At 38.7% G+C, this 72,089-nt stretch overlaps 1 protein-coding gene across 1 annotated transcript; it reads right to left on the bottom strand.

Moving 5' to 3' along the window:
• Window positions 1-22,043: 22,043 nt before the first annotated feature.
• Window positions 22,044-54,433, bottom strand: LOC101090875 (mitochondrial poly(A) polymerase). The gene is made up of 9 exons (XM_003988201.6): window positions 54,245-54,433; window positions 47,934-48,106; window positions 47,182-47,415; window positions 44,865-45,089; window positions 38,343-38,554; window positions 36,284-36,510; window positions 25,255-25,347; window positions 25,097-25,170; window positions 22,044-23,001 (listed from the first exon to the last, which is right to left on the bottom strand). The coding sequence occupies exons 1-9, from the start codon at window positions 54,396-54,398 to the stop codon at window positions 22,639-22,641; spliced, it is 1,755 nt and encodes a 584-aa protein (XP_003988250.3). The 5' UTR covers window positions 54,399-54,433; the 3' UTR covers window positions 22,044-22,638.
• Between the last annotated feature and the right edge of the window lie 17,656 nt (window positions 54,434-72,089).

Here is a 72,089-nt window from a genome sequence, read left to right as displayed (position 1 = left end):
GGCCACATCTTACAGGGCAGGAAGGGTGGAGATGTGGTGAGTAGCTAAATGGTCCTATGAGAGTGTCCGCAGGAGGGAGGGATGCTGCAGGCTCAGAAAGGGGAGAGGAGCAACCCCACACCAGGCACCTCAGGCACAGGGGACCGGCTCGGGGAAGATGAATCCCCATAACATTTGCCTTTGAAAACCAGAGGGTCCTAATCAGCAGTGGGGCTCAACACCTGGAACTTTAAAAATCAGCAGGCTTAGCTCCAAGAAAACTGGAAAGTCAGAGTCCCCGCCCTTGAAGAGACAGCATAACAAACAACTTCACTAAGATACAACAGTAGAACCAGCAGTTTGAAAAGCACCTGGGGTATATGGGAAGGAGATTTATTTACTAATCTCAGAGTGTGTGCTGGAGGGGCAAGGATCTTTGGGAGACCTCTCTGAGAACAAAAGAGTTGGTGGGTGCCATTTTCCTCCCCTACCCAACCCTGGCCTAGATACATGGAACACTTTCCACCTAGCTTGCCAACAGTGTAGCCCACGCCCACTTGTTTCTGCATATCTTCCCCCTCCAACTCTGACTGTCTCAGCAGGAGTTTTCCAGGTGGCTACAGGTCCAGTCTCACAAGGCACCAGTGCTCACTTTGCTAGCACAGCACATCCCACCCCTGCATTCTCTTGAAGACCTACCCTCTCCAATATGCCTTTGGCCGGAGCCCATCCAAAGCAATGCCACAAGACCAGCAGTGTGCAAGCAGCCCTAAATAGGGGCCAGCATGACTCCAAAGTGACTCCTACCCCGGGGAGAGGAGAAGATAGCCATACACATCAGTCCAACTTTGGCCCCAGCAGTTGGTTTGGGGGCAGACATCAGGTCTGACTGCAGGACCTGCCCACCAACAAAAGCTTCTCAAGGGACAGCACAGGGAAAGCACTGTGCAGTTCAGTGCTACTGAATCATTGGCAAACACCTGGTCTAACTCAACAAAAGCCTGAAGTGGCCCCAGACTGGTCCACTAATGACAGAGGGACCAAACACTGCCCACAATAAGCAAAGAGAGACATTGCAGCTAACTGAACTGAAGGCAAATGCAGCTCAGTCACAACACTGGGCACACAGGACACACACAGGAGACGCCCCTGAAGCACCAAGTTCTGGTGAAGGGGACATTACACTATAGGCACTACAGGAACTCTTCTCCATAACGCCACTGCTTCTTTTTTATGAGTTTATCTATTTTGTTGATCTTTTTAAAGAACCAGCTACTGGTTCCATTGATCTATTGTTTCTTTAGTTTTTATTTCATCTATTTCTACGCTAATCTTTATCATTTTCTTCCTTCTACTGGTTCTGGGTTTTGTTTGTTTTTCTTTTTCCAGCTCCCTTGGGTGTAAGTTTAGGTTGTTTTTCTGAGATTTTTCTTGCTTCTTGAGGTGGGCCTGTATTACTATAAAATTCCCACTTAGAACAGCTTTTGCTGCATCCCAAAGATTTTGGACTGTTGTGTTTCCTTTTTACATTTTCTTCATGTATTTTTGTACTTTCCGTTTGATTTTTGGCTGACTCATTCGTTGTTTAATAGCATGTTATTTCACCTTCATATATTTGTATTCTTTCCAGATTTTTCTCTTGTGGTTGATTTCTAGTTTCACAGTGTTGTGGTCAGAAAAGATGCGCGGTATGACTAAGAACTTTTTGAATTTGTTGAGACTTGTTTGGTGGCCTAATATGTGATCTATTCTGGAAAATGTTCCATGTGTCCTTGAAAAGCATTTGTATTCTGCTGTTTTAGGATGGAATGTTCTGAACATGTCTATTCAATCCATCTGGTGTAATGTGTTGTTCAAAGCCACAGTTTCTTTGTTGATCTTGTTTGGATGATCTATCTATTGATGTAAGTAAGTGTTACAGTCCCCTGCTACTATTATATTACTACTGATCACTTCCTTTATGTTTGTTATTAGCTGCTTTATGTATTTGGGTGCTTCCATGTCAGGTGCATAAATATTTACAGTTTTTGTATCTTCTTGTTGGGTTGCTCCCTTTATGAATATATACTGTCCTTCTTTGTCTCTTGTTACAGTCTTTGTTTAAATGAATGTCTATTTTGTCTGATATAAGTATTGCTACCCTGGCTTTCTTTTCACTTCTATTTGCATGGTAAGTGCTTTTCTATCCCTTCACTTTCAATCTGCATGTGTCTTTAGATCTGAAATGAGTCTCTTGTAGGCAGCATATAGATGGGTCTTGCTTTCATATCCATTCAATCACTTTATATCTTTTTTTTTTTTTTTTTTTTTTAGAAAGTGAGAGAGAGCGTGCAAGTTGGGGAGGGCACAGGGAGAGGGAGAGAGAATCTTAAGCAGGCTCCATGCTCAGTGTGGAGCCTGATTCAGAGCTTGATCTCACAACCCTGAGATCACAACCTGAGCTGAAATCAAGCGTCAGATACTTAGCTGATTGAGCCACCCAGGCACTCCCAGTCACCTTATATCTCTTGATGGGAACACTGAGTCCATTTACATTCAAAATACATATAGGTATGTACTTATTGCAGTTTTTTACTTGTTTTATAGTTGTTTTTGTATTTCTTCTCTATTACTTTATTCTCTTGCTCTCTCTTGTCAGTGTTTGCTGGCTCTCTTCAGTGATATACTTGGATTACTTTTTATTGATTTTTTGCATATCTATCGCTGGTTTTTGATTTGTGGTTATCATTAGGTTTATGTATGACATCTTATACATTTAACAATCTATGTTAAGTTGATGGTTGCTTAAGTTTGGGCCCATTCTTTACTCCTCTCCCCCCACATTTTAGGTATATGGTTTCATAATTTACATCCTTTTATTTTGTGAATGCTTTGACTGATTTTTATAGATACTTACTTTTACTGCTTTTGTGCTTTCTACTTTGCTTGCTCCTACTTATGGTCTTTCCTTTCCACTCAAAGAGTTCCCTTCAACATTTTTCAGTGACATGAAAACATGAAAGTACTCAACACACTGGTAAAGGTGAAAAACATACAGTAAGACTGAGAAAAATGTAACTCTATATTAGATAGTGTATTACCACTGAACTGTAGTTACAAATACTAAAGGAAAATAGTAGTAAAAATAAAATAGTAGTAAAATTAAATATAGCTACAAATTGTTAACAAAACACAACATAAAAAGAGGTAAATCATGACATTATTAATACAAAAGGGAGGAGTAAAAAGTTGAAGCCTTTATAGGCAATTGAAGATAAGTTCCTATTGGCCTAAAATGGACTGTCTTATCTATACGATGTTTTATGTAAATTCCATGGTAACCACAAAACAAAAACTTAGAGTAGATCCACAATAGACATAGAAAGGGGAAAGAGCATACATACCACCATGGAAAACCAATTAACAAATGTGGGCAGAAACAGAGAAAAAGAAACAATGGAAATATGAAATACCCAGAAAGCAGTTAATAAAATGACATTACCAAGTCCTTACACATCAATAATTACTCTAAAAGTAAATAGGTTGAATTCGCTTATCAAAAGGCACAAAGTGGCTGGATGGATTTAAAAATATGAAGACCTAACTATAAGAGACCCACTTCAGAATTAATGAGGCATTTAGACTCAAGTGAAAAAATGGAAAAAGATACTCCATGAACAATAGAACAAAAACAATAAAATACCTAGTAATAAATTTAACCAAAGAAGTGAAAGATCTATACAATGAAAACAGTAACACTTTACTGAAAGAAACTGAAGAAAGCAAAACAAATGCAAGGACATCCTGTGTTCATGCTGGAAAAGTTAATACTTTTAAAATGTCCATGCCAGCCAAAAACATCTGTAGATTCAATACAATCCCTATAAAAATCTCAATGGTAATTTCCACAGAAAAAAAAATCCTAAAATTCATACGGAACCACAAAAGACCCCAAAGAATCATAAGAAAAAAAACACTGCAAACATCACGCTTCCTGATTTCAAACTGTACTACAAAGCTATAATAATTGAAACAGCATGGTACTGGCATAAAAACAGACACTTGGACCAATGGAACCAAACAGAGGGACCATAATGAAACCTCTACATATACAGCCAACTAATATTGATAAGGGAGCCAAGAACATCTAATTTCCAATAACTGATCCCAAAGAAATAGATTGCCTGAGAAAGAATTCAAAATAATTGATTTAAAGAAGCTCAGTAAGCTACAAGGGTCCATGGACACAAGGGTGCAGGGAAAGACAACTGAATGAAATCAGGAAAACAATACATGAACAAAATAAGTTCATCGAAGAGAGAGAAGTCCTAAAAAAGAACTAAGCAAAAATTCTAGAGATGAATGAAACAAAAATGTAGTACAGCTCTTCAACAGCAGAGTGAGGCAAACAGAAGAGAGAATCAGTGAACTCAAGGACATATTTGAAATTATCCAGTCAGAGGAGAAGAAAAAAAAACTTAAAAGGGGGAAGAAAGACTATAGGATTTATCAGTAAGAAAATCAACATACAAATTATAGGAGTCCCACAATGAGAAGGGAGAAAAAGGGCAGCAGCTTATTATAGAAATAATGACACAAAAAAAAAAAAAAAAAAAAAAAAGCCCCAATCTGGGGAAGAAAACAGACATCTAGATTCAATAAGTCCAAAAGCTGCCAAACAGGTGGGACACAAAGAGCTCTACATTGAAACACATCATAATTAAATTGTCAAAAGTCAAAGACAAAGAGAAAATGTTAAAAGCAGAAAGAAAAGAAATGGCTCATCACATACAAGGGACCCCTGTCTCCAATGAGACTATCAGCAGGTCTATCAATAGAAATCTTGTAGGCCGGGAGAGAGGACGAAGATATTCAGAGTACTTGGCAAAGCTATCTTTTATTAAAAAAATTTAAGTTTATTTATTTTGAAAGAGAGAATGAGAGAGCATGAGTTGGGGAGGGACAGACAAAGGGGAAGAGAGAGTCCCAAGCAGGCTCATACTCTGAGTGCAGAGCCCAACACAGGCCTCGATCCCACGGCTGTAGGATCATGACCTGAGCTGAAAGCAAAAGTTGGACGCTTAAGTGACTGAGTCACCCAAGTCTCCCAGCAAAGCTATCTTTTAAAAATAAAAAAGAGAGGGGCACCTAGGTGGCAGAGTCGGTTAAGCATTCGACTTCGGCTCAGGTCATGATTTTGCAGTTTGTGAGTTCGAACCTCATGTCAGGCTCTGTGCTGACAGCTCAGAGCCTGAAGCCTGCTTTGGGTTTTGTGTCTCCCCCTCTCTCTGCCCCTCCCATGCTCATGCTCTGTCTCTCTCTCAATAATAAATAAATGTTAAAAAATATTTTTTTTAAATAAAAATAAAGAAGAGAGGGGCTCAGTCAGTTAAGTGGCCGACTTTGGCTCAGGTCATGATCTCATGGTCTGTGGGTTCAAGCCCCATTTCTGCTTCAGATTCTGTGTCTCACTCTCTCTCTCTGCCCCTCCCCTGCTCATGTTCTGTCTCTCTCTCTCAAAAATAAATATTAAAAAAAAAGAAACATTGTTTAAAAAAGATAAAGAAATAAAGAAGAGATGTTCTTCCCAAGCCAACAAAACTGAGGAAGTCTGTCACCATTAGACCTGCCTTACAAGAAATGCTTAAGAGAGTTCTTCAAATTGAAGTGAAAACACACTAAACAGCAACGTGAAAACATATGAAAGCATAAATCTCACTGGTAAAGGTAATTATGTGAACAAATACAGAGTATTGTAACTCTGAAATGATAGTATATAAATTACATTTGACCCAAATATAAAAGTTTAAAGATAATAATATGTTAACAAATATGCAATATAAAAAGAAGCAACCTCTGAGTAGAACACAGAATGTGGTGAGAGGAGAGTATAGAGTTTTTGTATAAAACTTAAAACAGATGATTATAATGACAAGATATTTTATGCAAGCCTTGAGGTAGCCACTAAGAAAAAAATTACCTATAATATATACACAAAAGATAAAGAGAAAAGAATCAAAGCAAGTCACCACACCCATCATCATCATCATCATCATCATCATCATCATCATCATCAAACAACACAGGAAGCTACCAAGAGAGGAAGAGAGGAACAAAATATCTCTAAAACAGACAGAAAACAATCAAATGGCAACAGTAAGTTTCCACTTATCAAGAATCACTTTAAATGTAAATGGATAAAACTCCTCAACCAAAAGGCATTTAGAGTAGCTGAATGGATAAAAAAAACAAACAAAAAAGATCCAGTGCTATGCAATCTATCAGAGACTAACTTCAGATTTAAGGACACATAGAAGCTAAAAATGAAGAGGTTTAAGATATCCTATGCAAATGGCAATCAAAAGAAAGCAGAAGTTGCTATATTTACATCAGACTTGGTCAAAAACTGTCTCTAGGGACAAAAAGGGTCCATTCAACAAGAAGGTATAACAATTATAAATATATACACACCCAACATCAGAGCTCCTAAATATAATATATACACACCCAACATCAGAGCTCCTAAATATAATATATACACACCCAACATCAGAGCTCCTAAATGCATACAGCAAATATTGACAGATCTTAAGAGAAAAATGAACAGCCATACAGTTAACAATAGGAAACTCCAATCCCCTACTTTGAACAATGAAGCAAACTTCCATACAGAAAATCAATTATAAGACAGTTGACTTGAATAACATTATAGACCAAATAGACCCAAGGGACAGAACTTCCTACTTAAAAGCAGCAGAACACACATTCTTCTCAAGTGCACACAGAACACTCTCGAGGATAGATCACAGGTTAGGTCACAAAACAAGTTTTAACAAATTTAAGAACATCAAAATCATTCCAAGTATATTTTCTCACCACAATTTAATAAAACTAGAAATAAGAAAATAGGAAAAGTTGAAAATACATGGAAACTAAATAATATACTCTTGAACAACCATTAGGTCAGAGAGGAAATAAAAAAGGAATTTAAACTGTATCTCAAGACCAAAGAAAATTAAAGCATAACATATGAAAGTATAGGGTGTACACCAAAAAGTACTAAGAAGAAATTGTATAGCAATAAATGCCCACATTAAAAAAGAAAGATCTCAAATAAACAATCTAATTCTACACCTCAAGGAACTAGAAAAAGAACAACATACTAAACCCAAAATTACAAGAAGGAATAATAAACATGAAAGCAGAAGTAAATCAAAAGAGAATGGAAAGACAATAGAAAAAAATTAACAAAAATAAGAGTTTATTTTTTGAAAAGAATGAAATCAATGATCCTTTAGCTAGGTAAGTAAAAAAAGAGAGAAGACTCAAATAAAATCACAAATGAAAGAGGAGACATTACAATGGATGCCTCAGGAAAAAATATGATCATAGAAAACTATTATAAACAATTATATGCCAACCAATTAGATAATCTACAAGAAATGGGTAAATTCCTAGAAACATAAGGCCTATCAAAACTGAGCCAAGAAGAAACAAGAAAGCCTGAAAAGACCGATAAAAATTAAGAAGACTTGAGGAGCACCCAGGTGGCTCAGTTGGTTAAGTGTCCAACTCTTGATTTCAGCTCAAGTCATGATCTCAACGTTGGTGAGATCAAACCCTGAGTCCGGCTCTATGCTGACAGCATGGAGCCTGCTTGGGATTCTCTCTCTCCCTCTCTCTCTGCCCCTTCCCTGCTTGCATGTGCTCTCTCTCTCTCTCAAAGTAAATAAATAATCATTAAAAAAAAACAAAAAAACAAGGAGATTGAATCAGTAATCAAAAAGCCTCCCAAGAAATCAAAGCCTAGGACCAGATGGTTTCATATGTGAATTCTACCAAATATTCAAAGAAGATTAATACCAATCCTTGTTAAATTCTTCCAAAATATAGAAGGAGGGAATACCTAACTTATTTTATAAAGCCAGCATCATCCTGACACTAAAGTCAAACCAAACCAAAAAATCACAAGAAAACTATGGGCCAATATCCCTGATGAACACAGATGCAAAACTCCTTAATAAAATAATAGCAAACCAAATTCAATAGTATATTAAATGGATCATATACAATGACCAAGTGGGACTTAGGCCTCACATTCAAGATTGATTCAACATATGAAAATCAATCAATGAGATATACCATATTAATAGAATAAAAGAAAAAGGCCACATGATCATCCCAACAGACAAAGAAAAATCATTTGACAAAAGTCAATATCCATTCATGATAAAAACTCTCACCAAAATAGGTATAGAGAAATTTACCTCAACACAATAAAGCCATATATGAAAATCTTGCAGCGAACATCATAATCAATGTGGAAAAGCTGGAAGTTCTTCCTCTAAGACCTCGTACAAGGCAAGGATGCCCCCTCTCACTACTTCATAGCACTGCAAGTCCTAGCAGTGCTAATTAGACCAATTAGACAAGAAAAAGAAGGAAAGGTATCTGAATATGAAAAGAAGTAAAATTATGTTTGCAGATGACATGATCATAGATGTAGGAAACCCCAAAGACTCAATAATAACAACAACAAAAACTGTGAGAATGAATAAAGCAATTCAGTAAAGTTGTGGGCTACAAAATCAACATACCAAATTCAGTCATATTTCTCTATATAAACAATGAACTGTCTGACAAGAAAATCAAGAAAACAATATCATTACAATAACAACAAAAAGAATAAAATACTTACAAGTAAACTTAACAAAGAGATGAAGACTTATACACTGAAAATTATAAAGCATTAATGAAGGAAATTAAAGAAGACACAGATAAATGGAAAGACATCCTATATTCATGGATTGAAAAAACTAATATTATTAAAATGTCCATAGTACCCAATGTACTGTAAACAATCAATGCAATTCCTATCGAAATGCCAGTTCCATTCTTTCCAGAAATAGAAAAAAAAATCCAATTCATATTAAACCACAAAAGACCCTGTATAGTCAATGCAATCTTTGAGGAAAACAAAACAACAACAACAACAACAACAACACAAAGAGGGGGGCACAGTTCCAGATTTCAAAATACATTATGAAGCTATGGTAATCAAAACAGTATTGCACTGTCATGACAACAAAAAAACAGACCAATGTAACAGAATACAGAGCCTAGAAATAAATACACACATATGGTCAACTGATCTTCAATAAATAAATGTGCTAAGAAGGGACAGTTGGGGGGCTCAGTTCGTTAAGTGTCTGACTCTTGATTTCAGCTCAGGTCATGACCTCAAAGTTTGTGGGATTGAGCCCCATGTCAGGCTCTGCACAGAATGCACAGAGCCTGCTTGGGATTCTCTCCGCTCCCCCCCATCCCTTCCCTATTCACGCTCTCTCTCTCTCAAAATAAATAAGTAAACAATAAAAATACGTGTGCCAAGAACATACAATGTGGAAAGGATAGCTTCTTTAATAAACAGTGCTGGGAAAACTGGATATCCACATCCAGAAGGATGAAAGTGGATCCTTATATCACACCATACACAAAACTCAACTTAAAGTGGATTAAAGATTTAAATGTAAGGCCTGAAACCATGAAACTAGAAAAAACAGGGAAAAATCTTCTTGACATTGATCTGGGCAATGGTTTTTTGGAAATGTTCCACAGGCAAGAAGAGCAAAAAGAGACAAGTGGGATTACATCAAACTAAATATGTCTGCACAGAAAAGGAAACAATCAGTGAAGTGGAACAGCAGCCTATGGAATGGAAGACAAAATTTGCAAACCATATCCAATACAGAGTTAATATCCAAAGTTTATGGGAACTCATAAAATTCAATAGCAAAATTAAAAATGGGCAAAGGACCTGAATAGGCACTTCTCAAAAGAAGACATACAGAGTCAACAGGTATATGAAAAGATGCTCATCACTAACCATCAGAGAAATGCAGCTCAAAACCACAATGAAATATCATCTCACACCTGTTAGAATGGCTTTTAGCAAAAACAAAACATAATCAGTGTTGGAGATGATGTGGAGAAAGGGGATCCCTTGTACACTGATGGGAATATAAACTGATACAGCCATTATGTAAAACAGTATGGACGCTCCTCAAAAATTAAGTAAAACTACCATATGATCCAGCAATCCCACTTCTGGGTATATATCTAAAGGAAATGAAATCAGTATCTCAGAGAGATAACTGTGCTCTCACATTCACTGCAGCACTATTCACAATAGCCTAGATACAGAAACAACCTAAATGTCCATCGACAGATGAATGGATAAAGTACAACACACACACACACACACACACACACACACACACACACACACACACACACAAAGTGATATTATTCAACCTTAATAAAAGGAAATCCTGCCATTTGTGATAGCATGGATTAATGTGGAGGACACTTCACTAAGTGAAATAAGCCAGAGAGAAAGACAAATACTGCACGATCTCATGTATATATGAAATCTAAAATATTCCACCTCATAGAAGCAGAGAATAGAATGGTAGTTCTCAAGAGCTGGATGGAGTGGAAAATGGGGAGATGTTCAAAGGGTACAAAATTTCAGTTATACAGGATCAATAAATTATGAAGATACAGTGTATATTGATGTGACTATAATTAATACTGAGCTATATACTTGAAATTTGCTGGAAGAGTAGATCTTAAATGTCCTCACCACAGAAAAAGAAGGAAGGAAGGAAGGAAGGAAGGAAGGAAGGAAGGAAGGAAGGAAGGAAGGAAGGAAGGAAGAGAGGGAGAGAGGGAGGGAGGGAGGGAGGAAGGAAGGAAGGGTAATTTAGTGAGGTGATATGTTGATTACCTTGATTTTGGTAATTATTTCACAATGTATATGCATATCAAAACATCAAATTGTACACCTTAATTATATATATGACTTCTATTTGTCAATTATATCTCAATAAAGCTGAGTTGTAAAGAAAAAAAAACTGTTTAAAAAGAAAAGAAGAAAATGAAAAGGTTATACTAAAGGGACTTCACCAGGAATTATGGGTGCAACTTCAAGCATAAAACCGGATTGTACATTCATATTCCTCACCAAAATTTTTTTAAATATAAATATGGCATGTAAACTCATGGCAAGATGTTAAACATTAGTTAATAAGAAAATACAAACTAACATAAAAATAGGATCTGATCATTTGTAATAAAATATCTGACTCCAGTTTTGATGTTTGATTGCTAACAGCTTTCAAGTCCATCTTTTTCTCTTCCCTTTCTGCCCCCCAACTGGGAAAGTGGACTTAAAAATACACACACACACACACACACACACACACACACACACACACACAGGGGTGCTCCTAGCTTTAATGCCAGCAGGAAGTTTAAACCACACAACCACAGCCCATGCAAAGGAACCTTCAACCCAATCCCACCCCTTAATCTCCACTAAAACCCCAAGCCACTCTCCTTTCCTTGCTCTCTCAAGCCAATTTCAGAGCAGTTTGGGAAGCCTGCCTTGGTCTCCTCAGAAGGTCTTATTATATGATAAACCTTTTCATGCCACCTTGGTGTGTCTGTGTGTGGCATCAGTCTTGAAATCCAAGCCAAATTTTAACGGGGGTGGGGAGGTTCCATCCTACCTATACCAGGTGACCAACACACCATTAGAATGGCTAAAATTAGAAAGCCTGACTATATTCAATGTTGGTGAGGATGAGGAGGAAGTGGAAACAATACACACATGAGAAAGTAATATACAACTGCTTTGGAAAATAATTTGTCAGTTTCTTAAAAAGCCAAACAGACATTGACCATATGACCCAGCAATTCTACTCTTAGGTATTTGTCCAAGAGAAAACAAAGCATATGCTCTAAAAAGATTAATACATGGAATGTTCATAGCAACTTTATTTATAACAGCCAAAAACTAGAAATGGCCCAAATAGTTCATAAAATACTATTCAGTAATTTAAAAAAAAAACTGAACTGGTAATAAATGTAATAATATGGCTGAATCTCAATTATGCAGATTAAAAGAAGAATACAAACTGTATTGTCCCATTTATATAATTTCTATTTGTAAGTATCAACAGTGATAGAAAGCAGTAAGTAGTTGCCGGGGAGCCCAGGTTGGGAACGGAACAAAGGTGCTGGGGGGGGGGGGGGGCGGGTGGAGACACAGGAGGAAGGGATTACAAGGATGCAACATGGAACTTTCAGAGATGACAAATATATCCAGTATCTTGATTTTGGTGATGAGTGCACACCTAAGTCAAAACTTATAAAGTTTTACACCTAGGTATGTGCAGTGACTTTATATGGAAATTGAACTTGGGTGTTTTGGGTTTTTTTTTTTAAAGACTGGAAAATTTCACCTTGAGTACTTGTTGACAGAAAAGAGTCCTAAGGATTGTGCTTGGGGCATTTCTCAGATCTCCTCCTAACCATCATTCTGGGTATGCTCTTCGATTATCTGTTTTTGTTCTTTTCCTGAGTCCTGTGTTCCTCTTTTTTGGTTTGTCCCCTCATGTTACAGAAGACACCCTTCAATGATACTGTGAGAAAGGGCATTTCTGGGGCACCTGAGTGGCTCCATCAGTTAAGCATCTTGAGTCTTCAGTCTTGATTTTGCTTCAGGTCATGATCTCAAGGTTGTGAGACTGAGCCCCAAGTTGGGCTCTGTATTGAGGCATGGAACCTGCGTAAGATTCTCTCTCCCTCTTCCCCTCTCCCCACCCCCAAAAAAGGGCATTTCTGGGGGCGCCTGGGTGGCTCAGTCGGTTAAGCGTCCGACTTCGGTTCAAGTCATGACCTGATGGCCCGTGAGTTCGACCCCCACATTGGGCTCTGTACTGACAGGTTGGAGCCTGGAGCCTGCTTCATGTTCTATGTCTCCCTCTCTCTCTCTGCCCCTCCCCTGCTCATGCTGTCTCTCTCAAAAATAATATACATCTTTTTTTTAAAAAGGGGGAATTTCTGTAAAATTACCTGAGGAGTATTCCTATGACAGTTTGGCTAGGCATAGAATTTCAGGTCAGAATTCCTTTTCCATCAGAACTTGGAAGGCACTGGCCATTACCTTGTTTTCCTTGTTGCTGTTAAAAAGATCAGTTATTAATACTCCTTTGTACGTTGACATTGTTTTTTGTACATGATCCTTCTTTTTATTCACTCCCTCCATGTCTCTGGGGGGCTGTGGGATTTTCTAATCATTTCCAGCAAAGTTTATAATGTGCTTTAGTATGAGTCTATTTATCCCCTGTTCTGGTCACTCACTTCAACCTGAAAACTCATATCCTTCAACTTTGGCAAATTTTCATAATGACTTTTTCCCTCTTTTCTTTTCTTTTCTCTCAATGGAAGTCCTAATGTTCACATTTCAAACCTACTGCTTTGCTCCTTTAATTTTTTCTTTCTTTCTTTCTTTCTTGCTTTCTACCTCCTATTATATCTATCCTATTTTTATCTTTCTGAGCAATTTCCTTACCTTTATCTACCAACCCTTATATTGAGTTTTAAATTTCTATTATATGTCAATTTTTAAGATTTTTTGAGTGTTTGTATGTATATGTATCATTCTGTTCTTTCATTCACTTGCTTCTCCAAGCATATTAGGGAGAGTTTCTATCTTTAAGGTATTTCTTCCTTCTCCTGGATAGTGTGTTCTGTAATCACTGTTTTGGTTTCTCCTTGTTAAGTGCTTCTCACATACCTTGTGTAATAGTTTTCTATTGCTGTTCGGATTACTGCAAACTTACTGGCTTAAAACAGTGCCATTCTGGAGGTCAGAAATCCTAACATCAGGGTGTCAGCAGTGCTGCATTCCTTGTGGAGGCTCTGAAAGACAATTCGTTTCCTTGTCCTTTCCAGCTTCTAGAGGCTACTCACAGCCCATGGCTCATGGCCCCTTCCTCCATCTTCAAAGCCAGCAGAGTATTATCTTCAATAGCTCTGATTCCATCAACGCATCTTCTTCCCTCCGTCTGACCCTTCTGTCTCCCTCAAGCAAGCACCCTTGTGATTATAATGGGCCTACCCAGATAACCCAGGGTAATCTTCCCATCTCGAGACCTTTAACCGCATCTGCAAAGTCCCTTTGGCACGTAAAGGAACATTATCAGTCTCTGGAGGCTAGAATGCAGACACAGTTGGGGCCATTACTCAGCCTGCCACATCTGGTAACCTTCACCCTTTCACAGCCAGTCCTGAACTTAGATACTTACAGTATTAAGATAGATAGTGCCTAAACTTGCACAAAGAAAGAGGTTTTCCCAAATATATTCATCTTCTGTTACTGCATAACAAACAAGCACCAATTGAATGGTTTAAAACCATATATTTATTTTCACGGTTTCTGTGGCTAGGGGGTCGGAAGCAGATTTAACGGGTCTTCTGCTCAGGGTCTCAGAAGGTTCAATAAAATTAAGGCCTTGGCCAGGATGCAATCTTACCTGAGCCTTGGGATCCTCTTAAAAGCTTATTCTTTTCGGCTGAACGGAGGTCCTGATTTCTTGCTGGCTGTTGGCGGCAATAGCTTTCAGCTCTACGAAGTCACTCTTAGGTGCCAGCCACGCGGTCCCCCACAACACAGCAGCCTACTCCTTCAAAGCCAGCAGGCGTCTATATCTCCGGTAGGCCGAGGAAACTCAGATCACATACTACAATCACAGGAATGGTTCAACCATCACCTTTGCCATTTAATGGAACCCCATCAAGAGAATGACTATTGGTCCGATTCCACTCAAGGGCAGGAGGTTACACGGGGTGTGTACTCCAGGGGTGGGAATCCTGGAACTGTAACAGAATTCTGCCTACCTTGTCTAATTTGAAGCTTTTAGAGAAAGAAGTTTAAAGATTTAAATGGAAGCTGAGCTCATATTTTTCTTGATACTATTTGTGTATCTTAATACATTTAAAATCATGGGCTAAGATGTGTGTGTGGTGGCGCTTGGGGGAGAAATTAATTAATTGATTAACCAATATAAGCCAGGTACCGTGCCTTTACTTTTAAGTGAAGATTCCTTTACTTTATAGTTACCCCATATCAGAGAAAAGAACAGCATTTGAACCACAGAGGTACTAAAAAAAGCATGTAGCCAAATCAATTATCAGTGTGTTCTTTAGGCTTTTAAGTACAGATAAGAAAACTGGACAACGATCGTAACCGTCATTGAGTTGAAAGGCTAAACTAGTATTTCCTAATTTTCCTAAACGAGTGAATGAGAATGCTTTTAATGGTTTTGGAAAACAAATACTCTACATTTCCCAGTGTAATGGACTTTTTTTTACAAAGCAAAACAGATTTTAGTTGCATAGAATTTAAAACAGACGGCAGCTTATGTAACTAAATTTAATGGCCTAAAATATTTTCTCCTAAATCACGCTGGACATATTTTATTAATCTGTGAACAGAATTTATTCCAGGATGGCACTGTACATATTTAATCATAGTCAAATCTTTCTTCATCTAGAAGATCAAATACAGCTAATATTGCTTAGAAAATAAAAACTACAAAGGACTTTAGAATTAAGAAACATTTTAAACCACATTTAAATTCAAATATTGCTAAACACAACTTTCATCCTGAAGCATCAAGGAGAAGTCTGAAGTACTGTCTTTGTTCAGAGCAATCAAGGTAAAAACATCAAATAATTTCACTTTTCAAAACAGTTTTATTATATATTTAAAGACCTGAAAGTTTCTGGCAATATAGCAATGTTAGAATATATGGAGCAAATTATAACACAAGTTGAAAACAAACTCAAAATTTTAAAAAATTTCTTTTAATGTTTATTTTTGAGAGAGAGCGAGAGAGCGAGAGAGAGAGAGACAGACAGACAGACATAGAGAGAGAGGGAGACACGGAATCCAAAGCAGGCTCCAGGCTCTGAGCTGTCAGCACAGACCCGGACACAGGGCTCAAACCCTTGAACTGAGAGATCATGACCTGAGCCAAAGTTGGATGCTCAACCGACTGAGCCACCCAGGCGCCCCAATGACAGTTATTTTTAACTATTTCTCTGTCACCTAAACAAATCCAGGCTGATAACATAGCTGAAATACTACAAATATGAAATGGCCAAACATCAGAGAAATAACTGACTCAAAATACAGAAAACCTAAATTATTTCACTGATGTAAAAATGCACTGAAGTTTTTGTGTTCATGAATAAGAGATCATGATAATAACATATGCTTAAAGTTCAAAAGAAAATTTCTTATAAAATCATAAAAATTTTAAGAAGCATTTTGGCCAAAAATACTTCATTCTTGGTCTCAACCCAGAGAAATATTTTGGAAAACTGGAAGAAAAATTGTATTTCATAGTTGTTTGAGGTGTCTCAATATGGTTGGAAAAAGAAGATATTTTCCCCATTCTTATTTGGGCATTTTGCACGCATTCACACATGGCATAAATTTAAACTTTGAACTGGCATGCACAAAACCCTCTATGAGGAAATCACAGTCTAGAAATAAAAGCAATTTCTGATTTTTGAGACAGAACACGAAACAACATTGGCAGGGCCCTGTTTCCTCAGTAGTGAATTAGGCATTCATTCCAGCCAGGTATTCGGTTACCTAAAGACCCACTCAACAGATGTTGGTGAGAGACTGCATCTGAAAGCTCCTTATAAGGAAGCACATGAAATGCGGGGCGCCTGGGTGGCGCAGTCGGTTAAGCGTCCGACTTCAGCCAGGTCACGATCTTGCGGTCCGTGAGTTCGAGCCCCGCGTCGGGCTCTGAGCTGATGGCTCGGAGCCTGGAGCCTGTTTCCGATTCTGTGTCTCCCTCTCTCTCTGACCCTCCCCCGTTCATGCTGTGTCTCTCTCTGTCCCAAAAATAAATAAACGTTGAAAAAAAAAAAAAAAGAAATGAATAGTATACATCATTTGTATAAGGTTAAAAATAGACACACACACACACACACACACACACACACACACACACACACACACTATATGGGAATGAGAAGCTGGAATCACAAAGAACTCAATGGGTTCCAGTAATGGCAGACTAGGTAATAAACACCAACTCTCTGAACATTAGAAAAGGTGGGCAAAACCAACAGCAGTTACTTGAAAGCATCCAAATGCCAACAAGGCAATGAAAAATCACAGGTCAGTGGAGAAGTAAACTTTCACAAGGGAAGCCTAGCATTTGGGGCTGCTGTTCCCACAGGGGCAGCTGCTGATGAGGTAACTCAGAGCTGAGCAGAGCTTTCAAAAATCTCACAGGAAAGGGGACAAAAACTGAAGTTCAGGGTTTTCCAAGGAGAAAGGACTCTCCTAAAGGGTTGTGGCTTTGGATGGAGACACACTCTGAGAGTAAAGAGTAACTAGAATCAGGAACTGAATCCGACTTCAAAATCTCAAGCCCTTTCTTGATTAAGGGGATTCAGGATCCAAAGTACCCCTACCTGCCTTCTGAAAGCAACACTAAATCAGTTCTGAAGGAAGATTAACATCATCCTCCCAGAGATAATCTCTGCTCTCTTTCACATACCGTGTCAACACACAAAATAACAACTCCATGTACCAGGAGATCGATCAACATCATGAAAAACAGAGAGGCCCACAGGGGAGCAGATAATCCAGTTATCACACACACACTTTAAAGCAACTGTTTAATACAAGAAAATCAGACAAACTTGAGAATTTTGTCCAAAAGTTAACAAAAACAATTTTTTAAGTACCAAGAAGAAATTCTAGAACCAGAAAACAAATAAAAAAAACAAATGAAGAGGGGGAAAAAGGATAAAAAAATAGAGAAAAGAAAATATGGTTGAAAGTTTTCTGTTTTCTAAAACTGGTACACTTTTAGGTCATTAAGTGATGTTGCTCTCTCTCTCTCAAAATAAATAACTAAAAAACAAACAAACAAACAAACAAACAAAAAACCACCTCTGTACTATTCCAAAATATCTGTAGAGTCAAAATAAACACACACATATAATTTAATATTAATTTACTATAACATGTACGGTTTTAAATCCTAATCATTTGAAAATTAATGGTTTTGGTGGGTACACAGAAGAAGGAATTCATTAGGTTAAAAAACAAGCTAACAGATTATTGCATTAAATTAGGAGAGAAGAAATACAGACATGAACTAAACTAATGGCAATAGAAATAGAAAAAGATCAGGCAAACAAAGGGGAAGGGGAAAAGAAGGAGTCTACAAGGATCCCAAAGTTTGAGCTTCAGTGGCAGACAAAATAGTGGCACCAACAACAGAAATGGGCAAATTATGAGGTAAGCCAATTTTAAGGAAGAAGATACTTTAACAACGCAGGCTGACTTGGAGGTGAAGAATGATAGTTAGGGCACAAAGTCCAGTGCACAATAAAGTTGAGGTTCTAGAGGGTGGGACAAAGTGTTAAAAGAGAAATGATTTGAGGGTCATATGCCCAGAAGTGATGACAAAGCTATGGAAATCAATGTTATCTGAAAACTGTTTATTTGAATCCATCTTACTAGTTCACAAAAGATAAAACTAAGTGCCACTGCTCACCATTATTCTAAATGTAGTTACTTCTTAAAAAAAGAAAAAAAAAAGGTTGATCAATCAAATATAAAAATATGCAAAAAGTGCTTACGTTCTCTTTTTAAAAAACTCAATTACATAAAGTTGAAGGAGACCAGTCAATACTGACAAGTGAATTTTATAACCACTAACACCAAGAAATCAAGCAGGGAAACTCCAAAGACATTTACTGTTGGGACTATTAGAGAATGGGAAAGACGGGAGCATGAAGGAACTTTACCACGTAAATCATTAACAAACAGCCCCTCTACATCACCAAAATTAATTGTTAATAATGAAGAATAACAAAGAGAAGCTTGTGCTAGTTTTATATTCATAGGTGTATTTACAGAATCACAAATACACGTTTTAGATGGAATAAAATAAATAAATAAAACAGGCTTTGAGTTTCAAATTCTATCTCACGACATCAGCCAGCTTCATAATGCACCTTTTTTACTGTTAGTTTTGGGGAAGAGAATATGTCAATATGCTACTTTACACCACTCTCCAAGTCCATGTGTAACCTCAGCAAGGATTATTTAAAACCCTAATCATTAGGCTGCATTAATCTAAGCCAAGTACCAGTAACTTTGTAACAGGAAAAGCTTCAAAAACATGACGTTCTTTGTACTTAACAATTTAACAAATTAAAGAATTTTGGTAACACAGAACATAATACAGACCTGATCTGTAATCTTTCCGTTAATTTGAGCCATTTTATTTGACAGCATCCATTGAAGTTTTCAATGTGCCATAATGTAAAATAAACCCAGAAAAAATAACCATCTGTAACTTATATTTATACCTATTCTAAATTAGGTATTTTACCATACTCTATTGTCTTCATAGAATATTCACTGTTCAAGTTGAATCTTTCCGATACTCTCTTTTAAGATGTTTCAGCACTACATTCTAACAGCTTAGTAAGAAACTCTACCACAGGGGGGAAAAAGTTTAAATGCGTACATCTAAGAGTAGACAGAAAAAGTGAGTAACACCTTTAATCTAGCTTTGACTCCACAGAGTTCTTAAAGGCGGGTGGGATCCACATGCTACAGATAACGTAAGAATCATATTTAAAATATGAACAGTATATTTTTAAATAATTTGTGGTGACTTTATATATCCTGTATTATACATATTACAGATTCAAGAGTCTATCTAAAATAGACATTTTCTGGGAGTTGCTCCATGGGAATTCCAGAAGAACGTTGTAATGTTTATATTCTTTGGAATACGTATCCACACATAATTGAATTCTGCATGAAACCAAAATAAGCTTTTCAAGTATCTAAAATAAATTTTCCAACATCACCCCAAGCTGAAAAGTGATTTTTGGTCATGCTGTCATTCCAAGTATGTATTGTAAAGTATTTCTCATTAATAGGGCTTTACGTGAAATTGGGTGTCATGGCCTGATTATTTCCTGATGATAACTTTAAACTACTTAAACCTTACTTCCTTATTGAATATTAAGAAGAAAAACTCCTCTGAGGTATAGGGGAGTCAGCTTCTGGACCTTTGTGGAAAATTTAACAGCCAAATTTTATCTAACTTAAGGATGAGACCCATGGAAACTCAAATTTGCAAAAAGGAGTGGTGATCCAAAACCACTTATCACCAGATTACTTGTCGAAATGCACTGCCTTTCTATTATTCTCTTACACAGAAACCTTCAACAGCTTACCACTGAAAATACACTGAACTTCCATAACTTTGCCTTTCACAGTCCTTCACAATCTCACACAACCTTAACTCTTCTGAGTATCAGGGTAAAAACTGTAACCCAGCCGGTCCAAACCGGTTCTCCAATACACTTCCCACTTTCTGACTCTTATTTAACTGTCATCTTTTTTCAGGACAATAAGCCCTGTGTCCCTCTCTCAGTCGACTATCTTTCTTTCAAGGTCTGCCTACGCTATTCATCAATAAAGCCTTTTCTGATCACCCCAGGCAAAAACAATTTATTCGCTTCTATGGCATTTCGAATGTTCCACTCCTACCCCGTTTCCTGAAGGGACTGGACAGAGACGCAATGACAGCTACTCACCAACTGAATGCCAAACTCTGGAGAGTGGAAAGTTGCTACCTGGACAAGCTGTGACCGCTTGACTGCTCTTTCTGCTGGCTTTGCTGCAGATGTTCACCGTGTTGGATTAAACTACACATGCAAATGTAGCCTTTCCCTACTGTGGCACCGACAGGCTGCAAGGAATTGAATAGAGCTGTATTTTAAAGGCTGAGGAATTGCCAGGAACACGACATAGCTTGAAACCATCTAATTCTGTTCTCACCGGACAACAGCCCTTGAGCCAAAGAAGAGAGAGGCAAGGAGTAACTGACAGCAGGAAGGAAGTCCTACTGACTTCAACTGTATTTTCTCTTCTCTTCTATGATCACTTAGAGGCTTTGTGCGTGAGTGAGACAGATTACAGATGGATACCAGTGGGCCATAAAATCCAGAAAAATGTAGAACTGAAATTAATCTGAGCTAGGTGGGCTCATATCAAGTCTTTCACATACTGAACAAAACTTTTTCCTTACCTTATTGCTGCAATCAGTTTTAATTAAGCAATGGTAAGCAACTGAAGATTATCTCTACAATCTAATAAAACTATTTTTTAAAAATTTGGGAGGCGATACAGAGAAGTTATGAGAAAACATTAAATTTGTTTGTAGTCTATATTCAGGTAACTAGAATTAAAACTTTGTATTAGAAGATCTTTGTAGATTACAATTTCCCACATAATTAAATCTGCTCCTGAAAAGTAATACAAACTTACAGTGTCAGAGTTGTTCTATAGATTACAAAAAAAAAAAAAAAAAGAAAATGCTAACACGTATTTTATGTGCCTCAATGATCATTTTAGACTTTAAAAAAAAAATGTCCCATGTCCAACCTTACAAAGAAAATGTCCAAATATCTGTGAACAGAAAATCACTTCCTTTGGAAACTCTAAACCAAATATGCTTTTTAAACCTCTTTTTAATTCTTAGTACAGATTTCTTGCCCAACAGAGTAAACCTAACTGAAGAACAAATGAAAACTAGCTTTTAAAAGAACTGTATACAAGAACACTGACACCTGTTTGTTGGTTTCAGATGTGAGATCAAAACAGCAGAGCCATGAGGGTGCAGAACTTACTTGCTCCATAACAATTCTATTAGTGAGTTCCCCAAACAGGTTAGAGTTTCTGACCTAAAATTTAGATGGGCAACCATTTTGAAAAGCACCACAAACTGTAAATCTGATTTCTGAATAGCAAGAATTACACACCACAAACACGAAAAAGTAACAGCTAAAGAAAAGTGACAGGTATGATGTGCCAGGCTCTTGACCTAGCACTTTCCTACGTACCTCACTCAAAACAATGTGTGAAGTAGGCACTACTGTCGTCCCCCCCCCTCCCCCCCCGTGACAGATGAAACAATGGGGCCCCAGACAGGCTGAGCAGTCTACCAGGAAGCCAGGCTAGCTCCAGTCCCCTGTTTTCTAGCACCGCACTATTTGCCTCTAAAACTGAAAATCATTCCACAGGAAATGTCATGGAAGTTCTATTTCAATATGTCTCTATTTCGAACAGGAAGAAAGGAGGTTTCAAAAGTAAAAGAATATTGGAAATATATAGTAGAAACAGGGTTTTATTTTTGAAAACAAAAGTGACTAATATTTTAAAATACAATGTACCAATATTTTTACAGATCTGGCCTGGAATAGCTCGAATGCAGTGAATGAAGTGTCTGCATTCATATCTTAAAAACATGACCATTTTTGGAAATCACTACCAACCTGTTTTAATGTATATGTGAATAAGAGTACAGTACTTTGCTTGAAGAATAAAAAATAAAAAATACATACTAAAGAGTACTACCAAATTCGGAAGTTTTATTGTATCCACTGACTACATACGTACATATCTAGAAGTCCTTTTAAATGATTTCCACCCAGAGACGGATGTAGAGATCAACAATGGTTTGATCTGAAACCGGATTTTTACCGCTTTCTTTGTACAGTTTATTTAAAGAACATTCCGATCTCCTTCCACCTGTTCCTCGTGGCTGACAGCTCAAAGTGCCGGTGGAAAGGAGGCTTATCAGACTGAAACCATCCCAGAACTTCAGACCGGAAAGGGGCCCCATGAGAAGATCAGGGGAAAGTGGTTCCAGGTAGTCCAAGGAGCATGTTACCGCGGAAAACCAGTTCTTGGAGGAGGAGCCATCATGCCTGAGTACTAACTGTTCTTTTCCCGTTGGTGCTGGTGGCATTTTCTGGACTGCTACTTTTTATGGATTCCAGCAGGCTTTTAATTCTTTCACTTGCGGGCTTCTTCCTTACCCTCTTGGCGAGAGACGCGCTGTTCACGACAGACGGCATCAGCAGGGCCGCCAGCCCCCAGGGCTGACTCCTCGATGAGGAAGGCCGATCTTTATCTTCCTGATTTAAAATCCAGGCACTTTCTCTGGCCAGATCAACAAATTTTTGTAGCTGGCTTTGACTTACATTTTTGCTGATGTTGAGAGAAGTTTCAAAAGGATTCTGAATGTGTAACGGAGAAGATTCAGGTTTGTTTTGTTCCCTTCCCTATAGATTGTTATAAGGAAGAGAAATGCATAAATACACGAAAAGCTCAGACAGAACAACCATTTGGTTTAATAAAATGTTAAAAAACATGTAAAATCCCAGCATGAACTTTACAGAGTAAAGGATTTCTTTCCTAAGGGAACCAGGTATGTGTGCATGTCATGTGAACATGTACTTCTGATTTTTTTTTTTTACCACTGTAGTTCTGTGATTATTCTTTAGAGAAAAATAAATTAGGTTTATGAGCTATGGATGATGATGCTCAGATGAGAGGCACCTCAACTAAGTCAACCAATAGAAGTATTCTTAAAATAACATAATTTTTACCTAACAGGATAAAGCTAGGAAGGGTAAAAAAAATGACAAAGAAAAACAGCAGAAAATAAGATGAAGACACTTATTTTTAAGACTTGCTAAAAACATAATAGAAGCACACAAAATTAGAATCCTTAAATTAAATACGGTAATTAATGTTTCCTAAGTATAAAATCAGAAAGGAAGAGAAGGAACAAAGGATTATTCATTATTCATTTTAAAACACTGGAAGTTTCTTATAATATTCCTAAAGATCCAACTTCTATTCTGTGAGGCTCTAACAGGTACGACAACATCTCACAGAAGTAAAAGAAATGCTAAAGCTGTGATCACACGACCAGCAGATGCAGTAGTCTCTACAAGCGTTTCCTCTTTCAAAGGCTATCACGTGTATTACTCAACTATTACAAAGCAAGTGGCCAAGATTCCCCAATGTGAGCAGCACCTAGTGATTCCCTAACTTCTCTCATGCCCTAGCCAGCAGTGGTCCTGCCTATCCATCATCTCTGAGCCCTGGGGGTAAAGTACAAAAAGGATAAAGAACTTCGTATGATCAGCGACCTTTTTCTCATATGGAATCTAACTCCATACTAGCTTGCATTTCAGAGCTCTGTGTCCCCTCCCCTGCCCTTCCCCACACTTTTTTTGTTGCTGTTAAACAAAATCTCCATGAGCAGGATAAGAGTTAGGCGAGAATGAACAAAGGCGAGCTAAAGAAACAACAGAAAAAAATACCTGAGGATGTGTTTTATGTAGCCAGTCTTACAATGGTTATAATTAAGTACCCAAATGCTAAACACAAACCCAGAGAGCTACCTCAAGTATCCCGCACCATGAACAAATTTTGCCTAGGGTTCTGCTCTAGATTTTCTTGTTTTAGAAAAATGTCTATCATTCCAGCTACTCAGATGAACCCAAATCATAAATTCATTTCCCTAAATAAATTTAGGGCTCAAATTGACAGAATCACTAAAACCTCCATGGCTGTGTATCCTACTTCTTCCACGAACACAAAAGCAGTTTAGAAAGAACTGTATAAGGGCACCTGGGTGGCTCGGTTGGTTGAGGGTCCGACTCTCAATTCCTGCTCAGGTCATGATCCCAGGATCCTGGGATCAAGCTGCATATCGGATTCTGAGCTAAGCCTGAAGCCTGCTTAAGGTTCTCTCTCCTTTTCGCTCTGCCCCTCCCCCACTTGTTCTCGTTCTCTCTCTTGTTCTCTCTCTCTCAAATAAAAATTAAAAAAAAAAAAAACTGTAGGGGCGCTGGGTGGCTCAGTCGGACTCTCAATCTTGGTTCAGGTTATGACCGCGCACCGTTCTGGAGTTCGAGCCCCACCTCGGGCTCTGCGTTGATTGTGTGGAGCCTCCTCGAGATTCTGTCTCTCCTGCTCTCTGCCCCTCCCCTGCTTGTGCTTGCTCTCTCTCTCAGAAAAAAAAAAAAAAAAAAAAAAAAAAAAAAAAAAAAAAAAAAAAAAAAAAAAAAAAAAAGAACTGTATATAAAATTATGTTTTCCAGACACATTTTTAGAATATATCCCGTATTTTGAAGGATGTAGTATTAGGTGCTTAAAAAGCTGGCTTTTGCTTTTCCAAATAATTAGGTGACTGATCTTATTCAAGTTAGGCAGCTCCTACAGGCTTCAATTTCCTTATTAGTATCTATTACTGCAGAGTTGAAATACAGTAACACATTAAAGTACTTTGTAAACTAAACTAATTCAGTATTAGTACAGCAGAAGACCAGATACTTAATCACCAAATATTAAAATATTATTTACCTGTCGGATATTTATGGAATTTTTATTGAAAGCGAAATTTCCAAAATATTCAAAAAATTCTTTCAGTAGTAATTCTGCAAGAAAATAAAACAAGGAGAATAAGAGGAAGGTCTATTTCAATTCAAAAAAAACCGCAAACAGAGAAAGAAAACACCTACCTAGTGTTTCTGTGTTTCCCGAAGGTTTAATTTTATTCAAGTCACGAACAAAGGTACAGTTGTGGCCTTCTATTACACATTTATCTTCTGCATCTTAAATAAACAGAGATGGAAAATATTTCACACTCTATTTCAAAGATACTAGCCTACTTCAGAAGAGAAATTCAGAATTAACTAAATCAAAGTTACAGATGAATGTGTCCTATCATTAGTCAATGCTATGTATGTTTACAGTTAATAGGTCTTAAAACTCCATTAAAAAAAGATTTGAGACTAATTATAGTACAACAAAATTAGCATTACATTTTTTTTTTTTAATCATACTAGAACTGTCTATCAACAACCCAATGACTCTTAATCTATCTTTTCAGGAAATCAGCTTCTCAGTTATACATGAAAATGCAGACAGTTGCCATCTTTCACCAGCTCTAATCTTGGCTCTATTTTTTTATCAATAATATTTAATCTCCTCTCCATTTCTGTCCTTACCACGCTTTCATGCATATTATTTTCAACAATTCATCCGTGACACAAACTGAATGCTCTGAGAGTTTTGAACAACCTCTGGCAAGTTCTAAAATGCAGTGATCTAGCAACCAGAATTCACCACCACATGGTAAATGGCATACTGGACGTTAGGATTCACCTTTTCTAATAGTATTTGTACCTACAGAAGTAATCCCTTCCCTCATGATAAATATACAGCCACCATGAAATCCCTCAGCCATTCTAATCTACATTCCACTGTACAACCAGCAGGCAAATGCTCACTCTTCAAAAATCTAATTAACAGCCGCCTCATCTGAAAGCATTTCCTAATTCCAAGTGGGCCATCCTTGTCCTGTGCCCCATGAGCACTTGTCTGACTGCACTGTGACTGCAGGCACGCTTTCCACTCCCCTACCCCACTCTGGGATGACAAATGTCATGGTCCTATTCATTATTCCCCCTCCCCACACCCAGTCCAGCTACAACAAGTGTCTAGCATACAGTAGGCACATAACCAGTAATGTGAATGACCAATGAATGCCTATGATCCCCAGCAGGGGGATTAAATATAGAAAATAGAAAGAGATAAATAAGGGTCCTTCAAATTTTTGTCTTTTTGTGTGTGTGTGGTGTTGGCATTTTTTGGGTAGACCTGGGTTACGAATGTAATTTCTCAAAAATTATTCTAGATCCTAACATGTTAATTTTAATAATTTATAGTACCCTGAAGAACTTGTTACACTTAGTTACACTTAGGTTTTTTATGGGACCCAGACACATGTTTTATTCTTTTACACTATCAATAGGTTATATTTCTTGTGACAACAGTGCCAGTCACATATGTCGATGTTCTTTTAGTTTCTCAGGAATGTATGTCCAATTAAAGCATTCCTACCATAGAAAAATGAGCTCCATGTCAAAATATTTCTAGGGCTAAGCTGTCTCTGTGACCACTGCTCTTCACTAAAAGGGTTTTTTAACCGAAAGCATTAAAACTTGAAGGAAAAAAAAGTATCTTCTGATTTAAGATAGGACCATCTTTGTTTTTTCAAAATCCCTAAGGCATTCGAACCTAGCAGCCTGGCGGCCAAGGCTCTCTCCTCCTTTGTCTGTCCCCCATTGTTTACTGTAACACCCAGACAACATCTACGCAGTCCAATATAACAGTCACCAGCCACGGGTGGCTATTAAAATAAAATATCCAGTCCCTGGACCACACTAACCATATTCCAAAGGCCTAAGAGCCACAAGTGACCAGCACCTACCCTATGTACAACATGGATACAGAACACTTCTATCATCATAGAAAGTTCTATTGGATAGTGCTGCCTTAGAAAAATGATTCTCAGGGTGCCTGGGTGGCTCATTCAGTTAAGCGTCCGACTTCAACTTAGATCATGACCTCACGGGTTGCAAGTTCGAGCCCCACATCGCGCTCTCTGTTGTCAGTGCAGAGCCCGCTTCAGAGCCTCTGTCTCCTTCTCTCAGCCCTTCCCCCACTTATGCACTCTGGCTCTCAAAAATAAACATTAAAAAAAAGGAAAAAATTATTCTCAACCTATTCTGACACAGGAAGCCCTATCACTATTCGTTTAAACCTGTGGCACTTTTTTCTTAAAAGTATTATATGAAACACTGGCAAAAATTAATAAGTAAATACAAACTCTCTCAGTTGTAAGGAAAATAGCCATGTAATAAGCAACTTAACTCATACTAGGAGCTTGATGACACATTCCTTCAACTTCACCTTAAGTGAACTTAAAAACTATGAAAAAGTAAGGTTATGCATTTACTAAATTTGATTTTCTGGCTTCCTTGGGAAACCTTAGAGCCTCACGGATTGGTACGTCAATTACTCTTTCAGCAGAGTACACATGACCAATGAAATTCACTGAATAATGTTCTCGCAGCCACAGCCAGATCGATAAACTTACCCACATTTTTTCAGGGTACTAATATCCACACTATAGTAACTCATAATTAGTCACAGAGATCACTACTGGCACTTACCCAGGGGCTGCAGTACAGACAATCCTGTCTACGGGTTGTGTGATTGTTTACGTTAATCTTTCTGGTCAAATGAGCAAAATCTACATTGTGCCAGCTACATGCATTTCTAATAAGTAACCTGAAGTTGAGAAGCACGAATATTAGGGACATAACAGGCATAAAGTTCATATGAAGGCTTACTATTTTTTTCTTCGATAACAAATCTTTTATGATGTCCTGGTTTTTTACGAGGAGCTGGAGCAAAACTTGAATACCTAAAAATCGTATAACTATATTCAGCTTCTATTATAACTATTAACAGGTCCAAACCTTCCAGAGGTCAGTAGTAATTAAATGGGATAAGCAAAAAGGTGATCCCTGCTGTACTAATTAACGCAGGCTGCTGAATACGGGGCAGGGAGTCCTATACACTTAGACATTAGACACACTGGCAGTTTGCTTCCTTCTAACCCACCCAGCCAGAACCCTTTTTGAGAATGCACATCCAAGCAACTGCCTCTCAAGTGCCTGGATGTAACCTTGAGAAGAGTGTAAGTGTTATGGTTATATCCGTGTTTCAAAGTAGCTTTACTGATTGTCTTGTAGCTCACTCAACTCCAGAATGCGACTCATACTTAGACACTATTCTTCACATACGTACATCTATAATATAGACTGTTCCCTATTAATCGCTTATGCTAATCAACAGACAGGTGAAGTTCTACCTGCTCCTCCCACCATGCCATATGCTCCAGTGACACTCAGCCTCCCTCGGAGGGAGCCTATATACCAGTTATGAGCACATGCTATGGGGTGAAGGTGATGAAACGAACACAAGCATCTATCTTCACCCCCTCCCAAAACACCTATGAACTGACAGTAAAATGACATAAAATCTTGAAGACAGAGAACAGAAGAAATAAGAACCAAAAATTTTTCAGTGGAAGAACAGATGGACAAGTAGCAAAGACTTAGGAACTCTGAAAAGACTAAATCCTAAACTAGTAGTAAAGAAAGCCAAAAAAAGGGATGCCTTGGGTGGCTCAGTCCATTAAGCGTCTGACTCCTGATTTCGGTTCAGGTCATGATCTCGTGGTTTGTGGGATCAAGCCTCCTGTCAGGCTCTGTGCTGACAGTGCCCAGCCTGCTTAGGATTCTCTCTCTCTCTCTCTCTCTCTCTCTCTCTCTCTCTCTCTCCCTTCCTCACTCTCTCTGTCTGAAAATAAATAAACTTAAAAAAAAGCAAAGAAAAAACCAGATCTACAAGGCAGAGTTCTCTCCCAACAATTCAGGAAATAGAAACACCAGGTCTAACTGGAAGCACCATGACTGGAAGCTTCCTGGTTAAAGAAGCAGTTAGACTCCCCCAGATCTCTTCTTCCCTGACAGAAAACCTTTAGAGTACTTTGGAGTACTTGGAGAGGGTAAAAGAGAGGGTATCTACACACGGAGCTACAAGGCATGGCTGTGGTTGGGAAAATTGTTCTAAAAGCAAGAAGAAAAGCACAGTAAATATCAAAGTTACAGCATGCTAGTAACTGGGTCTTCTGTTCCAGACCAAAACAAAAACAAAGCAAAAAAAAAATTTTTTTTAAGTCATTTCTGGGGAATCTGAATAGCTCAAGAGGAATGACCTGGGGAAAGTGACATAAAAAGTGCCCACCAATGCAATAGTCCAGCTACACTGCCCTACAATGAAGCTCAGAGTCAACAAGCCCCACCTAAGCTCAGAGATTCAAATTAACTTTTTAGTTTCCAACTCAAACATGAGCAGAAAATCAAAGATTATCAGACACCTGAAGAAGGCCTCTAAGAGGACACGAAACTTAAAAAACGAAATGAAATGAAAAAAGCTACTTAGAAACAAAAGAGGCCATATAAGAAAGAATTAATTCACAGAATAATAGATGATTCTGACTATTCTGAGAAAAGATTTAGACAACCGGTAGCAAGTTGGAGATTCAAGTAATGTTAAGCACATAAAAAACTAAGCAAACAAACTATAAACTCCAAAGAACAGAAAAAGTTGGGTAGGAAAGGAAATTAATTTTAGTTTACTCCATGGATTAAACAGGAATAGCATTTACATAGTCATAATATATAGAATGCAAAGCAGGGGGGCCTGGGTGGTTCAGTTAATTAAGCATCCAACTCTTGATTTCAGCTCAGGTCATGATCTCGCAGTTTGTGAGATTAAGCCCTGCTTTGGGCTCTGTGCTGACAGCATGGAGCCTGCTTGGGATTCTCTCTCTTTCTATCTCTCTCTCTCTCTCTGCCTGTCCCTTACTCACATTCTTTCTCTCAAAAAAAATAAATAAATAAGCATTAAAAAAAAAGTGCATAGTAAAATTATGCTACAGCCATATTCAGAATATGAGGGGTGGAAGAGACATGTGTATGGTGAGGGCTACAGGGGGAAGAAGATAATTCCTCTTTTTTCATAAAGGGAAGTCATATATGATGCTTAAAACTAAAACTCAAGAAACATGGTCATTGTTTTGCAATATATACAAATATTGAATCATCACACTGTATACCTAAAACCAATATAATGTTGTATAGGTCAATTATACTCCCCAACTAAAGAAAGAAATTAAAGCATTTTATTTTGAGGATATGGTTTAAAACAGCAAACAGATCATCTAAGAGTTAAAAATGGTGCCCACAAAGGGCAAAATGACTTGAAGGCAGAGGCTCAGAGTGGAAGTTATTGTTATGAAATTTGTAGAATCTTTTACTCTTTAACTATTTAACTATGTGTATCTGTAACTTTGATAAAACTGAACTTTAAAATTCATAGTCCTTTTTTGGGACTCCTGGGTGGTTCAGTCGGCTGGGCATCCGACTTCGGATCAGGTCATGATCTCACAGTTTGTGAGTTCGAGCCCTGTGTCGGACTCTGTGCTGACAGCTTTGAGCCTGGAGCCTGCTTCAGATTCTGTGTCTCCTTCTCTCTCTGCCCCTTCTCTGCTCACGCTCTCTCGCTCTCTCAAAAATAAATAAACATTAAAAAAAAAAAATCATAGTTCTTTTCATCAAACATCAATCATTAAGACAGTGAAAAGAGAACCACAGTTATGTATTTATTTGACACATAAAGACATACACATGTATCCATAACACGTGACAAAGGACTCGTATGCAGAACATATAAAGGATTCCTGCAAATGAATCCCTTAAAAAGGACAGATAGGTGGGACGCCTGGGTGGCTCAGTCAGTTAAGCATCTGACTTCGGCTCAGGTCATAATCTTGCAGTTCGTTGAGTCCAAGCTCCCCGTGTTGGGCTCTGTGCTGACAGCTCAGAGCCTGGAGCCTGCTTCGGATTCTGTGTCTCCCTCTCTCTCTACCCCTCCCCCACTCACGCTCTATCCCTGTCTCTCAAAAATAAATAAATATTAAAAAAAATTTTTTTTAAATAAATAAATAAAAAGGACAGATAGGGGTGCCTGGGTGGCTAGGTCAGCATCCTACTCTTGATTTCGGCTCAGATCATAATCTCAGGGTTCCTGGGACTGATGAGCCCTGTATCGGGCTCTGTGCTGACGGCATGGAACCTGCTTGGGATTCTCTCTCTCCTCTTTCTCTGCCCCTCCCCCTACTTGTGCGCGCTCTCTCTCTCTCTCTCTCAAAATAAACACTTAAAAAAATGTTTTTAAATAAATAAAAAGAGAGAGAGTGCAAGAGAAAAACAGGCAAAAGACTGAAAGAAACATCACAAGAGATACCCAAATAGCTGGCAGATACATATATGTGTATGAAAAGGGGGTCAATGTCATTAGGGAAAAGAAAATCAAAACACACCATGATGCCACTACGCATGCATTTGGAATAGCTACCATAAAACAAGATAGTATCACGTGTTGGCAAAGACAGAGAGTAATTCGAACCTGTACATAACGCCTGTGGGAGTTTACACTCTGGAGAACGGTTTGGCAGTGTCTATTAAAGCTGAATATACCCAAATCCTAAGACTCAGAAATTCTATTCCTAGTTTATACTTGAAAGACAGGAGTACCTATGCTCACCAAAAGATATGTGCTAGAATGATATGAGCAATTACTTGTAATAGCCCCAAACTACAAATTATTCAAATACCCATCAAAAATAGAATTAAAAATATCTTTTGGTATCTTCACGTGAAAGAATACTGTACAGCAATGAGCATGAATGATCCACAAATATGCTAACAGTAGGAACAAATCTCCTCAACACAATGCTGAGCGGGAAGAAACCAGACACAAAGCAATACACACGACATGATGCCCTTTAGCTAAGAGACATAAACAGGTAAAAGCAAGTCCATTGTTGGGAAGGGGTGTGGGGATGTGTAGGGACTTGGTGGGAACACACCAGTACTTCTGCAGTATTTATTCAGTCTGAGTGATGTTCACTTGGGTGTATTCAGTTGGTCAAAATTGGTGTGTGTGTGTGTGTGTGTGTGTGTGTGTGTGCGCGCGCGCGCACATACTTCTGTATTATATTTCAGCTACCTTAAGAAATTTAGAAAACCTCTCAACGCCTCAGTCTCTTCACCTATGAAATGAAAATATAATTCTGCCTCATAAGACTTGTTGGGAGGACTGAATGAGATGGTGTGTAAGATTTTTTAGCTAAATGCCTGGCACAGAGTTAGCACTCAAGAAATTGTTCGGCAGTCAGTCACAGAGCTACCAATGAAAACTTTCTTCCATTCGGGGGTTTCTGCATCAACACTGCCAACAATACCGTACCCAGTCATTTCTTCCTCAAACCTTTAATTCATCACAGGAAAGAAGTCCTAAACAAAAAACTGTAATCAAACAACTGTTTATAAAAGGAAAATGCCACACGAAGCACTAAGCACAGAAATAAAGACAGTAAAACCAAAAAAGGAGAGAATGCACAATAAGAGACATGGGGGGGATGAGGAGAAGTGGAGATTATACAAAAACACAGAGAAACAGAAATTCAAGAATAACCAAAACATGAAAGTTGCCATCATGCTCAGTACAAAAAGTTTTCAATTTTATAATGTTCACCCAGCATCTGAAATCTATTTACTGAACTTCCACTATGGACCCAATCCTATGTCAGGAACAGAAGATGCAGAAATGAATCAGAGACTGCGTGCCCTAGAAAGGCCTGGCCACCTTGGGTAGATAAACTGGCTATGTTACAGCTGTCAACGAGCAGGTGTGCACCAAGGACTTGGAGGCCACCCGAGCACCACCTCCTGCGAGGAAGGCGGGAGGGAGCCAGACAGGGGTGACCTAACACGAGAGATCTGGGACTCGGTTTGTCTTCTTTCTTCGCTGGCCTAATCTTGAGGAGGTTCTCCACATAAACTGAGGAGGTAGCGAGAAAGCAATTTCAGGCAAAGACAGAGATGTAAAAAAGACCAAAACATCTGAGGATCAGCGAGGAGTTTAGAGTGCTGCCGCTCCCGATTTGCACAAAGAAGTGAATGTGAGACGAGAGGAGGAAAAGGATGATCAAAGAGACCCCTAAATACAACTCTACAATGTTTGGACTTATTCTAAGCTCCAAACAGTGGTTTATCAAGTCCTAGAAGTGCTCATAGGTGTTCCACAAATTTATGCGCCTTTTATTAATAAACAAACAGGCAAGCAAACGTATTTTTTCTTTTTTAAGAAATACGAACTGAGAGCCTCTATTTGGATATCAAGTGAGGGGCACGACTCAGAAGAAACAAAATGACTATACACAAGACTTAACTCACTCAGCCCGTCAATCATAGAATACCCAAGACGATTTTGATTATTTCATGGTCTAACACTGTTTTCATTCTTGGCCAGAGACTGGTGAATACATATCAATGTGGAACCACTGGTTAAAATCAGGAAGGGTAAAAAAACATGGAATTTGAAAAATAGTTAAATGAACAGAAGAAGAAACTTTGATAACTTCTTCTTAAAATACTCACCACATCCTTAATATACATTCACTTATGAAAAATTCTTTGATAGCAAATTCAAGATGTCATTAGAACTTCAAAACCAAAGATAAAAAAGTAGCAATAATTCTGTCAAATTTGCTTTTTCATTTATTGACAATTCATTTCATTTATTGGCAATTTCAGAGTAGTAACTGCAACAATAAATTCAAACTTAGTGTTTAAAAGCTAACACAGAAAAATTTTAAACCACCAATGTGGTATTTTAAAACAGAAAATTAAACAATTCCAAAATCAGTTTTGTCCGTTTTGATGCCATTAGATGTGAATAAATTTAAACTGTTTTAAAAAATAGATTTGAAATAAAAACTCAACATACTGTAAATGTGTCCATAGATCATATTCTTTTTCTAAAATAATTAGCAGGAAGTTTTTAGAAAGTTACTGAAGGATTTCAAGAGAGAATAATACAATCAGAGATGAATTTGTGAATATCACTCTGCTAGTTACAACTACATTGGTGGGAAACAAATGGGGCTGAGGAGAAAAGGCAGTAAAATGTTCCCAGGAAGGGAATGTCAAGGGCCCAACTCTGGGAAGAGTAGCAGTACGAGTAAGACTGGACTAGAGCCATCAAGATGTGAGGGATAGTTTGCTCCCCGCATAAACTTGCCTTAGTTCTTCCTACTTTCTACAGATTCTACTCTTTCCTTAGCTGCTGAACTCCAAAAGTTCCATGATTTTTTTCCCAAAATGGTCTCTCTGAGGGCAGTTTTAAGCATCAATGCACACAGCAAAGGTTAAAGAGGAAGCACTATTTACAGGTTGCTTACTGGTGAGGATCTCCCCACATTTAATATTTAATGCGTGTATGTACGTATGTCTTATGTCTACCAGATTGAGTTACCTTAGAACAACGTCCATATCGTCACTGCACCAAAAAATAACACCTGATGTAGAATAAGTCACCAATAAATATTTAGGGAATGAATGACACCAAACAATGAGATGAGCACAGCCATGGATGCTGCCATTTCAACCTCAACAGTGAGATATGTGACTACTACCCTACCTTCTGAAAACTTCCCAGTTTCCATTAACCCATCATACTGAGCTTTTTTAAAGCTCAACTTTAAGCCATGCAGTACTTAACAGCGTTCACAGGAAGGAATTACTTCTAATTTGGATAAGAGAAAGTGGCATAGATGAGAGAATTTAGAGAAGTCACAATCCAGGCAGAAAAACAAACAGCATGAACCAAAGTGCTAAGATAGAATACAAGGAGTCATCACCATAGCGAGTGGAATGTGGGAGCACATGAAGAGGAGGAATGAGAGAAGGGGCTGGGAAATCAGGGACGGCTCCATAAGTGAAGATCTCAAATACGAAGCTGAGTAAACCGAGGTTTACTCCACAGGGAATAAAATCTCTTTTAAGGTTATTTTAAACACGGAAGATTCACGGATATACTTTAGAAGTATCACCCTGCAGCAATACACAGGACGGGCAGAAGATAGAGCATCTATACATTTTCAGTGTATCCCCTGTTTACCTTCCTTTTAGAATTTTTAATTTTTTTTAACGTTAATTTATTACTGAGAGACAGACAGAGCATGAGCATGCGAGAGGCAGAGAGAGGGGAGACACAGAATCAGAAGCTCCAGGCTCCAAGCTGTCAGCACAGGGCCCGACGCGGGGCTCGAACTCACAAACAGCAAGATCATGACCTGAGCTGAAGTCGGACACTTAACCGACTGAGCCACCCAGGCGCCCACCTTCCGTTTAGAATTTAGAACTCTAATACTTTAATATCTCTTCTGGCAGTCTACCAAAATGTCAAATAATTTGTGACATAAATAACATAATAATTTTAAAATAATTCACCTAAGACTGCTTGTAAACTTTTAACTAAAAACCACATTTAGGATCTTTAAAACATCATGGAACAGTTTTTAGCTTCTTTAAAAATAAATCTGGGGGCACCTGGGTGGCTCAGTCACTTAGGCGTCCAACTTCGGCTCGGGTCATGTTTTCAGTTTGTGAGTTCCAGCCCTGCGTCGGGCTCTGTGCCGATGGCTCAGAGCCTGGAGCCTGCTTCAGATTCTGTGTCTCCCTCTCTCTCTGCCCCTCCCCTGCTCATGCTCTGTCTCTCTCTCTCTCTCTCTCTCTCTCAAAAATATATATTATGTATATTATATATATAAAAATATAAATATAATTATATACATATGTATTTAATATATAAATAAATAAATACATCTGGAAGTTCAGACTTGGAAAGCCATCCTGAAACTATGATCCACTCAGAAGCTGTATCTGGCATAGGTTTTTTTTTTTTTTTTTTTCCCAAGGTCATTCCAGGCTTGGTCAACTAAGAGAGAGGCTCCAACTGTCTCATGATAATTGTAAACAACCTTGCCAACTGACACAAATAAGGCAGAACTTTAAAGACCTCAGCTTTGCAAATCCTCTGCTCTCATGACCCCTGGTGGGCATTAAAAAAATAAAAAGCACTTAAATTTTAGGTTCACAATGTTTTAAAAATACAGAAGACAAATTATATGACTAATAAACAAACACACATGTCTTTGATAACACATGGTAATTATATTATTTAAAACATCAGAAAGAGAAAATAGATTGCTTCTAGTCTTACCTGCTAGGGTTTTCAGGGAGTCTAGTGTTGGAAGAATAGGGGGTGATCTCCTCTGGAGAAAAAAGATGACCATCATTGTAAGAGAGAAATTTGTAATCCAAGAACCAGGAATACTGCTCGTTAATGAGTGTGCTCGAGCCCAACATCGAATACTGAACACCAAGGCTCTCACTCGTGAATCAAGAGCACCATATATATAAAGGAGTTCAGAACTTTTCAAGGCAATCCTTCAAAAGAAAAAAAAAAAAAAGAATTTTCAAACCACCAAATTATGGCTCCAGACTAGAATAAAACACATACCTGGGAACATATGTAAATATCTTACCATTTCTGAGTGTATTCAGAACACCATGATCAGATAATCAGAAGCATTATGTGTTTGCAACATAAAACTGAATGTGAATAGTTGATTATCAAACACATTCATTACCACTAAAATATTCTTTAAAAAAATAAATAAATAAATAAATAAAATATTCTTTAAATGTTGACAATCATGATGTAGTTGTAAAACTTAGAATTTTTAAATCAAAGTTCCTAAACATGACTTAATTAAGAGAAACGCTACAGATGTGCTCTTTAGTAACTATCGATAAAGACAGACACATTAGTAAGTGAGAGGCTCTACACCTGACTTTCACGCTTTGGTTATCTAGTTCTTGGCAAGCAAGGAAAACACTGTACTAATTTTATCAAGAGTATAAATGTCTTAAAACTCAGGCAAAATTACATACGTCTAACATTGATAAAAACCAAAACCTACGAAGACAAAATGTCTTTTAAAGAAACCGACCTTTAGAGCCAATTTTCAAAAAGCTTCCTAGTCATAAGTTACAATGCAAAAAATTATTAATCAGAAATATTTTAAAGTTAAGCTCCTACTGATCAAAACATGTCTTGTAATGTCCCAAAGAACCGACAGAGGGCACAAAACCATTAACGGTATCAACTTCAAACTGTGAAGTATCAAAACATTTCCTTCCTGAGTTTAGAGAACAGAAGAAATTGCAAATTAGAAATTCAAGGTGATTACATGTTTTATGTAAATGAATCTGAATTAAGTTGCAAATAAATGTCAAATAGTGCCAGGTATTCGATATAAAGGAACAATGCAGGAATATAAAAACCTGAAAGATTTTAGAACAAATTTTTAAAAACCTGTCCCAACAAGACAATAAAAATAACACTGCTACAGACACAGATGCCATTTTGTTCTATCACACATGCTATACAGAAAATATAATAATGATAGAAAACGCACTATGTATACTTCTTTTACTCCCTTGGGCTACTTGAGAGAAATTCAGAAGTACTTAGCACTGCCTTGTTAGTGAGCAGGAGTTTAAGCAAAACTGCTCTTGAATGGATTTTCTGAATCTATTGTTAGTACAGATTATCTAACAGATAATGTAGTGAAATCTAATGCATGCAGTGAGAACACTACAGTTCTGACTTCAACTCCTGCATTGAGAAGTTTTCCCTGCTAAGAACAAAAACGATAAGGAGTCAGAGTAGGAAAGAACTTGTCACTCGCACCCCATTTTTTTAAGGAAACAGGCTGCTACGATAATAAAATGAAAATATGCTAAGGAAAACACTTATACAGACTGAAGCTGCTCCGACCCACTTTCCGTCCGAAGCAAACACCATCTGGGTTTAGGACCCTAAGTTGTCTATACCCAGAGGTTCAGGGTCAAACCCAATGTAATACTTTATTTTCTAAGTATACTTAGATGACTACATACAGAAGATCTGTTACAGGTGTTTTCACGGTATCACGCTATGTAAGGTAAGAACAATGAAACAGTTCTCCTCAGATGACGTTAGGTATGTTAACACTTCAAACACAGCGTCCTAACATTTTATTTATGAATATCAAAAAGCCAACAGATATATCTAAGAGAAAATATTTCCAATTTTTAAATCCAAGTATTCAAAAAATTTTGAAGTTATTATTAAAGCATGTATAAAAGTCCAAAGCCACTGTTTCTGTACAAGAAAAACTATGCTAACACCTTATGATATTCACATTTAAGATGACAAAACAAAGATATAGTACCTATTGTTAGTAGTCAAATCACATTGAAATCCAGAGGCCTGGTGTGAGAACCTCACGAGAGGACACCGAGCATTTAAGATTTTTTGTACACCCACACAACCAGGGCCAAAGTGGTCAAGGCATTCTCCTATCACAGACAGGATCTTCTGAGTTGCAATTCTTTCTGAAGGTACATTTTTCACTTGAAATTCCATCAGAAAATTTCCTGAGGTCTGAACAATAAAAACATTTGTAAATGGGAGCTTTTAATAAAAAGGAATTTCTTAAATAAACTCTCTAGAAGAAAGCTCTAAGTTATTTTCAACAAAACAAAACACAAAAAACACACATTCAAGGGGCACCGGGGTGGCTCAGTTGGTGAAGCGTCTGACTCTTGACTTCCACTCAGATCATCATCTCACGGTTTGGGAGATCGAGCCCCATGTCGGACTCTGCACTGACCATGTGGAGCCTGCTCAGGATTCTCTCTCTCCCTCTCTCTCTGCCCCTCCCCTGCTTGCATTCTCTATCTCTCAAAATAAATAAACTTAAAAATAAAAAAGAAGAAGGGAGGCTGGGTGGCTCAGTCAGTTAAGCATCCGACTTTGGCGCAGGTCGTGATCTCTCAGTCCATGAGTTCAAGACCCACGTTGGGCTCTGTGCTGACAGCTCAGAGCCTGGAGCCTGCTTCAGATTCTGTGTCTCCCTCTCTCTCTGTGATTCTGTGTCTCCCGCTCACACTCTCTCTCAAAAATGAATAAATGTTTAAAAAAAAAAAATCAATGGGGGTGCAGAGAGGGGGAAGGGAAAGGAAGAAAGAAAAATAAAGCAAGTATGTGGAAAGAAACTGAGTACCTCATGTACTCTTGATAATTTACACTTCCTAGTTCTGGTTCTTTCCTAAGACTCATTCACATTCCTTGCCTTGGGTTCTACGACACTTCCTCTACTTTTTTAAAAATTTTGTTTAAGCTAGTCTGAGCTGGTATCTGTGAATAAGCAAAGAATATTAACTAATACGGTTGACAATTAAGAGGGGAATAAAAGACAGCACCCTAACTGTCTTAACAAATAAAGGACTCGTGGGTCGGCTTTAGCTCAAGCGGTTACTTCGCATGTGGTTACTAAACAAATAAAGGACTCGTTAAGCAAATTACAGTACATTCATTCAGTGGAATACTGAAAAAGATGCAGTAGACTGAACTGCCAAGACACTATTAACTGGGAAAAAAAATCAGGTTATAATCTGCAAAGATAAAGGGTTTTATTATAAAAAAGAAGGATTTCTACCTGCAGAGGAAAAAAATTCAGAACAAAATTCATTACATTATTCACAGTAGTTACCTCTGCAAGTGGTGAGACCATCAGAGATATTCACATTATACATTTTTGGAACTATTACTTTATAATCAGAAAAAAAGACATTAAAAAATATACAGGTGTGACATGTATACAAACAATCCCCAGAAATAAACATGTTGTATTTTTCTCTATTTATTTCTGTCATCGAGACAAGCTTTTTATTAAACTAGGAAACTTTTATATTGAAGAAAAAAAATGGATTTCCTTTAAGAGCATCAAAATTTCAAAAATCTAGCTTAGTCCTTTTGTTAAAAGATCTTAATAACTTCTGGTTCCCTGGTCTATTCGATTTTAAAATTCAAACACATACCAATTTATATGGGAAGGAACCCAAACAAGAATAACCAACAAATAGAGCACAGAGCTACTCAACAGAAAAGTAAAGAAAAAGAAACATCTTCTATCAGGATAAAGCAGTACCAGAAGAAAGAGACAGATTTGAGGTGAAATAATCTCAGGATAGAAAAAAAAGGGGGGAATTGGGAGATTAGTATCAGACTAGTATCAGCTGTGTTGGACTCAGATGCAAAGGAAGGGTTAGAAGTACTCAGAAGAAAGGAGATAATGAGATTTTCACTACAAATGAGACAAAAATAAAATCGCTGAGGCAACAAGTGAAAATGACACCAGAGAAAAATAGATTTGAGTAATGCAGTAATTGAGTTCCAGTCTAGAAACTAGAACTAGCTGTGAACTATAGGCAGGAATGTGAAGTTACAGAAGGTATTCGCCAAATACTCTGCATCGCCTTTCTGACATTTAGGAGGGCGTCCCACTCCTGCCCCTCTAAAGTGAAGCACAGTCACGTGACTTGCTGTCGCCAATGCAATACGAACAGAGGCTTCACAAGTCACTTCCAGGCAGAGCTTTAAAAGCTAGTGGTCCATTCTCCACTGTGCCTTTCCACTGCTTCGGTGCTAGAAGCACGGGCACGGGTGGTGAAAGCTGCTCAGCCTGGGTGCTTAAGAGACCCGTGCAGAGTGCCCCTGCTGACCTGCTTTGGCCACACAGCCTTAGCAAGAGATTAACAGTGAGGTGCAGAGTTTAGGGAGGTATTTATCACCAAAGCATAACCTGGCCTAATCTGGCTGATATAAGAAGCAAGAGATCAATAACCACATGGGGTAATTCTACTTAGATAAATGCACTCCACAGAGAAATAAAACACTGCAATTATGGAATAAAACACTGCAATTATGGAAGATGCAGATGATGAAAAGCATATCTATAATGAGCAGAAATAAGACCCCCCCCCCCAAATTACTCTCCTCTAACAAACAAATAAAAATAAGAGAAATTTCTCAGACGGCCAAATCAATAAACATTTCTTACTAATTTTGCTATTCCTCTGCCACCTCTTTGTTTCAGATAAATTTTTAAAAAATTTTTATGTTCTTCCTAGTTACTCTGGTATTATGCCAATATCTCATAAAAATAAAACACAAGGTAAGCGCCTTGCCCACAGCAATAGTTTAGAGAACAGGATAGGACTTGGCCACCAATTTTTACTTCTGTTACCTAAATCCTGTAATACATAAAACCCTATCAGAAAAAGAAAAACCCTATTAGAAAAAGAGCAAGATTTTAGCTTAAAATTTTGTACTGAGGTGCCTGGGTGGCTCAGTCGATTAAGCATCAGACTTTGGTTCAGGTTACAGTCTCGTGGTTTGCAAGTTTGAGCCCCACTTCGGGCTCTGGGGGGTGTCAGGGCAGAGCCTGGAGTGTGCTTCGGATTCTGTGTCTCCCTCTCTCTTCCCCTCCCCTACTCGCACTCTGTCTCTCTCTCAAAAATAAACAAACATTAAAAAAAAATTTTTTTTAATTTTGTACTAAAATGATCTTTGTGATAACTTAGGCAGCACATTTCACTTGTGAGCATCGTTCACACATTAAGAAACATGAAAGTTTACTATTTAGTTGCTAAATAACTTTCCCTTACTCATTAGCAAATCATCTCTTTCTAGTGCCTGTGATGCACAAAATATTCTACATAGTGCTAAAAGACATACAAGAGTCTAACACACTCTTCCTAACTCCCCTCAACTCGGACTGAATAAAATAAGCACCCAGAATTATAAAGCAAGGTGGTGTGCCAAAGGAGACACAAACCAAGAGAGGAAGGAGAGTGCACAATTGCACAAAGCTGTCCAAGAGACTCTTTCATGAAGTAGGTGAATTTAAAAGTGCTTTCGGTTTTCATTACATTTCATTTTTAATATTTCTAGTAGCAAAGCTATTATAATCTTAAACACGCACATATTTCAAGGTACACATTTATAATACATTCATTAGTTAAACCTACATACCAAATAACATCAAATTGCTTAGTGAGACTGGAGCACTGTCTTTGAAAACATCTTTTTGGAATACCTCTATATTTCAGAAATCTAAGACCCAACTAAAAGTTTCCAACGCTTACCTCTGCCTCCAACGGAAAAAACTGTGTGTTTCCTACTTGCATAATAATGAAATAACTGGTAATATGGCTGCTGATGGTGATTAACATTGGAACACTTATTACACGCTGAGCACCGTCCTACGTGCTTCACATGTATTAGCTCGATGAAGCCCTCCGGCACTCCACGAGCCAGGTGCTATAGCACCAACCCAATCTCACAGCTAGAAAAATCTAGGCACAGAGAAGACCAAAATAACTTATCGAGGATCACACAGCTAGTAAGTAGAAGAATTACTCTTCTGCAATTTGGCTCTAGAGCCCGGGCTTTAGCCATTACAGTATATTATTACACTCCTTGATTATTTAGCAAAGTCTTTTACTTAAAATAAAAATAACCTGCACAACTTAAGTGTCCCTGCCAGGAACTTAATACAATTTCAAGTACATGTTAGTCTTACTAAGAATGATCCATTTCATTTTTATGTGTTTTGTATTACTTTAATTCAGTAAGTATATACTGAGCAGAACATATTGAGTTATGCCAGGCACTGTGTGGGATAAGAAAATGAACAGACATGGTTGCTGCCCTGCCCTAGCTTACGATATAGTGGGAGGAATATATCAGCCGCTAACTAAACATAACATAGGAGGAATCTGGAGACAGAAATATGCGCAAGATACTACAAAAAAAAAAAAGAGTAATTCTGAGAAGAAAAAAAATCAAGATGGTGTCAAGAAGGCAGAGTAAGAACTGGCCTTTGAAAACTACCAGTCAGGGAATAGTGGGAAAGAGCACTCCCCACTGAAGAGACAGATTAGCCAGTATTCATGTTCTAAAAGTGCCTTATAATTTGGTAATTAAATGATGTGATTGGAACACTGGGTAGACAAAGACATATAATGAGAAATCGTTACTAAAATTAATTAAGAGACAGATCATTTCAATACTATGCTAACGAGAAGACCCATTCTATGTCTGTGAGAAGATCCAATCAGTCTTTTAGGATAACTCCAGTACGGCCCGAAGATTGGAAAACCAAGACATGACACAAGAAATGAGGTAGAAAACAGCATACTGTGACATTAATCTAAGTGAGAGTTTATAAGGAACTGTGTCACTATAGCTTTGAGGATGTACATAAAGGGGGAGATACGAGAGATAACTTAGAATCAAAGAAGATGGCAAATATCAGGAAAACGAAAATGCCACTAATTAACATGTGAAACATACCTAAGCACTTTCATAAAAACTCACCAAGAGTATCTACAAAGAATGAAAGAAGTTTTATTTTCAAAATGGTAGGTTCAAGTGTCAACTGGACATCCACGTAGAGAAGATTCCTAGTTTGAAATACGTAAGAGAAGACAGAGATTTATAAAACCTACATTTTATAAACACACAGAAGCCTTTTCCAAGTTGTAACTAAATGAAAGCTTCCCTTATATTGTGTGGGAGAATGGCGGAGATACTGGTTCACTTCACCTGTTACATATGCATGTTAATAAGAACTGAATGGAATATATAATTTCCAAACTCGAAGAGGAGAAAGTGGGATGAGGCAGGAATAAAGCAGCAATCCACAGGAATAAAAGGTAGAGGACAGAGAATACAGTCACTGGTACTGCAAGAGCATTGTATGGTGACAGATGTGACAAGACAGACACTTGTGGTGAGGACAGCATAACATATGATCTTTTTAAGTACTGTACACCTGAGACTTATGTCACATTGTGTCAACTGTACTTTAGCTTTATTTTTTTTTTAAAAAAAGCAGGGCTCCAATAGGAGGAAGGAAAAGGAAATGAAAAGCAAAGATAAAGCATTGGAAAACATAAATAAAAAATAACACAGTAAAAATGAACCCAAAAATTATCAGTAATAATGAATAAACACATTGACTTCAAAGACTCAAGATCAGAGTAAAAGCACAAAATTCAGTGATCTGCTATTCATCAGAGATACTCAAAATACAGGAGCATGTATAAAGGCTGAAAATGAAGATACAGAAGATACGTGAAGGAAGTAACAAGTGGTCATCTTAACAAAAAAGAATTTAAGGAAAAAGCATGTATAGAGATAAAAGACAGAATTTAATGATAAATGAATCCAGTCAGAAGATATAATAATCATACACCTATATACCTACACGTTGCTAACACAGCCTTTGAACAAAACAAAAATCAAAAGAATTCCTAGGAGAAATTAACAAAACCAAACATCATGAGATTTCAAAATATTTCAATAACTAGATCACACAGATTAAAAAAAATTAGTTAAGGGGCGCCTGGGTGGCACAGTCGGTTAAGCGTCCGACTTCAGCCAGGTCACGATCTCGCGGTCCGTGAGTTCCAGCCCCGCATCGGGCTCTGGGCTGATGGCTCAGAGCCTGGAGCCTGTTTCCGATTCTGTGTCTCCCTCTCTCTCTGCCCCTCCCCCGTTCATGCTCTGTCTCTCTCTGTCCCAAAAATAAATAAATGTTGAAAAAAAAATTAAAAAAAAAAATTAGTTAAGATACAGATCATTTGAGGAAGACAATGAATAACCTTGGCCTAATGGTAAAACTTCAGAAACCATGGAAAAAATAATCATTTTGTTATGTGTAGAATAGTCACAAAAAATGATTCTACGCTACACCAATACGAAGAAAGACTTCACAATTCCAAAGAGTTAATATCAAATAGACCATATTCTTTAACCACAAGGTTTATTAAAGTTTAGAAATCAAGTTATAATTTTATTAAGTCCAAAGATTACTTTTAGTGACCTAAAGCAATACAATTACCTTGTTGGCACTGAATTTTCCAATTTCATCCAGATCCAAAAACATGTCCAAGTCACATCCCAATTTCCCAAAACTGTTCACCGAAGAGCCAAAGGGTCTGACAGTACAGTCCAGGAAATACGCAGCCGCTATATCTTCAATAAGAGAACAGGTGAGGTATCGGAGCTTAGTGTTCTCCTCTGTTAACTGCAATTCCTTCAGCAGAGTGTTCAGCTGATCATCTATCTAGCTGGCCAAAACAAAAGCAGCAACATATAGAAAACGTACAGGTCACATAAGATAGTTGCCATTTTACTTCTAGAGATTCGATGGCTTTGGAGACCGAGCTGAAAAACATGTACTTTTTTCCTTCCACCCTAAAAGCAGATGTTTTAAAAATATCCTTTAAAGGGGCGCCTGGGTGGCGCAGTCGGTTAAGCGTCCGACTTCAGCCAGGTCACGATCTCGCGGCCCTTGAGTTCGAGCCCCGCATCAGGCTCTGGGCTGATGGCTCAGAGCCTGGAGCCTGTTTCCGATTCTGTGGCTCCCTCTCTCTCTGCCCCTCCCCTGTTCATGCTCTGTCTCTCTCTGTCCCAAAAATAAATAAAAAACGTTGAAAAAAAATTAAAAAAAAAAAAAAAAAAATATCCTTTAAAAAGGACTGAGGAGTGGTGATGATAATAATAATAAAGTGTAAAACCATAGAAAAATAAAAAAAATAAGTAAATAAAAATAAAAATACAAATGCTGGCACTTCAATCCACAACTAAATTGTCAGCATCTCTGTGGTTGGGGCCAGTAAGCAAAATTTTGATATGTTTTATAGGTAATTCTGATGAAACAAGTTTAGGAGTCAATTGCTAGTCCAGACCATGATCCATTTATTCGGCAAGTGGTTACTAAGTCTCTACGACTAATGGTCAACCGGAGTATGGTTAGTCAACCAGTCTGCATATAACCTGGGGATCATCTGCCCAAGTCTCTAACCTACTCAAGGAATCTGGGTACTTAATATTTAAATAGAATACACGCAAGCCCACAGCTTACGCACCCTGAGAAAATATCCCTCACAATGTCTTTGAGAATTAAGGAGGCAAGGTAGCTGGTGTGATCTGAGTTGTGCTGTATGTGCAAAATACACACCAGATCTGATGATTTTTTTGAAACAAAAACCTAAAATATCTCATTAATAACTGTATAGTGATTATATGCTGAAATGCATATTTTAGATTTATTGGGTTAAATAGTTAAATTAATTTCAAAAAAAAAAAAAGGACAGAGGAATGATGACATCGGCAAAAATCAAAACCACTACATTTCTTATGCAATATGTATAAAGTATTGTTTCAGGAAAATGACAGTAGTTAAAATGCTCCAGAAAGAGGTCAAAACAACCACAAAGCTGGACATTTTAAACAAAGTTGGGGAGGAAGAAGAACCAATGTTAAAGGCAGGAAACACAAGAAATAAGCAATGCTTCAGGTAACCAAGGCCCAAGATCCCTCAACTCCTCAGAATAGTAATCCTGTATCTTCACCAGAAAACTGGTGTTAAAAACATCACCTTTTGAAACTGTGCACTGGAGTATTTAAAATAAAAATCATAGCTTCAAATGCCCATATTCGGAAAAAATATTGAAAATAACTGAACTACGTGTTCAAATCAAGAAAAACAAGCAACAGAGAGTAAAGAAAATGTGTAAGGTTAGAAATAAAATTTTTAAAATTAAAAAATCAGAACAAAAAATAGCACTTTGATCAAAAACATGAACTGATAAAGCCAAAACTAATATAAACAATGTCAGGGCAGCAAAAATAGATTAAATCAGAAATGAGGTTTTTTGAGGTTTTTTTTTTTTTTTTTTTTTTTTTGAGATACTTCTTATTTTTGAGAGAGCACAAGTGGGACAGGGGCGGGGGGGGGGCATGTGGACAGAAGATCCAACAAGCTGACAGCAGTGAGCCCAATATGGGCTCGAATTCAAGAACTGTGAGGTCATGACCTGAGCCGAAGTTGGAAACTCAACTGACTGAGCCACCCAGGTGCCCCAAGATACTTTTACATTTATAGAAAAATGCCAGGTACAACTATATGCCATTATGTTGACTGAAGAAAGAAAACCCGAATAGCCCAAAGGCTGAAAACTCTGTAAGGCTGTGGTTACTTGCCAGGCATACAAGCAGAGTGTGGGGGAGGAGAGTGGGGAAGGACTGCTTTCACTTTTCACTCAACATATTCTGTAGTCTGAATATTTTATAAGAACCTATAATCAAGAAAATAATGTCAAACACACACACACATATTTTTAGATATTGGAGAAGTATACCTACAAACTTACACTTTCTGCGTAACAAAGTAACTCAAGAAGCTTCTTGCTAGAAGGAGGTGCATGAATACTACATTGTACACGTGACTGTTCTGAAGTCGGGTTTGACGGATTCTTCGTCTTTAAATTGAAGACACGTGATCTGAATGGAATTGCAGCCTCTGTGCCCATACTTGGAGTACGAGTTCCATTCTGCAGTGAAGTTACACTTTCCTTTTGACAAAATTCTACAACAGCATAAAGACCCTATGCCAAAAACGTAAGAAAAAACAGAACACATCTCAGACTGATATATTTTAAATACGATTTTTGCTCAAATTTCCAAACAATTATTGTAATACTAAAAAATATTGATTTTTTAAATTTACAAATGATATACTTCTAACACAAGCACTGGTTTTAATCATTACAAGCAGATTAAGAAAAGGAACACTATAAACTGGTAACAGTCAACAGAAGCTGAAAACAATGATGAAAGAGAAAATTAAAAGGCAGAACAAAAATCCCCTCCCCTTGGACTTTATCAGTAAGATAAGAGACTACTTAAAGGATTCAAATAATGGAATCAGTCAGTTATAAATTACTTATAATCCCATAGTAATAATGCCATAAGGATTTTTATTCTCCTATAAAAAGATCATTAAAGAAATTTAAAGAGGGATGGAAGATATCAAAAGAGAATCTAAGTTTACCATACCGCAAATAATGAATGGAACGTTTAACTTTCAAAAGCATGAATGTCAGACTGTTTTTCAAATACTTACAAAGCTCTCATAGAAGAAATGATTATTAATAGGTCCATGTTGGGATAAATATTTTAGAAACTTTTTTACACTGATTTTATTTGGACAATGTATCAAAACGGTTCGCTGTGCCTGTTCTCGTCTTTCTTTCTGCACCTCAGAGAATGTCTTTTTGGGAGTCCTGCCTTCAGAGCCTATGAATGAGACAAAATATTTCCAACACAAAAACACAAACACACAAATATAAAATGTAAAGCATATTTTGATAAGGTATATACAGATTTTATAGCTGACTAAAACCACTTTATCCAAATCTCATCTTCTTTCTTCTTCACCTGTAAAAGAACGAAGCTATACTACTTTCGATTTTCATTTACCATTCTCCTGTAATTATCACTAATACTGTCCACTTTCCCGGTTTTGATTTACTATATTCAATGCAGAGCAGTGAAAAGAGAAATACCCACAAAGTTTTAAAAGCCAAATCAGGAACGTAAAATCACCCGTTTAACACTACCCCAAATACACACATATAAAACCTGTACAAGGTTGTAACATACCAAAGCCTAAAAGAAATTATTATAAACCTGAGTGTAAATGAGAATGAAATTTAGAACTTCAATGTATTGGGTCACCTGGGTGGCTTAGTCAGACTCTTGATTTCGGCCCAGGTCATGATCTCAGGGTTCATGGGTTCGAGCCCCGTGTCAGGCTCTGCATAGACATTGTGGAACCTGCTTGGGATTCCCTCTCTCTTCTTCTCTGCCCCTCCCCCACTCTTTCTCTCAAAATAAATAAATAAACTTAAAAAATAACTTTAATGAATTAAAGTAAGTTACTGTTGTTTTTCTTTGTCATGGGTCTTGATCTAGTCAAACAATTAACAGTGTGTTACCAACTATCTTGTGCTGTGTACAACAGGTACATCAACCAATTTAAAACTCAGCTGCTGTCCTTAAGAATTCATGGTAATTTTACTAAAGAAATAGGGGGTAATTTCTTTTTTCATTCAAAACCAAACTAGGGCTGGGGGCTTTACCATCACAGGAAATGAAGACAAGAGCTGTAACAGTCAAGAATTAGATAACAACCAAGTATAAGGAAAAAGAAAATCATTCGAGTTCTAAGAGTGTATTAAAGCCAAATGCTGAATTTTAGCAACATATTTTTTCCTCCAAGATACTTAACTTCTAGTTGGGTGGCCTAAAAGTGTTTCTTTTAAATATCTGGAATGGTAGATTCTAAAGATTATAAACCACCAAGTCTGGTAACAATACCCACAAAAAATTCCAAAGAGATTAAATAGTACAGAAAATATAACTGATAACATGGAAATCAGCAGATGCTTTTCGACTCCTTTCAAAAGGTTATAAAACTGATAGATCAAGGAATACTGCAAACACACTGTACCTTGATCTCAGCAAACTCCAAGACATTCTCATGGACAAGACAGAAATGTGTGTTAATGCAGTAAGAGCTCGCTGTACCCTAAACCCTGTTGGTTAGCAAAGGCCTGGAGGCAGTCTCCAGTGGCACACCACAGAACTCTTAGCCCTGACATACCCCACGTTTCTAACTGACCAAACACATGCTGAGTTTGATTCCTGCCTTCACTGTACGAGATGCTGAAAATACATCTCTTAAATAGGGGTCCACATCTCCATTCCGGATGCCAATTCTTTAACATCAATCTCTTGTTTCAAGGCCTGTATCACAACAGCCAGATTCCTCAAATGGTCTTATTCACGCTGGTCTTTCCCTTTTCAAGCCATTCTCTGGTGCCAAAGTGATCTTTATAAATCAATCTTTTAAAAAAAGTCGTATTCTTTGACTTCTCTGCTTCAAACCTTTCAACAGCTTCCCTACTGCATTCAAGATCAAGTCTAAACCCAACAGCATGGGGATAGTTATTGGCATTTTGCCCCATCTCTCCTCTTCAATGTCTACCACTTCCTTCTACCATTTCCTCCTTCTGCAGTGTTCACTTAAGGTACCCCACACACTGTGAACTTTGACTATCTTCTTGTCTCTGACTGGAATGCCCACCTTCTCATTTTCTGCCCCGAACACTCCCATTCATCCTCCCATAGGTCTGCGAAGACTTCTGACTTTCCATGGTAGGTATCTCCTCCACCTCCGTATTACCTTACTTCAACATCTGTGAAAGAACGTAATTCACGGTGTTGTAATAACTTAACAATATGGAAGAATATCTGTCTTCCAGATATTGAGGACAGGGACTATTACTATTCACTGTGATCTCAAGTCCACTGACAGTCCTTCCAATTAGTCCCTATTTCCCTTCTTCTTTTTTTTTTTTTTTTTTTTTATATAGGCTCTGCCTAGACCACCTCACCCACTTTTCCCTTTGTAACTACCACTTACACATTCTTGTCTCTGATTTTTACGGAGGCCAGACTGCTGCCTAAATGCTTATTGTAAAAGTAAAGTCAAATTATTACATTTTATAAAGTTTAAGTATAAATCCTTCCCTAGTTCTCTGCCCCTAATAACACTCAACCATTAAGTTTGGTACCTATGTTTTCATACATTTTTAAGGCATATACAAATATTTGCATTTCTCCACAGATAAACATTTTTTGCACAAAATTACCAAAATCATATTTCACATTGTTTTATAATATGCCTTTAAAAATTTAATACACTGGGGATATCTGTATCAGTATATGTCTACCTCATTTTAAAAGTAACTGTGTAAAAAGAAAAATAAAAGTAACTGTGTAAATATTCTTGTTAATTTATCACAGTTTAGCCAATTCTCTACTGATATTCAGATGGTTTACCTCCTGTCACCGTTACAAACAATACTGCAATATCATCTGCATACGATGTCTTTGATTTTTATGCAAGTATATCCCTGCAGCTGATCACTAAGAAAGAGGAGAGACTGAATTTAAGATTGATAGAGAAGTCTGATAAAAGATGAAGAAATCTGGTTAAAAAGCTGGGAGAGGTACAATCTAGTATTTACAGCTCTGGCCTGAACAACAGTAGGTAAAAATGATGAGGACAAAGTTGTGAAGGGGGGACAAAAAGTTCAGGAAGTTTAAATGTAAAAGGTTTATCATAACCTTTTACATAAAAGGTTTATCAAACTTGCAAATAACACAAAGTTGAGACTGAAAAGTAGTAAGTGCCAATATTTTATGACAGACTCAATTTCAATGGTCTTGATGACATAATCTGCTAAGCATAAACTTAATAAAAAAAACTAAGACTAAATACTGTCCTGCACTTAAAATCGAAAACAACATCGGGGCACCTGGGTGGTTCACTCGGTTAAGTGCCTGGCTCCTGACTTCGGCTCAGGTCATGATCTCACAGGTTCATGAGTTCCAGCCCCACACCGGGCTCCGCGCAGACAGTGCGGAGCCTGCTCAGGATTCTCTGTTTCCCTCTCTCTCTGCCCCTCCCCTGCTCGCTCGCTCTCTCTCTCTCTCAAAATAAATACACATTAAAAAAAAAAAAATAAAGACACAATGACATAATGGGGAAGAAAATTAACCTAGCAGCAGTTGCATAAAAGAGGCCCAAAAGTTTGATTTGATGAAAGCTCAAAATGAGTCAAAGCGACGTCTTCACCTCTGGGATGTGCACAGGGAATGAACAGATATATATACATCTATAAAATTCCACACTTCATGGAAACAAATGTTCTTAAAAACACAAATTCAAGGGATAACAGCATTTCTTTACTATTTACTGGTCAGGCCACATACGAAGTATATGTTCTACTGTGGCCATAATGGATGTGAAGGATACTGATGAAACAGAGACCACCTGGCAAGGAGTGGTAAAAGGTCTAGAAGCTGACAGAGAATTACTGTAGATTAAGCGGGATCTGCAGCCTGGAGGAAAACTAATGAGAACCCGAATGCTGTCTTCAACTCTTAACAGCAAACCCTCTGTTCGTGCAGCATTTCAGTTTTCCAAGCCTCTACAAATACACTCTATTTCAAATCTCAGAATAAGCTTTGTGATGGAGCAGGTATCGTTACTGGTAAAAAAGAAAAAAAAAAAAAACCTTGCACAAAATAAAATATCTAATAAGCTGGATAGCGTCTTCTAGATTGCTATCTGTTATCTGATTGCCTAGCCTCTGTCCCCCTTGTTTAAGTGATAGCACACCCCTGCTGGCAGGAAACCACTCTATGAGGTTGTGGGGGGCTGTCAATATTGTTATCCTACCTAGGATACTGACCCTCATCCCCTCGGAGAGACTAAGATTATCAGACTATTTTGGAAAGCTCCTCTTGGTCCAAGAGGTGGGGGTGTGATCAATCAAAAGCTCCTTCTCAGAATTCTTCAAATTTAGGTATAAGATTATCTTATTCTTCCTTTGGAAAAGGCTATACGCATGTAAACTTGAAGCTGCTGGTGGTCATGCCTCCATGCGGAAGAATCTGAGGTAAGGAGGCCACCAAAAAACAGCTGAAGAAAACACTACCGCACATTGACCATATCCACCCAGTTGACCTTAAAGCAGTTGGCTCTTTCTGGAGTTTGGTTACATGGGTTGGTACGTTCTCCCCTTTCTACTTAAGCTAATTTGACTTAGCTTCTGTCACCTGCATCCCAAAGAGTATAATACACTACATACACTGTATATTCTTACTCTTAAAATCGGGGTTCTTTTCCACTACTCAAATGAAAGCTATGTCAAAACTAACATGGAAATGGGAAATTAGTGGATTTTAGCTCATTACAAACATTTTCAAACCATTAGAACCCAACCACCATTAGAACCCAACCAAAAGATGGAATTAGCTGATTTATGAAATAGTGTGTTCCTTGTTACTAGAAAACATTACTGGGAATGTTTTCCAATGAGTTCTCACATTAAATGGAAACCTCAACTGGATATTTCCCAAGTTCCTTCCAATGATAAAATTTTATGCTTCTGAGTATTAGGTGAAGTTACTTCCTTCTCTTTTTAAAAATGGAAAAGAAATTCAAATGATGATTTTGTTGCACACCACAAGAGTCCCTGTATATTTAGTCAGTTATATGATACAAAATGAAACACATTTTCTAACAAAAACAACAAAGCTGTACTAAATGAAGAGTACAGCCTTGGAATCAGGTTTTTTCCTTATCACTGCTACTTAATAGATGGATAAGTTTGAGCTAACCACTTGGACTAGCCTGTTTTCTCATCTATAAACGAGTAATAACTCCTTCCATACCAACTTTACAGAGTTCTATTTTCTCAAAGAGCATATGAAAATACTCCCAAATTTAAACCGCTATTCAGATGCTAAATTAAAACAGCTTCTTTGGCAGAATTCTTACTCAAATTTTCAGAGTTACTTAAGAATTTTTAACAGAAACAGCTTCTACCAAAAACAATCCAATCAGTATTTCCATGAAAAGTCATATTAAGTAACACTTCCACTCCCTGTCAATACGACCCTTTATTTACAGTCTGAGGAGAAGAAAAATCCTACCATTTATTTTAGGAGGGAACATTTTACTTGTTCAGCCTACTATAAAACTACTACCAGAAGTGATTTTCTCTCTTAAAACTACAGCTCCAAGAAATGGTAGAAATAAACATTTTGCCTATTAACTTCACTCGAGATCTAAATTAACTCGGTATGTAACCTTACACAAGTTGCTTGGTTCTTTTAGCCTCTTTCTACACCTGTTAAGTGGAGACAATGAAACATTTTTTGCTAGATTGTTTTAAAAATTGTAAAGAAGATACAGCTCTTGGGGGTCACAACAGGGCTTCAATAATACGCAAAGAAGCATATAAATTTAGAACGTCTCCGGGTCGGCAGCCTGTTCCAGTGAATGCAAACCCGTTACCAGGTTACTAAAACGGCCAAAAGGATAAAGCAAAAGGCAATAATTTTCACAGGCAGAATCCTACATTCGGAAGCGGGGAATACTGTTACTCATTAATGCTTCAATACACCCGTCCTCCAACAGCTTGTAAATCAGATACATTTGTGAATGAAGCAACTGACCGACATGTGGCATCACCGTTATCACTGTATTTTATCAAAGTATAAAATATAAGCAAACTGTGCTCGTGGCCTGAACTTCACAAAGATTTAAACAACTTCATTACTGTGCACAGGCCTCCCCGAATTAACATCACACCCCACTACCACCATGAGCAACGGGTGGCTCTAAATTCCCCTAGTGAGATTAGAGGAGGATGGGACACAACCTCACCCTATTGCCAAAGGCTCCTCGGCCGTGTCCACAGGCCACGCGCTCGCCCGCGATCCCAGTCTCTTCCCCCTTCCCTCGCCCGCGGTGGGTCGCCGCTACAGAGCAAACCGAGGACACGGCGCCATCACCTGTCTCCACGCTCCCCGACGACTGCTCTTCTCTTTTAATTTCTGCGGCCACAGTTCTTGGGCAACTGAGAAGCCTGTGGATAGGACGCAGCACTTGACTTCTCTGAGCACAGAGGGGTAAACTGGCCAACAACCCCACAGCGCGAGCCGCCATTGTCAAAGTAACAGAGGCAGGAAGACGAAAAGGGCACCTGGCTCCTGCGCGTGCGTGCTGAGGAGTAAGGAACGGGAAGCCTAGAGGGTCAAACTAGGCGAAAGTTGCCGGCCTGAAGATGCCTTTGCTTTCAGATTCGTTTCGGTTTTGCTCTCCCACGGTTCTCTAAAAAGAAGAGCCCCCCGTAGAACGAGCCCACCACCTACTCTTTCAAATAGAGTCATGAAAATAGAACCGGACGTCAAAGTCATAGGGAAGGAGCACTTATTTGGGAATCTATACTTAAGAGTAGAGTAAGTGATAACACTTTTTCTTTATCAGACCTTTACACGTACTGGCTCTCAACCCTTACAATAACCCTGTGAGATGGGAACTATTATTATCGCCGTTTATTTATGGGGAGACTGAGGCGTATGCAAGTTAAGTAACATTTGTAAAGTTACACAGCCAGTCCGGGACAGAGATGGGAGTTAAACCTAGATTACCTGGTGCAAAGTTTTTCTTTTTTCTTTTAACAAGTTTACTGAGATTTAGTTCATATTCTACACAATTCACCACTTTAGGTGTCCCATTCAGTGGTTGTGAGTATACCACAAAGTTGTGCAACAATAGGCATAATCATTTTTATAACACTTTCATCAGCTCCAAAAGAAACCTTATGCCCATTAGCTATCACTCCCCCAGTCCCCACATTCCCCCCAGCCCTAAATAACCACTTATCTACTTTTTGTCTCCATGCGTTTGCCTTTTCTAGACATTTCATAGAAATAGAGTCGTGCAATATGTGTTTTTTGTGACTGGCCTCCTTCACTTGGCATAATACTTTCAAGGTTCTTCTATGCTGTAGCATCTATCAGCACTTCATTCCTTTCTATGGCCAAATAATAGTCCATCACGTGGTGTTAAAAGATAAGCTGGGGCATATTAAAAATTTTAAGAGATTGTTTGAACAAAAATAAATTCAAATCAGGCAACATCCAATCTAGCAGACAGAAAGGGCGTTTATAGGCAGAAGGGAAGACTTGAAAATATAAATGAAAGATTTTCACAGGCAGAAGAGAGCAGGAACAAGGAAGTAATAGTGAGCAAAAAACACACTGGTTTGCATAAAGTTACTTTCCTTTAGGGGATGTCCCAGTTTATCAGTCAAATAAACTGGTTCTAATCAGGTGAGTTCTGATTGATGGGCTTAAGATTCTATTTCTGGGAGAGTTGAAACTGTAATTAGGTTTTGTTTTGGTTACATGAGGCTTACACAAGTGACTCTATCTGGGGCCTGTTGTCTTATTTTTAACAATGGATACGCCACATATGGTTGCCCATTTCTGTTGTTTCTGTCTTTTGGATATTATAAATAATGCTGCTATGAACATCCATTATCAGTTTTTGTATGAACATATGTTTTCACTTCTCTTGGCTATATCCCTATGAGTAGAAGTGCTGGGCTGTATGGTAATTCTGTGTTTAATCTTTCGAGGAAATGTCACGCTATTTTCCAAAGCAGCTGCATGATTTTCATTCCCACTAGTAGTGTAAGAAGTTTCCAATTTCTGCACATTCTTACCAATACTTGTTATTTTCTTTTTTTTTTTTTTTTTAACGTTTATTCATTTTGAGAGACAGAGAGAGAGCATGAGCAGGGGAGGGGCAGAGAGCAAGGGAGACACAGAATCTGAAGCAGGCTCCAGGCTCTGAGCTGTCTGCACAGAGCCCGATGTGGGGCTCAAACCCATGAACCCGTGAGATCATGACCTGAGCCAAAGTCAGATGCTTAGCTGACTGAGCCACCCAGGTAGCCCTTCTGGGTTTTTTTGTGTGTGTGTGTGTGTTTTAATAGCCTTGCTAATGGGTATGAGTGGAATCCCACTTTTGATTTGCATTTGATGAATGTTGAGCTCTCTTCATATGATTATTGGTCATTTGTGTATTTTCTTTGGAAAAATGTTTATTCAGATCCTTTGCCCATTTTTAACTGAGTTATTTTACTACTGTTTTAAGAGTTCTTTACATATTCTGGATATGTCTTTATCAGATGTATGATTTGCAAGCACTTGATCCTATTCTGTGGGTTTAACTTCATTTACTTGATAGTGTCCTTTGAAACATAAAAGTTGATTTTGATGAAATCTAATTTTTTTTCTTTTGTTGCTTGTGTTTTAGTGTTATATCTAAGAAACATTGCCTACCCGAAGGTTGTGAAGATTTATCCCTATGTTTGCTTCTAAGATTTTAACACTTTTAGCTCATACATTTAGGTCTTTGATTAATTTTGAGTAAATTTTTGTATATGGTATGAGTTAGGCATCTGATTTCATGGTTTTGGATGTGGATATTCAATTTGTCCCAGTACTATTTGTTTAAAAGGCTCTACTTTGCCCATTAAATGGCATTGGCATATTTGTTGAAGTCAGATGATCACAGATACCTGTGCTTATTTCTGGATTCTCAATTCTATTCCATTGATCTATATGTTTATCCTTACATCAGTACCGCCCTGTCTTGATCAATGTTGCTTTGCAGAAAGTTTTTTAAAATTGAGAAGTGAGTTTTCCAACCTTGTTCTTTTTTTCCAAAATTACTTTAGAAACTGTTATGAGCCCCTGTATTTCCATATAAATTTTATTATCAGCTTCTCAGTTGCTTCCAAAAAGGCAGCTGAGATTTTGAGAATAATTGTGCTGAATCTGTAGATCAACTTCAGGAGTATCGTCATCTTTAACAACATTAGATCTAAAATGTGAACATGGGAGGGCCTTCCATTTGCTTAGGTCTTCTTTAATTTCTTTCAACCATGTTTTCCAGTGTTCAGTGTATAAGTCTTGTACTTATTAAATGTACTTATTTCTAAGTATTTTATTCTTTGTGATGCTACTATAGATGGAATTATTTTCTAATTTTTCTTTAGATTGTCCATTGCAAGGGTATAGAAACACAATTGGTTTTTGTGTGTTTATATTGTATCCAGTAGCATTGATGACTCAGTTTCAGCTTTAATAATTTTTGTTTTTTGTTTTTGTTTTGTTTTGTTTGTAGCTGCGTTAGATTTTTCTACATACAAGATAATCTGCAAAGAGAGACAGTTTTATTTCTTCCTTTATGGTTTGGAAGCTTTTATTTAATTTTCTTACTTAATTACTCTGGCTAGAACCTCCAGCGAAATGTTGAATTGAAGTGGTGAAAATGACCATCCTGTATTCTTCCTGTTCTTAGTGGAAAAGCATCCAGTCTTCCTGTATAGTTTATGATGTTAGTTGTGGGTGTTTTGTAAATACCCTTTACCAGGTTGAAGAAGTTCTGTTCCCTTTCTGTTTGTTAAGCATTTTTATCATGAAAGGACATTGGATTGTTTTGTTTTTTTCCTACATCTATCGAGATGATAAGTGCATTCTTTTAATGTGGCATATAACATTAATTAATATTCAGCCTTTAAACCAATCTTGCATTTCTCTAATCATCCCACTGGTCATGGTGTGTAATTCTTTTTACATGTTGCTGCATTCAGCTTACCTGTAGTTTTGCTCTAACCTCTTAGCCAGTTTGCCTCTCTCTCATGCTCCATACAGTCTGTTCTCATCCCATTGGCTACAGTGTAGTGATCATTCCATTCTTCTTTTTCATTTTTTTTCCAGTTTATTTATTTATCTATTTATTTAAATATATGAAATTTATTGTCAAATTGGTATCCATACAACACCCAGTGCTCATCCCAAGAGTTCCCCTCTTCAATACCCATCACTCACCCTCCCCTCTCTCCCACCCCCCATCAGCCCTCAGTTTGTTCTCAGTTTTTAAGAGTCTCTTATGCTTTGGCTCTCTCCCACTCTAACCTCTCTCTTTTTTTTTTTCCTTCCCCTCCCCCGTCGGTTCCTGTTAAGTTTCTCAGGATCCACGTAAGAGTGAAAACATATGGCATCTGTCTTTCTCTGTATGGCTTATTTCACTTAGCATCACAGTCTCCAGTTCCACCCACGTTGCTACAAAAGGCCATATTTCGTTCTTTCTCATTGCCCTGTAGTACTCCATTGTGTATATGAACCACAATTTCTTTATCCATTCATCAGTTGATGGACATTTAGGCTCTTTCCATAATTTGGCTATTGTTGAGAGTGCTGCTATGAACATTGGGGTACAAGTGGTCCTATGCATCAGTACTCCTGTATCCCTTGGATAAATTCCTAGCAGTGCTATTGCTGGGTCATAGGGTAGGTCTATTTTTAATTTTCTGAGGAACCTCCACACTGCTTTCCAGAGCGGCTGCACCACTTTGCATTCCCACCAACAGTGCAAGAGGGTTCCCGTTTCTCCACATCCTCTCCAGCATCTATAGTCTCCTGATTTGTTCATTTTGGCCACTCTGACTGGCGTGAGGTGATATCTGAGTGTGGTTTTGATTTGTATTTCCCTGATGAGGAGTGACGTTGAGCATCTTTTTATGTGCCTGTTGGCCATCCGGATGTCTTCTTTAGAGAAGTGTGTATTCATGTTTTCTGCCCATTTCTTCACTGGATTATTTGTTTTTCGGTGTGGAGTTTGGTGAGCTCTTTATAGATTTTGGATACTAGCCCTTTGTCCGATATGTCATTTGCAAATATCTTTTCCCATTCCGTTGGTTGCCTTTTAGTTTTGTTGGTTGTTTCCTTTGCTGTGCAGAAGCTTTTTATCTTCATAAGGTCCCAGTACTTCACTTTTGCTTTTAATTCCCTTGCCTTTGGGGATGTGTCGAGTAAGAGATTGCTACGGCTGAGGTCAGAGAGGTCTTTTCCTGTTTTCTCCTCTAGGGTTTTGATGGTTTCCTGTCTCACATTCAGGCCTTTTATCCACTTTGAGTTTATTTTTGTGAATGGTGTGAGAAAGTGGTCTAGTTTCAACCTTCTGCATGTTGCTGTCCAGTTCTCCCAGCACCATTTGTTAAAGAGACTGTCTTTTTTCCATTGGATGTTCTTTCCTGCTTTGTCAAAGATGAGTTGGCCGTACTTTTATGGGTCTAGTTCTGGGGTTTCTATTCTATTCCATTGGTCTGTGTGTCTGTTTTTGTGCCAATACCATGCTGTCTTGATGATGACAGCTTTGTGGTAGAGGCTAAAGTCTGGGATTGTGATGCCTCCTGCTTTGGTCTTCTTCAAAATTACTTTGGCTATTCGGGGTCTTTTGTAGTTCCATATGAATTTTAGGATTGCTTGTTCTAGCTTCGAGAAGAATGCTGGTGCAATTTTGACTGGGATTGCATTGAATGTGTAGATATTTTCAAAACCCTCCAGGGACTTCTTCCCACTCCAGAGTAAAAGCTAAAAACTTACAAGATCTGTTGTAAGCCAGCCTTCCACTTCTTCTAGAGCACATTTCCTGTCACTCTCTGCCCCATCTACTCTGCTCTTTCTAATACTAGTCTCCTTGATATTTCTCAAAATTCCAAGAAAGTTTGCACCTCAGGACATTAGCATTTGCTGTATTCTCTTCCTTGGTTGTTTTTCTCCCATATGCCTTACTGCTTTACTTCCTTCATGTCTCTTCAAATATTGCCTCATGAGGGAAGAATTTTTTTGATCACCTTATAAAATAACAATGTTTTTACCCCCCAAATATGGCTTGGTATTCCCCATCCTCCTAACCTGCTCTTTTTTGGTAGCATATTTTGCCATCTGACATTCTATATATATTTATATGCTTGTTTTACTTATTATCTGTTTTTCTTCAAGTACAGCATAAGCTCAATTAAATATGTTTACATATGTATTGGACAAATATTATTGATTTAATACTATGGGCAATGTTCTAGATGCTGGAGATAAAATGAAAAAAAAAACAAAAACAAAAACAGATAAAATCCTTGCTCTTATGAAGCTTATCTTTTAGTAGGGAGAGACATTCAATAAACAAATATAATTAAAATAGAGAGTATGTCAGTGGTGATAAGTAGAACAGAGAAAGATTTTGCAAAACATATGGAGGTCACTAATATTGTTGATAAAAGCAGTTTTAATGGAAGATGGATAATGAAAACCCAATTGGAATGGGTTCAAATGCAAATGAGAGGAGACAAAACTGATAACACAGAAAATTGTTTTAGGGATTTTACTACTAAGGTGAGTGAGTAGGTGAGTAGAGAAGTGAGTTATGAAGAAATAGCATGTTTGTTTGCTGATCAAAGCAATCCAGCAGAGCTAGAACATAGGTGCTATGGTAGACAGAAGAGAAAATTGCTGAGCTATGTCCTCAGCAGGATGGAATCTAGTTCCCAAGTGGAGGGACTGGACTTAGAAATCTGTACCCTGTGGAAACGATGTAAGTAGACAGTATGTTTGTTAAACGAATGACTCACGGTTGATCCAAATAGTAAAGTACTTGCCCCAGAAAATTCCAACGAGTGGCCCTGCATCAGGGGGCTTTCCCTGATCTCCTGTGTGAACTGAAGTCATCTTTGTACGTAGTATGGTCAACTAGGTTATAGTCTGCCATATTAAATTTGGGTTCAAGGGCTGACTTGTTATCATTTTCTAGAGACTGTTGCAACAGTTCTTTTACGTGGAAGCACTCTAATGTGATATATCAGAAAACCAACTCAAATTATGTAAATTTAAAATACACATTCATGACTTTTACCCACCATTTCCATTTCTGGGAATTTACCCTACAGATAGACTTGCACAAGTGAGCAATATTATGTATACAGTCAGGTTCACCGCAGCATTAATGTAAAAGCAGAAAAATGGAAACAACTTCAGTATCAGTTGTTGGTTATATCAGCTAGGGTACAGACATACCATGAAACTCTCTTCCTTTATTACAAAGAATGAGTTACTTTGCCTAGAGAGTACTTTTGCCACGAGAAGACTTCAAATTTTTACATCAGAGAATTCTAACTATATACAATATTTTACAGTAAGCATGTCTCAATATATTAACTTTACCACTAAAAAATTCCATATAGGACATTTCAAAGATATGGTAATGTTTTATTTTTTAAACTGTGTGGCAGGGCCACGTGTGTTCACTACATCAGAATTTTTCTTACTATACACATATTTGTAAATATTATTTTGTATCTACTTAATATTTAATAAAAGTTATACCCATGATATCTGATTCTTTTATTGTTAATGACTTTAATTTTTTTTAATGTTTATTTATTTCTGAGACAAAGAGAGACAGAGCATGAGTGGGGGAGGGGCAGAGAGACTGGGGGACACGGAATCCGAAGCAGGCTCCAGGCTCTGAGCTGTCAGCACAGAGCCCGACGTGGGGCTCGAACTCACAGACTGTGTGATCATGACCTGAGCTGAAGCCGGACACTCAACCGACTGAGCCACCCAGGAGCCCCTAATGACTTCTCTTTAAATAGGCTAATACTGGGGTACCTGTATGGCTCAGTTGGTTAAGCAACCGACTCTGTATTTTGGTTCAGGTCATGAACTCATGAGTTCGAGCCCCACATCGGCCTCTGTGCGGACAGTGTGGAGCCTGCTTGGGATTCTCTCTCTCCTTCTCTCTTTGCCCCTCCCGTGCTTGCTCTCTCTCTCCCAAAATAAGTAAAATAAACTTAAAAAAAAAAGAAAAGGCTAGTGTAAATAAATCTTTGTTCAAAAGTTGGGGGTTCTAGTTAGCTGAGGTCAGTTCATTCAGGTTTCTCTATGTCTATCAATAACTGTCCACATAGATTCTCTCAAATACAGGAAGAAAGAACCAAACTTCCAGGTACTACTGAATATTTGTTACAGATAGTGGCGTTAGTTTTTTTGTTTACAAAGTGTATCTACTATTAAGGACTGAATTGTGTCCTCCAAAAAAGATATGTTGAAGTCCTCTGGTTGTCTTTCTGAGCTCTAGGCATCCCATTTTTTCCAGAAGTCCAAGCCAGGAGGCCTATCATGAATTGCAGCTTGGATATCAGCATGCTTATCCCGACCACTCACTAAAATTCAGTCTTCTTAGAATTTTCCAGAATTTATAGGGTCCAAATAAAATTGTCTAAGTGATTTCTCATGGTTATATTATGCAGAGAAATAAACTGTTCCTATGGTGTATCCATAGAAAGGATGTTGTAATCTTTCACCAGTTCTCATATATCTATGAGATATAAATGAGATCGTCTTTCAATATTTAGAACAATCGCTCAGGCTCTCATATTCAGATTGGCAGCATTCATTGTTTCCCGAGTCTGTCTACCTCAGATCATGCACGAATCCTCTGCACAGGCTTCTGCCTTCCAAATGTTCTGTCAGCACCACCAGAACAGATGAATCTGACCATTTCTGACTACGCTCGCCCGTTCTCTGCTGCTGCTGTTCCAGTTATGGCCACATGGGGACACTGTTGAAAACTGGAGATCAGAATCATCCAAAGCTAGCATGAGGTTATGCAGTCATACCTGTGTCCCAATGTCCTAATGAAAATAGCTTATTCTGGGGCACCTGGGTGGCTCAGTCGGTTGAGTGTCCAACTTCGGCTCAGGTCATGATCTCACAGTCCATGAGTTCGAGCCCCGCATCCAGCTCTGGGCTGACAGTTCAGAGCCTGGAGCCTGCTTCGGATTCTGTGTCTCCCCCTCTCTCTGCTAGTCCCTCGCTCACGCTCTGTCTCTCTTTCTCTCTCAAAAATAAATACATGTTTAAAAAAATAGCTTACATTGATTTGTAACTCACTACAGACCTATGCTATATTGTGTCTAACTGCATTGTCTTACTTAAACCTCACAATATGCCTGTGAATGTTATCATTATTCCTACTTTATAGATGCAAAAACACATGTGGAAAGATGAGGTAAAATGACCAAGATCGCAAAGTTGTCACTCTCAGGTCTAACTGACTTTCTAGTCACCGTGATTATAAGTCCATCCCTTCAATATGTTTGTGCTTGTGACCTAGTAATTCTACTTCTGGATTAGAGATACACTTCAAGGTTTACACACAAGGCTTCAACACAGTATATGATGTAGGGTTATTAGAGACAATCTAGAGGTTCAACAAGGAGTGACTAATTCATTTAGAATCTAATACATGAATTTATTAAGTGAATAATACCAGCCGGTCACAGCTCTAAGTATCTTGTTTCTTGAGTCAGGTAACCCCCACAAGACCCTAGGATATAGGTATTCCATTATCATAAAACACTCCATTATTTTAGGTACCACTGAGAAAAATGCTGCCAATTAACCTGGGACACAATGCTTTTTCACTGTCGATGGTGAAGCACACTTTGGTTTCGGAGATTTTAAACTATGGGGAAAGTGTTTATCTTAGACTTACTAAAATAAGCTATTATCTCTTGTTCTATGGGTAAGGAAACTGAGGCCAGCGAGATTAAATAATTTGCTCCATGTTTAAAAACAAAACAAAAGACTGTAAGCAAAGACAGAACAGTGATCAGTGTTCAACAGTCCCAACTTGATAGATCTCTGTGTGTCTCTCTCTACCTCTCTCTGAAGGGAAAGTATAATATTTTAACAATATTAAAAAAATAAAAACTACCTAAGATCCTCAAAGTGGGATTTGGGCACCTCAGAATACACGGAGGACTTTTGGACAGGCCTGAAATCATAGGAAACATTTCCATCAGGACTATAAGAATGTCTTTAATTCAATGAATTGCATAGAACTCTGAGCTACAAAGAAAGAGTTCTTGGCCACCTGAATGGCTCAGTCGGTTGAGCGACTGACTTCGGCTCAGGTCATGATCTCACGGCTCGTGGGTTTGAGCCCTGGGTTAAGAGCACAGAGCCTACTTAGGATTTTCTTTCTCCCGCTCTCTCTGCCCTTCTCCCACTCATTCATTCATTCATTCATTCATTCATTCTCTCTCTCTCAAAAATAAATAAACATTAAAAAAATTAAAAAAAGAGAGTTCTGTATCTTCTTCACTACCCTCTGAAATGCTTTATGCAAATAAGTAGCATTGACAACTTTTCTCTTTCCTGTATGATTTTTTTCTCTTAAAAAATTTTTATTGATTTATTTTGAAAGAGAGAGAGAGAGAGAGAGAGAGAGGAGAGCTCTAGCAGGGGAGGGGTAGAGAGAAAGGGAGACAGAGAATCCCGAGTAGCCTCTTAGCTGCCTGACATGGGGCTCGAACTCATGAGCCATGAGATCATGACCTGAACCAAAACCAAGAGTCAGATGGTCACTGACTGAGCCACCCAGGTGCCCCTCCTGTATGATTTTTTTTTTTCTAAGCAATTGCTGCTATTTTGGGACTATGAATGGTCGATTAGATTTAACCTCATGTACAAGTGCTTATAAATAAATGTTTTGAAAATGCGAACGCCAGCTTTTGGGATGTCACCCTAATGTGGCTGCAGTTTGAGTTTGCATATTGTAGACTAAGTGTTTTTTCTCTTTTTGGGAGGATAGGCTTTCTAAAGTTGGTCCAGGGACCTGATTCTCGCTTCAGAAGCATCTGGTGAGCTTATTAAAATACAAGAGTTCTGGGCTTTACCTGCAGGCTTATTAATCTGACTGTCTAGGGGTGAGATTCAGGAATCGGCGTTTTTTGGAAGCTGTTAGGTGTGCTAAAACTTGAGAGGCACCGCTGAAGGCCATCACTGCATGTGTGTGTGATCCCATGGAAGTCTAGCTTTTCTGAAGAGGTTGTTTTACCACGTGAAAAACACCTCACATAGTCGAGTTATTGCTAGATTATTGTTGCTTTTCTCCCTGGAGAACAGGTTAATGCTTTCTTGCCATATTCAGAATAACAACAACAACAACAACAACAACAACAACAATAACAATACTAATAATAACTGTTACGGCTGCTGAATTCGCTTATACTAATTTTTTGCTCGGATTACAAAGAGTTCTACAGATTCGTAGATACTGTATGTTAATTTTGATTGTGAAGCCAACTTTAATACGGAGTTCTATGAACTTAGATCCTAACCAGCCCACGCACTCAGACACACAATCAGGGCAGAAATACCCATTTCTCTTCTTGCCACATTTTCTTTAAGTTTGTATTTATTTTTGAGAGACAGAGCAGGAGAGAGTGAAGGGGTGGGGCCAGAGAGAAGGAGACGGAGAATCTCAAGCAGACTCTACGCTGTCGGCACGGAGCCCCATGTGGGGGCTTGAACTCACAAAGCATGAGATCATGACCTGAACCAAAGAGTCCGACTACACCGACTGAGCCGCCCAGGTGCCCCTCTTGTTGCCACATTTTTAAAAAATTTTAGTATTTATTTATTTTTGAGAGAGAGAGTGACAGAGCACAAGTTGAGGAGGGGCGGAAAGAGAGGGAGACACAGAATGTGAAGCAGGCTCCAGGCTCTGAGCTGTCAGCACGGAGCCCGACGCGGGGCTCGAACTCACAAACTGAGCTGAAGTCGGACGCTTACCCAACTGAGCCACCCAGGCGCCCCTCTTCTTGCCACATTTAATACTGTATTTTCTTTGAAAAAGGCAAGGAAGAAAGAACAAAGAAAAGATCCTTTGAAGAGGGAAGAGGGAAGTGAGTTTGCTTTGCCGCATTGCTTTCTTCTGTGGGTTGCTCACTCTCACAGCCATCTGTCACTGGCTCCTTTGCCCACCCCTGAGAAAATGTTGCAGCCACCAAGCTACAGGGAGACTGTCTTCCTGTGATCAGAAATGCCTGCCCCGGGCAGCAAGGCAGAGGAAACCAGCCTCCAGCTGGATGAAGACCATGGTCTGGGAACAGTATGATCCTTCCCCTGGGGACAGAGCCCGCATTTCCACCCCCACCCCCCACCTCCTCATCAAGCCACTTCTGCTTGGTCTGTGGCAACCCAGCTGGTCTAGGAAAAGAGAAGCCTGCCTGTTGAGCCTCGTAGCTACAGGCTCCGAGACATTAAAAGTTAGGCTTATTCCAATCTGTCCCAGTATTCTAAAAAATAAGCCCTCCATTCAGTTCCCTGAGACATAAACTAGGCCTTTATATGGACCTTTCTAAAGAGGCCGGCAAGACCTTCCTAAAACCTCTGCACACTATGTAAGACATTCAATGATTTCTTAGTTGGGTTTTTCCTTAAAAATGTCCTGTTTCTTATCAATTTTAGATATTTTCCCAAGAACCCTCGGGAGATTTGCAGAGGGATAATCCAGTTTACATGGTAAAAATGAAACCATTACCACATAACTAATGATGCAAGAAATAAAGTATAATAAAAGCAGCACTGAAGAAAACCGGAAGGTTTGGTATCTTAAAAAGAAAAGCCACAGCGAGATTACTTTGACCCACTGAATCGGTTCCCCAGGTTTCTCCACGCACTGACCCGGGGTTTCTGTTCCTAACCAGAGCCCAATTCAGGTGAAAGAAAATCCCAACCACCACCAAGTTCTATTCTATTCCCCACCACCACCACCCCCCCCCCGGGGAGGATATTAAATTTTTTCACCCTATATGCCATTTTCCTCTCTTACTATTTTCTCCATTTAAACGTTGGAATAGTAACCATATTTACCAAGCATTCTGGTTTCCTGAATAAGAAAACCACAGCTCAGAAGGATGAAGTAGCTTTTCCAAATCACACAGCAAATAAAAGGCAAAAAAAGAAAAAAAAACACATCTGGACATTACATAGCACGAAATCATGTTCTTTCGCCCCAGACTAGTATCAGGAAAAAAAGATTGTGCAGTTGATTATATTTGATTACAGTATATTTATGGGAACTAGATAAAGCAACATTTCTTTATATTATTCTTCTCTAAAAGGAGCCCCAGGGGCACCTGGGTGGCTCAGTCGGTTGAGCATCTGATTCGGGCTCAGGTCATGATCTCACCATTCGTGGGCTCAAGCCCCATGTCGGGCTCAGAGCCTGGAGCCTGCTTCAGATTCGGTGTCTCCCTCACTCTCTGCCCCTCCCCACTCATGCTCTGTCTCTCTCAAAAATAAATAAATAAATAAATTTTTTAATCAATCAATAAATAAAAGGAGCTACGTGTTACAATAATAACAGGATTTGTGGGTCTAAAAAGCTAGCCTCTGAACACAGTTCTGTTATTTGCCAATAACGCGACTCTGGCTAAGTGATTCCCTTGACCTCAATTTCATCATTTACAAATTGAAGGTGTTGGATTAAATCACCTCTAACATCTTTGCTTACTTTGAGAATCTAGCCACATCAACTAATAACACAATTGAAGCACGGGTTTAAGTGACAAACAGTTATTCCTACATGGCAACTTTTGACCTGTACCAGTTTGCCATAATCTACATCATTATCTTTATGTGAGGTGCACATTCTCAGAAAAGTCCTCTCTGATCTAAGCAAAGCCTAGTCCATAAGCCTCTCTCCACCCCCTAACTTCCTCCACCTTGTTCATTTCTTTCAGGAAATGCTGGTCACAAACTATACCCTTGTATGTGTCTCTTGCCCCCCTAGCTATAAGCTCCCTGAAAGCCACTGAGTTTGTCTAGTGCTATTTCCCAGAAGTTGGAAATGAATTTAATACACACTCAAGGATGTGTTAATGAATTGAGTGAGCAGATTGCTTTTGAAATAACGTGGTGGTTATTCCTTGTTTCTCACTTGTAAAGTTAATTTTAGAAGCAGTTGCCAGAGATAAAGGCAACAAAATCTTAATTTCTGTGAATGACACAGAAAATCAGAACGATGTTCACTCAAACGCGGACGGTCATTATCTCCGATCTGGGATGGGGCGGGGGTGGGGGAGGGGTCCGTGTAAATTTCACTGTCTCTATTTTCTAAAATGTCTTTACCCAACACGAATTGTGTTGCAATCAGATTTAAGTCTTTAAAAAGTACACGCTTTTGATGCGCTAATCTGGTATTCTCGTAGCGGGTACGCTATAACCTGTGCATTGGGACGGGGGTCTTCATGGGAACTGTGTGGCACACTTGGAGCTTCCCCATCTTTGAGTCACTGGGGGTCGGAAGATGCATCTCATTATTCCAGCCCCCCTTGGAGGTCTGTGCCGTAGACTTTGCTTAGAAATCCTGGATCTGATGGGTGAAGTAGGGGAGCTGACCTGACAGCAATTCACTTGACTAGGACCCCTTGTGGTGAGAGGTTTTGAGAGCAAGCAAGGAGGTGGGGGCAAGCTGGTGTAGACTCAGAGCAGGGCTGCAGCAGAAGTAGGGCGGACTGGCCAGCAGTTCCGTGGACGATAAATAGCCGCAGCTAGACAACGTGGGTTGTGTTCCTAGAGTCTATCAATCCCCATAAGTATCTCTTGAATCAGTGATTTAGCACCTGCTTACTCCAAGAATATCATAATCTAATGCCTACATAATTCTGAAAGCAACACATCTGGGTTAGAATTTGGACTCTGGGGGTGCCAGGATGGCTCAGTCAGCTATGCATCCGACTTTTGATTTCAGTTGAGGTCGTGATCTCACGGTTTTGTGAGTTCGAGCCCCACGTCAGACTCTGCGCTAACAGCTGTGAGCCTGCCCAGGATTCTCTCTTTCTCCCTCCCCTCTCTCTCTCTCTGCCCCTCCCCTGCTCATGTACACGCGTTCTCTCTTTCTTCCTCTCAAAAATAAACAAACTTTTAAAAATTAAAAAAAAAAGAATTTGGGGCTCGGTATATTATCTGAGTGACTTGGGTCACTAATCTCTAGGTTTTAGGTCAAACTACAGCAGCTTTCAGGGTTACTGTATTAGTGATTAAAAACTGATAAGTAGATGAAATTATTATTATGTTTGTTTCTAAACTATTGTAAAATGGTATAAATTCACAATAATTGCTTTAAGTTTTCTCCCAATGTCAAAGCTGTGGGCTGTTACCAGCTTTTGAAATTGTAAAAAGTAAAATGAAAACAGAGTAGCTTTTGTTTTCCTTTCCACACACACACAAAAACCGAAGGCTCCATGACTTGAAGTGATCAGCACAGGGTCACGTGGACAGAAAGTGACAAAGCAGAGGTCTGAATCCCCAAAAGCGCTCTATCCCAAAAGCCCGGTGTTTCCCGGTAACATTCTCCTGGAGCTTTCCAAACCTGAGGTCTTTGAGCCCTCATCTACTAAATGAGAATTCCTCAGGCGATTCCTACAGGCGAATGCCGACTGCTGATCCCAAGCCCAGCCAGGGACAGCGTGAGGGTTCAGATTATGAATGGAAGTGCCTTCTCCCACTGCTGGGGACCAGGCCCACTGTGCCTGGACCATCTGATGGCCACTGGTGGTCTTTTCCCCTTCCCAGCTCTGTTGTTAGAATAGGATAGAACTATACAGGAAGCCCTCTACCAGCAGAAGGTGGAGGCCAACCGCCAGCCTTCATCATTGGAGATTTTGCTACTTGGGTGGAAATGAGATATTCAGATGTATCACCGAATATGCAAAAAGCAAAAGTAGATCACAAAAACACAATTAATTGGGGCGCCTCGGTGGCTCAGTCCATTAGGCCTCTGACTTCAGCTCATGTCATGATCTCACAGTTTGTGAGTTTGAGCCCCGCATCGGGCTCTGTGCTGACAGCTCAGAGCCTGGAGCCTGCTTCGGATTCTGTGTCTCCCTCTCTCTCTGCCCTCCCCCGCTCACACTCTGTCTCTCTCGAAAATAAACAAACAGTAAAAAAAATTTTAAAAACACACAATTAATGGGGCGCCAGGATGGCTTAGTCAGTTGAGCATCCGACTTCAGCTCAGGTCATGATCTCACAGTCTGTGAGTTCAAGCCCCGCATCGGGCTCTGTGCTGATGGCTCAGAGCCTGGAGCCTGCTTCCGATTCTGTGTCTCCCTCTCTCTCTGCCCCTTCCCTGCTCATGCTCTGTCTCTCTCTGTCTCAAAAATAAATAAAAACATTAAGAAAAAAAAATTTTTTTTAATAAAAAAACCCCACACAATTAATTACCTGAAATGTATCTGAAGTGCCCGAAAACATAAATTTTATCTATAGGCAATGGTGTGCCGCTAAATATTTAATAACCAGTCTTCTCAAAAGCTTGCCCTGGTTTGTAGCATTTGCTGGTTTCCGTGGTGTGAATACTCCCACCTCAGCCTATTTTAAGCCACCAGTGTGAGGCCACCGAATGCAGAGTTGCAAACAACTGTGCTGAAGCCCGTCATACGGTCATATTTCCACCACACACATGGAACAGGCATGGGTAACCTCAGGAGCCTGGAAAATAGTGAAGTGCACCAAAATAATCAGGGGTAAGTTTTCAGGGTTTTAGGATCTCTTACCTTTGTCTTTAATATCTATCTTACTCACTTTTGATTTCATGTAATTTTAGTTTCAATACTGACGGTTCAGCAACCAGTTCTCGCAGATCCTGAAAAGTTTAATACTGGTGGCACTGTGAGCTGGTAAAAACGGGCTCTACTCAGCATGTTGGGGACAGTGCTGGCCTAGGGACTGCGCATCTGTGGTAGAGATGGTCGGGTAAGTGGAACCAGCTGCTTGCCGGCCTTGAGAACATTTTAGGACTCAGCCACACCTCCACAAGCCTACCATCACGCCCAGAACGGGGGTGAGTGGGGCAGGAAGTCTCTCTGGGTTCCTGCAGACCCCAAGAGGAGTTACTTTAAGTATAAGCAAAACTGGTATCCCATATTTGAGGCTTTCTGAGCTCAGTGATCCCTGACATCTCTACTAAAATCTACATCATCTACAGCGAAAATTCCTTCGGAACTTCTCCTGTCACAATTAGAGATAAAAGATTAAAAATATAAGCACCTAGGGGGGCCTGGGTGGCGCTGTCCATTAAACCTCGGATTTTGAATCAGGTGATGATCTCATGGTTCGTGGATTTGAGCCCCGTGCCAGCTTTTGTGCGGACAGCTCCGGGCCTGGAACCTGCTTCAGATTCAGTGTCCCTGTGTCTCTCTGTCCCTCTCCCCCCTCCCAAAAATAAATATTAAAAAATTTTACAAACAACACACACACACACACACACACACACACACACACACACACACACACCTGGTTGAGGTATGCCTGAAATCCATTCACATCTTGAGGAAGGGGGCCAGAGGCTGGAGGAAAGGAGAGGAGTGGCCAGGATAGGAAAGCAATCTGGGGCATTTCACAATTTTGCCCATGGTCAGTCCTGTTTTCTTCCAGCTGACACCTCAGTGCTTTTGCTGTGGGAGGTAACCACGTGCTGGTTAATGCAGAAAGTTATTATTTAGGTTGGGGGTCAGACAGGCATGGGTCAGAATCCAGTTTCCTTGGACACAATACTTAACCTCTTTAAATGCATGTAAATCCCCCCCGTGCAAAAGGAGACACTAGTCCCACGTCAGGACTGCTGTGAAGTAATCTAGCTAAAGGGAGTGCCTAGGTCATGGTAAATGCTTGAAACACAATAGCTATTATTATCGTTATTTTCATATGGTCTAAGCGTATAGTGATACTTCAGGATTATGAAATCCATCCACCAAAGCATCTTGATACTAAGAAAAAAAGTGATGAATAGTAGTCTATGGCTTTAACTAAGGGAAAAAGGGTGGCTCAGTTAGTGGAGCATTTGACTCTTGATCTCACAGCCCAGGTCTTGATCTCATGGTCCTGAGTTCAAGCCCCGCATGGAGCCTACTTAAAAATAAAGATAGGGGTGCCTGGGTGGCTCAGTCGGTTAAGCAACTGACTTCGGCTCAGGTCATGATCTCACGGTTCATGGGTTCGAGCCCTGTGTCAGACTCTGGGCTGATAGCTCAGAGCCTGGAGCCTGCTTCGGATTCTGTGTCTCCCTCTCTCTCTGTTCCTCTGCTGCTCGTTCTGTCTCCCTATGTCTCGCAAAAATAAATAAACGTTAGAAAAAAATTTTTAAATA

Source organism: Felis catus, chromosome B4 (genome assembly GCF_018350175.1).
Source record: "Felis catus isolate Fca126 chromosome B4, F.catus_Fca126_mat1.0, whole genome shotgun sequence".
In the NCBI taxonomy this organism is placed as follows: Eukaryota; Metazoa; Chordata; class Mammalia; order Carnivora; family Felidae; genus Felis; species Felis catus.
The sequence above is the reverse complement of the archived record's forward strand: the minus strand, read 5'-3'. Positions and strand labels throughout refer to the sequence as shown.

What these genes read in the sequence shown, in the direction of transcription:
- LOC101090875 (XM_003988201.6), bottom strand. Translation starts at nt 54,398, where the DNA reads ATGGCGGCTCGCGCTGTGGGGTTGTTGGCCAGTTTACCCCTCTGTGCT. An exon ending in GAAAATTCAGTGCCAACAAG is followed by an intron (nt 38,555 to 44,864) that starts GTAATTGTATTG and finishes TTTATTGTTCAG; the next exon opens with ACCTCAGGAAATTTTCTGAT. An exon ending in GGGAAACACAGAAACACTAG is followed by an intron (nt 25,171 to 25,254) that starts GTAGGTGTTTTC and finishes ATTTTCTTGCAG; the next exon opens with AATTACTACTGAAAGAATTT.